Here is a 69,982-nt window from a genome sequence, read left to right on the forward strand (position 1 = left end):
CCGTCCCTTGCCTCTACCTGCGGAGCAAGAATGTGATTTGGCACAGTCTTTGGGACCACACTGAGCAGGTGTCTGTCGCAAGGGGTCACGGAGCTGGTGAGAAGAGGGCTACTTGCCCTGACCTCAGTCGCAGGGTCTGCGGGGGAGGGGCGCCGCTGTGGGCTCAGGCTGGGAGGGCAGGTGGAGGTTCCTGGCCCAGACCCGCCCTGCGGCCAGTCAGCCAGGGCTCTCATAGAACAAGAGGGTCCTGACCGCTACCGTGGACGGAACAACTGTCCCTTCCACGGGATCGGCTTCTTGGAAAGTCCTCAGGTCCGTGGCCCGGACTCACTCGCTGCGGATGAGAGCCGTGACCACAAGCAAGGTTACCTGACCTGGAACAGCAGTGTGCCTTGGGACAATTTGAGGAGCAAAGGGAAGGCTCTTCCCACCTTTTCTTCCCCAGCGAGAAAACCTTCCACTGAGAGCCGGCAGTCCACCATCGGAGAGCTAACTGTGCTCGTATTTCCTTTCCTCTCCTATCTTAAATTTAAAATCCCGCTGGAAGGGAAACGTAGCAGGCTCAACCCTTCCACTGAAACTCTCTCTCTCTCTTCAAGTAAATTCTGTTTAATTCTATAAACACTTGCTGAGCACCCACTAACCTACTGTATGCCTGACACTGGGCTCGGTAGCACAAACACATACGTGAGTAAGAAAGACATGGTTTCTGCAATTTGAAAATTCCCACCATCCTTACACTCCTCGGGATGTGAACAGGGGTTTTCCTGGGTCCCCATTTGGGTCCTTGCAGGAATCAGACTCGCTGAGCTCAGATCGGGTCCCACCTCCTGCCTTCGGGTTGATGCACGCTCCTTTGCCTTTGAAGCCTCCTCCCTCGGACTAGCCCAGGAGGCAGCCACTCTGGCCTGGGAGCGGCTGTCTGGGCTGGAGGGGTGGTCCAATGGACTGACAGGAGACTTTCGTTTTCTTGGTGACAGTTTGTCCTGTGCTTTGGGTTACACTCTGAAGCATCTGATAAATTCAGACTTTTCTGACAATTTAAGAATCGCAGAGGCAGGAGTTTAGTCTGGCCCCTGGGGCAACTGAGATTCTTAGCCCAACCCCTTTAGCCCTTTTGATTAAAATGCAGGCATTTGGGTGCCTGGGTGGCTCAGTGGGTTAAGCTGCTGCCTTCGGCTCAGATCATGATCTCAGGGTCCTGGGATCGAGTCCTGCATCGGGCTCTCTGCTCAGCAGGGAGTCTGCTTCCTCCTCTCTCTCTCTCTGCCTGCCTCTCTGCCTACTTGTGATCTCTCTCTGTCAAATAAATAAATAAAATCTTTAAAAAAAATAAAATAAAATGCAGGCATTTAATATCATTAAACGGTGCTCCTAAACAGCCTCCAGCTTTACAAGTTAATTCCTCCTTCTTGTCTCTGCTAAGAAGGCTTTTCTTTTTTTTCTCTCTTGGTCCTTTTCTCCCTCCCTGATATCCCCTAATTCTCCCAGTCCTCCCCCGACCCCTACTCCAAGCCTTCTGCCATCCCTGGAGACACCAGCCTCTGTGGAAATGGCCAGCTTCTGGCCTCTCACATCCTGGGCTCCTCGTGCTCAGGGCCCTGCCCTCCATTCCAGCCCATACCTGTGGCCAGGCTGTGTCCTGGAATCCACTGGGTCTAGACTGTGGATCTCTGCCCCCCATGACCGTGCCCGCGGAGGTTGTGCCCCCTGACAGCAGCCGCCACAGTTGCCCTGAGTCCCTTGTAACAACCCTGCTCTTCAGGCTTCTGGGGACCCCTGGCTTACAGATGCCTCCACACCGTCCCCATCAACCAGTCTCCGCTGCCTGCACATACCTCCCTTCCCAGCTCAGGGTCCACGCTCCAGCTTCAAGCACCGATGGTCTCTATCCTAGACTCCTTCTTTCCCTCCTGCCCTGGCAGAAGCCCTGGCAAAACCCCATCCTCAATAAAAGCAGGCAGCAGCTTTCCACAGTTCTAGGAAGACTGGGCCACCTTGAAGTTCTGGTCTCCACCTCAAATGAGCACATAGCAGCATCCAGCAACCCAGCGACCCTGTGTCTCTAGACAACTCTTGATTCTGGGCCCTGGAAAGACGGCTCCACTTGCTCAGACTCTCAACAAGCTGACCGGCCTGTGGTGGTGAGCTGGTGGTTTTAACAGTTTATCTGGCTGAGTTGCCAAGGCATCCCTTTAATGTATTTTTATTTTTTTTTAAAGATTTTATTTATTTGTTAGAGAGAGAGAGAGAACACAGGCAGACAGAGTGGAAGGCAGAGGCAGAGGGAGAAGCAGGCTCCCTGCTGAGCAAGGAGCCCAATGTGGGACTGGATCCCAGGATGCTGGGATCATGACCTGAGCCAAAGGCAGCCGCTTAACCAACCGAGCCACCCAGACGTCCCTTTTTTTTTTTTTTAAAGATTTTATTTATTTATTTGACAGACGGAGATCATAGAGAAGCAGGCAGAGAGAGAGGAGGAAGCAGGCTCCCCGCTGAGCAGAGAGCCCGATGTGGGGCTCGATCCCAGAACCCTGGGATCATGACCCGAGCTGAAGGCAGAGGCTTTAACCCACTAAGCCACCCAGGCGTCCCCAGGCGCCCCTTTAATGTATTTTTAAAGTAAACTTTATTTTGAGATCATTATAAATTCACACGGAGTTGTAATGATACAGATATCTGTACCTCTATCCACTTTCGCCCAGGGGCGATAGTATAACGTCACAGCCAGGACACTAATGTCGACACAGTCAAGATACAAAACACCTCCATTACCACAAGGATCACTTCTGTCATCCTTTCACAGAGACCCGCGTTCTTCCTCATTCCATCCCTGATACCTGGCAACCCTCATCTGCTCTCTACTTCTATCATTTTGTCATTTTGAGAGTGTTCTATAAGAGGACTCATAAAAGGAGGCTGGGTTGGCTCAGTTGGTTGGGCATCTGCCTTCGGCTCAGGTCATGATCCAGGGTCCATGATCCATGATCAAGCCCTGCATTGGGCTCCCTGCTCAGCGGGGAGCCTGCTTCTCCCTCTGCCTGCCACTCTCCCTTGCTTATGCTCTCCTTCTCTCTGACAAATAAATAAATAAAACCACTAAAAAAATAAATGGATGCCTAGAGTACAATATCTTTTGGAATGGGATTTTTTTCTTCCCCTACATAGGACATTATGTTGAGTAAATTTAAAAAAATACGGTTCCAAAAGAGCCTATACTGTGTGATCCAAGTTGCGATACATATCAAGGGTTTGTTCCTTTTTCTTGTTGGTTAGCATTTCACGGTAGGGATGCACCATTCACCCATTCACCCACTGAAGGACATCTGGGCTGTCTCTAGGTTTTTTACCGTGACAAGCCGCTATGAACATTGCTGTGCAGATTTTTGTATGAATGTCAGTTTTCATTTCTCTGGGATAAATGCCCAAGAGCACAACTGCTGGGTTGGATTGTAGGCACATGTTTCGTTTTGTAAGAAACTTCCCATGATCTTGTCCAAGGTGACTTTACCAGTTTGCATTCCCAGAAGGAATGTATAAGTGATTCAGTCTCTCCATAACCTTACCAGCATTTGCTGTTATTATAACTTTTAGTTTCAGCCATTCTGGTAGATGTGCCATGTTATCTTATTGTGGTTTGAATTTGCATTTCCCAAGATGTTTAATGATCTTGAACGTGTTTTCACGTGCTATTCACCATCTGTATCTCCTTTTCAGTGAAGCTTCCATTCATACCTTTTGCCCATTTTTCTAACTGAATTGTTTGTTTTTTGCACAGCTGAGTTTTGAGAGTTCTTTATGTATTTTAGATATTGGTCCTTCGTCAGATATGCAGTTTGCAAGTATTTTCTCCCAGTCTGTAGCTTGTCTTCTGATTCTCACAGAGCAAAAGCTTTTCATTCTGATGTGGTCCAATTGCAACCACACATTGAAAAAGCAAAGTGCTTTTGCATATTTTTAAAAATATTTTATTTATTTATTTGAGAGAGAGAGTGAGAGAGAGAAAGCAGGAGAATGGGGAGTGTCAGAGGGAGAAACGGACTCCCTGCTGAGCAAGGAGCCCAAGGATGGTCTTGATCCCAGGACCCTGGGATCATGACCTGAGCTGAAGGCAGATGTTTAACCAACTGAGCCACCCAGGTGCCCTGCTTTTGCATCTTTATAAAAAAAAAATAGTTGAGCATTTTTGTGTGGATTTACTACAATTTAATTTTAATAACAGCTCTGTTTAATAATTGGCTCACAAAATCCTTGGAAACTTCACAGTAGGTTCTCTGAGCCATTACAGGCATATGCCAGGCCAGCCCCCCCACCCCCATTTTGCCTACAGCCTCAGTATTTGACCTTGATCCCTACTTCAGTGACTAAAAAGAAGTTGTGTGCAAATTCCCTTCCCTCATCTCTAGACTTACAAACCCTGGTACTGCCCAACTCAGCCCTGCCCATTCTTCTTTCTCCTCCTAAGAAGAAAGGGGTCTATCCCTCCTCCCATGGGGCCAGGTCTCCTGGCTGCTAATTCTGGCTCCACCGACTTCTTTAGAACTGCCCCCCCACACAACATTTAGCCCCTCCTGCCTGGGCTCTCCGAATTAAAACAAATTGCTTCCCTCTCAGCCTTGAGCCCTCCCACCCTGCCAGCCTAACCCCCCTACTGCTTCTCCCTGAACGAACTTGTTCCAAGAATCAGTTTCTGCTTCTTCCTCCTCCTTTTCTCTTCCTCCTCCTCAATCTACCCCAGTCTCCCTTCAGTCAAGCCCTATCCCCTCAGGGTCACTAGTGACTGACCTGTCCCTGAATCCGGGGGACACCTGTGTGTCCCCACCTGCCTGACTCCCTATGGCGTTCCACATGGTGGATCACACCATTTTGCTCAAGACACATCCAGTCATCCCCAGTTCTGTCATTCAGCCTGTCTGTCCCCTGAATCCTGCCTTTCTCTTCCCCCGTTGCCTGGTTCTGGTCCCTGTGATCCCTCATTCAGATATGGCAGCAGCCTCCTAACTGATCTGTCCCGTCCTCCTTTTGATGCATCCTTCCCACTGCAGCCAGAGAGATCTTTCTAGTAATCTTTTAAAAAATGATTTCTCTATTTGACAGAGAGAGAGATCACCAGTAGGCAGAAAGGTAGGCAGCGAGAGGGGGGAATCAGGCTCCTTGCCGAGCAGAGAGCCCAACGTGGGGCTCCATCCCAGGACACTGAGATCACGACCTGAGCCGAAGGCAGAGGCTTAACCCACTGAGCCACCCAGGTGCCCTGAGAGATCTTTCTAAAGTGCCAGTCAGGGTATCTGGGTGGCTCAGGGGGTTAAGCCTCTGCCTTCGGCTCAGGTCGTGATCTCAGGGTCCTGGGATCGAGTCCCACATCAGGCTCTCTGCTCGGCAGGGAGCCTGATTCCCCTCTCTCTCTCTCTCTCTGCCTGACTCTCAGCCTACTTGTGATCTCTGTCTGTGTGTCAAATAAATAAAATCTTAAAAAAAAAAAATAAAGTGCCAATCGGACCATGGGGCTCAGCTTCAAAGCTCCCCCTGGTTTTCACAGCTCCCAGGTCCAGTCCATCTGAGGTGGTCCAGCATGAACTGGCCTGGCTGACTCTCTTTTTTGTCCCATATGCTCTGGGCTTCATTCAGGTGCTCATTGGGCCTCCCACCCACCTACCCCCCCCTTTGTAAAAAATGGAGATGTTGTTCACGGACCATACAATTCACTATTTTAAGGCGTAAAAGGAAAATTCGTCAGTTTTAGGGTATTCGCAAGGTTGTGCAACCATCACCACTAGCTAACATTTTTATCCCCAAAAGAAACGCAGTCCCTTTAGCAGTCACTCCTTATTTGTCCCCTCCCAGCCCTGACAACCTTAATCTCCTTTCTTTATGCACTGACAGATTCTGAACGTTTTGTATAAATAGAATCATACCACATAGGGCCTTTTGTGTCTGGCTGTTTTCCCTTGGCATCACGTTTCCAAGGTTCCAAAGCCTCTCTCTTGCTTTGGGGACTTCAGAAACACTGTTACTCTCACCGCAAGGCACCTCCTGCGTCCCCTTTACCTGGAGAACTTCTGCTCAGCCCTTGGGTTTTTAGCTCACCTCTTCTTTTGGGGGTCCTTTCCTGCTGTAGTCCTCTGGCCACTAGGCACCGCTGGGACCCTGCTGTAGATTTTCTCCCAGCAGAAACCCCCATCACAAGATGTAACTTCCCTAGTAATTTGTTTTCCTGCTAGACATATGCTCCATCAGGACAAAGCCCCATGCTCGACTCTCCTTCACTCCAGTCCCTAGCTAGGGCCAGGCGCCTAAGCACGTGCAGCTTGAAAAAAGTCAGTCCACTGGCCTTCTGGCAGGGTCCCCTGGTAATTCAGCAGAAACATCTCAAAGCCTCGTTGCTTGTCCTCCTGTTCTTTTCTGCCTTTCTCCTCTCTGGCATCAGGATGGCATTAGGGGTGTGTAGGGTAGGGTTCTGGACAAGGCCCTCTATCCTTCTGTAGCATGTGAGGGGACTAGCTATGGGGCAATCTGCTTCCCCTGGCAAGGGTGGGGTGAGGCCTTGTGAATTTGGGAAGAGGCTGTAGAGCTGGGGAGAGAGGGAAGAAGAGATCCTGGTGAGTGTAATCAGCAGAAGGGAAAGGAAATAGGAGTGACCTGGGCTCCCCACCCCCACCCACAGCTGGGGTCCTGGCATTTCTAGGTAGGTGGGGCCTCTGTGCAGGCTTGGGGCAGGGTCCATAAGGCTAGGATTGCCAAACTTAGCAAAGAAAAATACAGGGCACTAGTTAAATCTGAATTGTAGCAGCGATGAATCCTTTTTTAGTACAAGTATATCCCAGATGAGCAACAGAGCAATTCTGCATGGGACACGCTTCTCCTAAATACATACACTGGTAAGCTTCGGGACCTGAGTGTAGGGTGATATTTCTGTGGGTAGGGACCTTTCGAATATCCCTTCAAATCTTCATGCAAAGACGAAAAATTGCTGGTTTGCTCTACTCTGATTATTATATTATGATTGCTCGGTTTGGCTGCTGACAGCAACAGTGTGGGATAATAACAGATCAGGCACAGACTGGTGGTGAGATTGAAATGAGCTCAAGGTAAAGCACTAATTAAAGGGTCTGGACTCTCCGAGGTTCGCAGAGCTGAGGAGAAAGGAGGAGCCTTTGCGGGGGAAGGAGCTGCAGGCAGTCAGGGTTCTGACCCCGACAACGCAGGTGACTGGCGCCCGCCTTCCCGGCCAGTGCCCTCCGACCGGTCCTGGAGTTGGGGGACAACATTTGAGCTCCCCCCGCATCCGCAGCGCGGAGCCGGCCCGCTTGGACTAGGTGGGACCTGGGGGCGCCGGGGCGCCTCTAGCCCCCTTCACCCCATCTGCTTCGCTGGACTCCGTGTTGCTGACTCAAGGGAAGAAAAGATGAAGAGAAAGAAGGGGAAAAGCCAACAGACAAAACCAACAATAAAGGCAAATTTGCTGAGCCGGTGGAATTCTCTCCCCAGACGCAGCAAGTGAGCGGGCGTCTGGGAATCAGCGGGCCAGGCGGCGGCGCGCTTCTCACCCGCGCCGCACCCGCGCCTCCCCAGGCCAGGAGCGGGGATCGGCATGGGGATCGGGAGGAAGACCTGTACCCGAAGAGGACTGAGTCCCTCGCGGACCGGCTCAGCGGGCGGGCAACTGCCACCCGCTTCCCGCCATCTGGCCCGAGGGTGCGGGCAGCAAGGGCATTTCTGGAAATGATAAATCTCCAGGATAAAAAGACGAGGGAAGGAGCAACTTAGCTGTTCCACGAGGATTTGGGGGTGGGCTGTCTCCTCTCACTCGCTTCTATCCTGTTGAGATTCCTAATCACTTTTCCGGGGAGAAACAGAGAATACAGCCAGCGTGATCACTGGGTTGAGAAGGAGATAATGTAACAGGGCAGGTGCCTGTGCTAGCATATCTCCTTCCAGGACCCTCCCAGACCCACCAAAGACAGCTCTGGCCATCTTCCTGGAGCATTGGTTATGTGCCTGATCCCGCGCAAAGATTTTGGGGGCATTATCTCATCCATCATCACAAATAGCCCAGAGCTGGGAGAGATTAAGTAATTTGCCCAAATCATGCAGCTCATAAATGGAGGGCTGTCTGCGTCTGAGCCCATTTTTTTTTTTTTAAGATTTTATTTATTTATTTGACAGAGAGAGAGAGAGAGTGCACAGGAACAGGGGGAGCAGCAGGCGGAGGGGGACTGGAGAAACAGGCTCCCTGCTGAGCAGAGAACCAGGATGTATGCGGGACTGGATCCCAGGATCCTGGGATCATGACCTGAGCCCAAGGCAGACACTTAACTGACTGAGCCACCCAGGTACCCCCTGAACCTAGCTTTTAATCCTCAACCATCCTGTCTCTTGCTGTACTGAGAGAAGGCTTCAGACTCCTTCTCAACACAGCACTCCAGATAGCCACTGGTCACAGACCCAAGTTGGTGCATGAAATAAAACTTGTTTTCCAAATGCCTTATGTTGGTGTGTGGGCTCAAGCAAATAATTGTGGCTGTTGGATGACTTGACTGGGTGTCTTCCCACCTGATACATTTATTTACGGGATTGCATAATAGTAAATCTAGAACAGACGTAAGAAATGGAGTCCATGGGGCGCCTGGGTGGCTCAGTGGGTTAAAGCCTCTGCCTTCAGCTCAGGTCATGATCCTGGGGTCCTGGGATCGAGCCCCACATCAGGCTCTCTGCTCGGCAGGGAGCCTGCTTCCCCTGTCTCTCTCTGCTTGCCTCTCTGCCTACTTGTGATCTCTGTCAAATAAATAAATAAAATCTTAAAAAAAAAAAAGAAAGAAAGAAAGAAAGAAAAAGAAATGGAGTCCAGGATGCAGATATGCAGATAAGGAATCTGAGGCCCAGAGAAGTGAACACACGTGCCCAGGGCTACCCAGCTTCAGGATTAGAATCCCTGTGTCTGCGTCCCAGCGCAAGACCCTTGTTAGCCCTCCTACATGGCTTTGTTTCTCTCCCTAAGACCAGGCTGCGTACCTGAACCCCAGACGTAGGCTACTGCCTGACCTCCCCCTTCAGATGGGCTTGGAAGCCCAGAGGCCGACCAGGTCCCCAGGGCAACTCGGTTCCCATCTCACCTGTTTTAGATGGCCCCGAGGCTGTCTTTTCAGATGCTTGATGCATGGTCACAAAATGTAGCAATCACAAAGATATCCCACTTACACACACACAAACACACACACACACACACACCCCTTTTTGTTTACCCTCATTAAATATTGTATTATTTCAACAACTATTTGTATATAAATGAGTGTGAACAGTGCTGAGTATAAAACTCAGCAGCAGGGCACCTGGGGGATTCATTTGGAAGAGCTCAGGTTCCTAAGTTCGAGCCCCCTGTTGGGTATAGAGAGCACTTAGAATAAATAAATAACATTTAAAAGCCAACAGGAAGGGCTCCCACAGGTGGGACCTGCCGGGGCTGCCCCAGGTTCTGTGCGTCTCCCTTTCCTCTCCCACCTGTCTTACCATCTAAACAGCACAGAGACTCGAGAGGGTTGACTAGAGAGCTTCGGTGACTTGACCCACTCACCCTGCTGGAGTGACAAGACATGGACCAAACCCCAGGTGTCCTGATTCAGGCCAGCGTGTGATTTATTGAAGACGATCCCCCAAATTCCTCCCCCTCTACAGATCTGTCAGGATTCCTGAAAAATTGCCATTAGAGTTCCCCAACCCCCTTACTATTGGAGGGTTTGCGGGGGCGGGGGGGCTTCAAGAACATCCCTTTAAAGAAATCATGGTGGAAGGAGCCTTTCATTAGCACTGTGACTGGACAAGGATTTGGGCTCCTACAGAGGTGAAGGCGTCAGGGAGGGCATGGCAGGGCATCAAGGACCTCAACGGCCACCTCTGCATGCTTCCCACAGCTCCGGGAACCCCTGTTCCTTGGTGCAGCTGTCTGCTCCACTCGCTTCTCTTTTTGCTCCTTTTCGCTTTCTCCAGAGTCCGGCATATAGTAGGCACTCAAGAAATGTTTACAGCTATCTTTACCCCAGCTCCGCCTATGCCCGGTTTTAAAGGGCCTGATCAGAACCTGCCAGGAGTGGCCAAAGGGCCGCCCTTTGTGCTCCTCCCCCAACCCTCCCACCCACACGCAGCCTGAAGATGAGCACAGCGACTAGGAGGCCACAGGATTCCTCTAGAAATGTTTTTCATAATCGAGGCTCCAGCAAGGGACTTGGGAATTCCTTAAACAGCCAGTGTGCATTTGGGCATAAACACTTGGCCTGCCAGCTCCCCAGCATGTCTATTAAAGGCATCAATCAACCAGCCCTCCTGGGCAGGCAGCGCTGAGCAGGGCAGCTCCAGACCTCCAGGATGATGCTGCCCCAAGCCCCCTGGGGCTGCCGGTTCTGGGCCAGTGCCTCCTTCTTTGCCCTGGGCCCCCTGCAGCCCACAGCTGGCCCCAGAGACAGCAGCTGCTCATCCTCCCTCCCAGGCTGGGGACACATCTGCGCTTGGCAGCGCCCAGATTAATCCCTATTACCTTCCCCGCTGACTGTGCAGGAGCAGAGCCGTGCCTCCCATTCCCACCCCTGTCTCCTGGGAAAACAAAGCCGAATGTTCCCGCAGCCAATGTCCTCGCTAACCAAGGAGATTATGACTGCATCCTGTTCTCGGAAGAGCGAGGCCAGAGTGTGTTCTGGGCAGGCAGGCACCGAGGGATCTCGGAGCTCCCCAAACGGGGCAAGCGGAGCTAGGCTGAGAGACTGAGTGATGCAACACTGGCGAGTGGAGACGGGAGAAAATTCAAGAGAGAAAGGGGTGAGGGAGGAGGAGGAAAGGCTCTTTTGTGGGAGATTTTATTTATTTTAATTATCTTGGAAGTCAGATTGCAAGTAGCATCAGGAGTGGAAAAGCAATAGAGAAGCAGGGAATGGAAAAAGTTGAGATCTCGGGCAGCTGGTGCGTGCCTTGGGGAACCTGTGGGGTTGGGGGGGCTTGCTGCGTGTCCAACCCCATACCAAAGGCAGAATGCCAGGAGTCACCCACCCTGGACACAGACAGGTGACCATGAGAGAGGAACTTCCTGCCCGCATTTTGCTAGGAGACAACGTCCTGGAGAGGAAGGATCACGGCACTCTGGTTCATTTCTATAGCTAATACGCCAGCTACAGAGCCTAGTATAGAGTAATTGCTCAATAAATAAGAGCTACGTGCTAGGAGCTCCTTGAAGCGCTTTGCACAGGTTAACCCATTTTATCCTTTCACAAAGTTATGAGATAAATACTATCATCTTCATTTTTCAGAAGTGGAAGGACAGAAAGGTTAAGTTACTTGCTCAAGGTCACAGAGTTAGAAAACAGCAGAGCTTGGATGTGAACCCATGCAGATCGGTTTGAGAGATGGTGCTTTTACCGTGCTCTACAGACTCTTGAAAGGAAGAGAGCAGAAAGAAAGAAAAATATCTTTGCCGTGGAGCTGAAAGAGACCTGGATGTCATTTAGAGGCAACTCTTTGTTTTATCAGCTAAGAATTAAAGAGGAGAAGAGACTGGTCCAAGAGCCTGGCACCAGCCAGCAACTGGCAGAGCTCGGATTAAAACCCACATCTCCCTGGGCCTCCTTTCTATCCCACCTGCTTGTCTTGGAAAAGAACAACCAGTGCCCTCTAGTGTTCTTGCAAACTGGCCTTTTAATAGCTTTCGTGCTGGGCACCTGGGTGGCTCAGTTGGTTAGGTGTTTGCCTTTGTCTGAGGTCATGATCCCAGGGTCCTGGGATTGAGTCTTGCATCAGGATCCCTGCTCAGTGGAGAGTCTGCTTCTCCTTTTCCCTCTGCTTCTCCCTTCTTCTTTGTGCTCTCTCCCTCTCTCAAATAAATAAAATCTTAAAAAAAAAAATAGCATTGGTGTCCACCAGGCTTGGGCCTCTTTCCTCTCTCCCCACCCCCCGGCCACCACCCTGCTCTAGGCTGTTTTCATGTGAGGTCTTCAGGCCTCGGCAGCCCAGCTGAGCAAGAAGACAGCGATGCCAGGAGGTGAGCACGAGGAGTCGCTGTGGGAAGCCACCCAGGTTGGTCCACAGCAACCAGGGCTCTAAGCTGTCTGAGGTGCCTGGCCTTCTTTGGCCGGGCCCGGGGCGTGTGGGTGTCCAGGGTGGACGTTCTGTTCTCACGCTGAGCCATCAATTACCAGTTCTTTGGCCACCTGAATACTTAAAATTTTCAGGGTAATTTTTCTCCCAAGGCATTTGTTCTGGATCGCTAATGTCTGATATGGAGGATATCATTTTTGATTTAACATATTTAAAACTCATTTTTCCCCTAGACAAGACAAATTGAATTTGTATCTTCCCATATGGAGCTTTTCAAAAAGATCAGTGCTGGGATGCACTGGGTTCCCAGAGTGATGTCATTTGATTAGTCCTGACATTCTTTTTCCACTTATGGGGGGGGTGAGTCATTGCAGACGTTCCAACTGGGAGAAGTGTGATTGGGTTTTTTTCTCCTATGGGGGAAATCCTTTCAGATGGATAAGTTTCTGGCATCTGATATTTTCCTCTGCCACCTGGCGGAAACTTCTAGAATAGAAGCGTCCCAACATCACATAACCTGATCATCTAGGGAAGGCTTCAGCTAGGTCAGGGAAGGCATAGTTAGCTGTCTAGGCGCCTTCTCTTCTGGCCCATGCAGGTTTTGATAAGTCTGTCCCATTCACCTCAGACAATGCCAGATCTACTAACCCTCCATCTTTGTGGGGCCTGGGGCCAACACAGTAGGTTTCCCAGAGTTCTCTTGGGCTGGGTCATTTCCTCTCTGGCCTGTTTGTCCTGCTGAGTGGAGGGACAGGACTGGAAGGGTGGGGACAGGGCCTACTTTTGTAGGGGGCACCATTTACCTCTTCACTCTGGCTTTCTCTGGATACTGGCAGAATGTTGGGATGAGAGGATGGCATGGAAGTTTCCAGGGACAGGACAAGGAATGGAAGGTTCCCCAGAAGCTTTCCTCCTGTGAAAGGGACTCTATCCCAGTTCCTCTGGGTCCATTCTTCCTTTGGTAGCGAGCAGAATTTGTGAGTTGTGTGGAAACCAAACCAACGAGGACCGCCAGGCAGCTCTCCGACTGGGCATTTCAGTACAGAGGACAGGCCCAGAGGGGAAAGGCAAGGAGGTGGGTAAGGAAGAGCTGAGTCCTCAGAAGGGAAGCCCTCAGCCTCTCAGGGTGGGGTTTCTACCCAGGCCTGCAATTTCCCCAGCATTCCAGGCCCTTCCAGACTTGTCCCTTCCCTGTCTGTAGGCCAAAGTCTCAATTCCATGCGTGGCCCAGCCGCCAGCCTCTCGGAGGAGAGAAGGAGCTAGGGAGGAGTGCAGGGCTTCCCCAGCACTCCTGAAGCATAGACGTGGGCTCCTGGGTGCTTGTCCTGTACCTAGAATTGCTCTCCAGGGGACCGGGCTGGGACTGCCTCTCTTGGACTTGCTCATGGGTGTGTCCAAGGGCAGTCAGGCTGGGCTCCAGCCATACCTGTTGGTGCCTCTGTGACCCTGTGTTCATGTTTGGGTCCTTCTGACATACCATGGTTTACATACTGCAAAATAGCTCTTTTGGGAATTTAGCTCTGATTAGCTTTGCAGCAATAAAGTCTAATCTTGGTTAAATAGACGAAACCTAGAATAAATGTCTGTCTAATCCTTGCCAATATTTTCCTTCTACCCAAGGCAGCATAGCTCTGTGACCTTCAGTCAGTCACTTAACTTCTTGAGTCTATTTCTATATCTAAAGAAAACGAGGGTAATACCATACTCCTCCAGCCTGGTTATTGGGGGGATCAAATACAGTAATGTGTGCGAACAGCCTTTCTAGATGGCAAGGTGTTAGTCCATTGTAAGGGGTCATTATGGTCGTCATACTTATTGCAAAGCCCACAGAACAGCCATGCCTTCTAAGATAAAGTCTTGGCTGCATGACCTCCATTGTAAGGGAGGAAAAAAAGAAACCAATTTTCTCAATGGAAAAGAGTGACCCTGGACAGAGCAGAGAGACCAATCCAATAACTCGAACGAAAGCAATGACAATTTGGCTGATTTCATAGCAAGGCCCAGTCCAGTATAACCAATAACGAAAATGGTCTCCATTCTTATCAGAAATTCTCAGAGCCAAGGACGATTGCTTCACCTTCTTCAAAGCCGAAGGTCAAACATCATTTTTTATTTGATGCCGTGTGGTTGAAGTTAAGAGCCAACTGAAATTGGTTCTGGTTCTCCAGACAAGAAAGTATAGGATCAAAGTGAGAGCCTCCTGTCTTCACTCTCCTTGAAAGAGATCATATGGGAACAAGGCTCTGGAAGGCTGTCAAGAATCAGAGAAGCAGGGTGCCTGGGTGGCTCAGTGGGTTAAAGCCTCTGCCTTCAGCTCAGGTCATGATCCCATGGTCCTGGGGTGGAGCCCCGCATCGGGCTCTCTGCTCTGCGGGGAGCCTGCTTCCCCCTCTCTCTCTGCCTGCCTCTCTGCCTACTTGTGATCTCTGTCTGTCAAATAAATAAATAAAATCTTTAAAAAAAAAAAAAAAAAAAGAATCAGAGAGGCAGAACGGAGAGGCTCAGAGCATTGCTAGAGACATTGTCTGTTGTTTCTGCCTCCCCAGAATAAACTCCTTTTTCTTTTTGGTAATGGAACCCTTTTTTCCTTTGGAAAATTACCCCTTACACTTCTCATTCCAACTGGGACTGAGCCCTTCCCCAGTTTCTGGGATGACTCAAACCTCTCCCAGCAGAGGCCACTGTGACCGGCTCAGCGAGAGGCATGTGATCCAAACTAGGCCAGTGAGAGCCAGCCCTGAGACTTTGGCTGGAACAATCAGCAATCCAGTGTCCACAGGCCCCCAAATGGCAAAGCATCAGACAGTCCAGATAATTAAAAACGTGCTTCATACAGCAGGGATGGTTGCAGCTCCTCTCCACTTGGTTGCTCATCCTCTGGGAGGCTAGTCTGGGCTGGCTCTGGGATGGCTGAAGGCTTTCCAGCAATGAGAGAGGACAAGCCTCAGAGTGCAAGCACTTTTCTAGTCTCGTATAAAGCATGCCATTGTGCTATTGGACAAAACAGGTCACATGGTCAAGCCCCAAGTCACGTGACAAGAGACTGCCTAAGGAGGTGGAAACCAGAAGGCAGGACTCATGGGAGTCATCACTGCCATAGTCCACCCAGACCCCTATGGTAGGACAGCTCCCCCTGTGAGATTAAGCCCAAGTTTGCCTTCTGCAGAATTCTACCTGTTGATCTCCAAACTTCCTCCAGTCTTGTGCACATGGCAAGGCTTCAGCAACTGTATCTGGCTTGGGATCATCTAAGCAGACAGACTGCCCAGAATTCTGCCTCCCCTCATGGGACTTCTTTTGCTTCTACACTTAACGGCCCAGATGCAAATATCTATGGGTGGCTCAGCTCTTGAAGTCAGGTGCTTATTCAGCCAACAAATAACTCTTTTGTAGTACTCTGTGCCAGGATCTGGTCAAGGTGCTAGCGATATGGTAGAAAATAAAACAGACCCGGAGACCATCCTTGCCTACGAGGAACTGACACATGTTGACTGGGGGCGGTGGGCAGTAGAGAGGGAAATGTGAATGAAAAAATGTCCAGTAGGGGCGCCTGGGTGGCTCAGTGGATTAAGCCTCTGCCTTCCGCTCAGGTCATGATTCCGGGGTCCTGGGATAAGCCCCACATCGGGCTCTCTGCTCAGCAGGGAGCCTGCTTCCCTTCCTCTCTCTCTGCCTGCCTCTCTGCCTATTTGTGGTCTCTGTCTGTCAAATAAATAAATTTTTAAAAATCTAAAAAAAAATGTCCAGTAATATATAGGCAAGCAAGAGAAGCTGGATGGGTGAGGGTTGGTTTCCTGATCCGTGATTTATTTTTTTTATTTTTATTAATTTATTAATTTATTTATTTATTTTAGAATTTTATTTATTTGACAGAGAGAGATCACAAGTAGGCAGAGAGGCAGGCAGAGAGAGAGGAGGAAGCAGGCTCCCTGCTGAGCAGAGAGCCCGATGTGGGGCTCGATCCCAGGACCCTGGGATCATGACCTGAGCCGAAGGCAGAGGCTTTAACCCACTGAGCCACCCAGGCGCCCCATTCCTGATCTGTGATTTAAAGAGTTCCTCACCCAAGAAAAGTAGCAGGAGAGTTGACTAATTCAGGGATCTTCAAGAGTGCTGATGGGGAAGGTAAGCAGACCTATGAGTGAACCCTGGAGTCAGCTGTGTAGGCATCTGTTTCCATGACACGTGTGTGTGTGTGTATGTGTGTGTGTCTGTGTGTGTGTGTGTAAAAACAGCCCACACCACAAGCTCCTCAGCACCAGGACAGTGACACGGCCAGCCAGCTTTTCCAGACGGCTGTCTCGCTGATGGGGAGAGGTGGTGACGGGACAAACTGGAAATCCATATGTGTGTTCCATATGTATCCAGCCTGGCCATATATACCCAGCCTGGGTATTGCAAAGCTGAAGGCTCAGGTTCTAATCCTCAGATGGGAGTCTCGGGCAAGTCTTGTTGAGATCTCTAGGCCATTATCCAATGCATGGATAAGTCACAAACACCCTGACTTGCTCCTCCAAGGGGCGAAGGGAGGGGACTGGTTCTGGGCCCTTACCGTGAGCTCCAAATCATTACAGGGCTGTGAAGACCACTTCCAGATTTTGAGGCAGGTGCAAGGTCCAAGCCCAAGTGTGGAAGGGAAGGAAGCAGAGGTTTCCCCTGCCGTCAGGGTCTCAGGCCTGGCAGGGTGGGGGTGGGGAGCTCCACTCTGGCTACACCGGCCAGTGTTCCCTCAGGTAAATCCACACATTTTATGAACAGAGAAAGGGAAGCCGTGACAGTTGGTATTTCCTCAGGAATGATGGTCAAAAAGAGGGTAGGAGGGTGAAGGCAACTTCAGGGTTGGTTTTCTGGTCTGTGAATCTCCCCGGGGACAGCCGCCTCAGATGAAACCCTGGCCATTGACAGGAAGGCCCCGTCTGAGGTTCCACAGTGTTCTGTGCCAAGGGAAGCCTCGCTGACCTCTGAGTCGGTCCGTTGGCTCGCCCTCCTCTGCACTCTCAGGTGTACTGAAGTGTGTGGAGGGGGTGTGCGGGGCTAGGTAGAGGTGCACCGTGATTTGCTCCTGCACTCGGCGGGCTCTGACGTAAGCCAGCAGAGAAATGGGAGAGCCCGCTGTGGGTTGCAGCCCGAAGCAGAGCCCAGGGACAAGGTTTTGAAGGTCGGGATGAAGTACCTTTTTATTACAATGTCTGAAGTGGGAAAATGAGACAGGAATCCCATTTTCCGTCACAAGTGGTCCCAGGGCTCCTCACCCTGTAGAGTCTATTTAATATGGAGGGATAACCATGGAGACGCTGGACACCACGACACCCCCCTTGCAGAGGGAGAAAGGGAGTTCTGTGGCCTCCGCGGGGCACCCCACGGCCCAGCAGGGCTAAGACAATGCCAGAGGCTCTCATTTCCACTCCTTTGGCTTTTTCTTCTAAGCGTCAGGACTCGCCTTTCCAGTATCTCGCAGCTGGTTCTTACCACTGTCTCCTTGTTTGATTTGTCAAATCTGTCTTAGTTCAGTTTCACACCCACTGTGACAGGCTGTCACCCCCTCCCCTCCTCCCTGTCCTGGGACATCTGCCAGGCAGTAAGAGCAAATGTGAAGTTAAACACAACTCGGTCCCACATCCTGTTCTTCTTCTTTCTCTTCCCTGCACCGCTCCCCCCTCCCCTACCCTGAACACACAACACCCAGGTGGCCGGGGGGGGGGGGGGGCTGGGGTAGACTGCACTTTACCCCAAAATGTTTCTTCTGGAAATTCAGCCCCAAAGTAGAGGGTTTGCTGTAATAAAATCTTATGTCCCTGTCACCCCATTTTAATAATTACCAACATTTTACTTTATTTTTTAAGATTTTATTTATTTATTTGAGAAAGAGAGAGAGAGAGAGCATAAGGGAGAAGCAGACTCCCCGCTGAGCAGGCAGTCCAACCTTGGCTTCCGTTCCAGGACCCTGTGATCATGACCTGAGCTGAGGGCAGACACTTAATTGACTGCGCCACCCAGGTGCCCAATTACCAACATTTTACTGAGCTTGTTTATCTACCCTCTTACATATATATATTTTTTTCTGAAATATTTTAAGGTAAATCCAAGACATCATTGCATTTCATCCTAAATGAGTTCAGTTTGAATTTCTAATAAGGAAGCATTTAAAAATAGAGGTACCTGGCTGGCTCAGTTGGTAGAGCATGTGACTCTTGATCTCTGTGTTGTGGGTTTGAGCCCCAAATTGGGTGGAGAGGCTAAAGACAAAATCTTTAAAAATAAAAAAAATAAATAAATAGGGGCACCTGAGTGGCTGAATCTGTTAAGAGTCCGACTTTGGCTCAGGTCATGATCTCGGGATCCTGGGATCAAGCCCTGGGGCTCCCGGCTCAGTGTGGAGTCTGCTCTCACCCTCTCCCTCTGCCCCTCCCCGCACTTGTGCTCTCTCTGTGTCAAATAAAATCTTTTTTAAAATTCTTTTTTTTTTTTAAGATTTTTTTTTTTTTTTTTTTTGTCTGTTTGACAAAGAGAGCACAAGCTGAGGGAGCGACAGGCAGAAGGATAGGGAGTGGCAGGCTCCCGGCTGAACAGAGAGCCAGATTCTGGGGCTGGGCTCAATCCCAGGACCCTGAGATCATGACCCGAGCTGAAGGCAGCCACTTTAACTGACTGAGTCACCCAGGTGCCCCCTAAATAAAATCTTTTTTAAAAATAAAATAAAAAAAAAATTAAAATAATGACCATGCCATCACCCCAGCTAACACAATTAGTAACAATTCCTTTCATCATCTAACACAGAATCCATACTCAACTTTCCATCACTGTCTCAACGCCGTCTTTTACAGTTGGTTTGGGCATATATCTTTGAACTAAAAAGGAAGAGGTTTGCTGAGCAAGTTAAGAGTGACCAGAATTTTAAGAAGTTTAACCTTTAATGGTCTGGACAGCGTTCAGGCTTTTGACTGAATTAGCAGACATGATAAAATGGGCTTGGTAATGATACAGGAGTCTCCCTTCCTTTGGTCACCCTGCGACAGTGGAAGGGCTGCGCTGGGCGGGACACAGCAGCCAGGCGCTCGGAGAGGGGCGGGGCGCCGAGGCGGGGTGGGTGGGGGGCGGGGGGGGGGTTGTTGGTGGGGGCGGGGCGAGGGCAGGGCGATTCTGCCCGCACAGTGTCCCAGCCGGGCAGGGAAGGGTACAGTGCTCAGTGACCAGGGGCCCTGGGAGTTCAGTGGAAGGAAGAAATGCTAATAGAGGTCCCTTTCTTGTAAAAAGACATCTGAGGCAGGTAGTAGTCAGTGATCGAGACTCCCTTGATTTTGCCTCATCTTTCCTCTAATCGGTGATCATAGAGTGATGCCCTAGAGTGAATGTGTCACCCCAAAATTCATATGTTAAATCTTAACCTCCAAGGTTACGTATTCAGAGGTGGGGCCTTTGGGAGGTGATTACTGTTATTTTAAGTAATAATTGTATATATAATAATCAACGATGAGATTAGTGCCCTTGTAAAAAAGACCCCAGACAGCTCACCTGCCCCTTTTGCCAGGTGAGGACATAGTGACACATGTGGTCTATGTACCAGGAAGCAGGTGCTCACCAGACAGGGGATCTGCTGGCCCCTTGATCTTGGATTTCGAGCCTCCAGAAGTGTGAGAAATAAATTTCTGTTGTCTATAAGCGCCCCAGACCTCTTTATTCAGTAATAGCAACCCAAGGCAGTAATGCGATATTAAATGTATATGTATGTCTTCTCTTTTCATCGACCCCTCCTTCCTTCCTCCCTCCTTCCGCTTTTCTCCATCCCTCCCTTCCTTATTAATCTTGTCATTATTTCATTTCGTAGACTCCTCGTCCTGTCCTGTTGTCATTCCCATGTCAAGCTTTCCTGTAGTGGATTCCCCCTCAGGAGGCCTCTCTTCTTTTCTTTTCTTTCTTTTTTTTTTTTTTTAAGATTTTATTTATTTATTTGACAGACAGAGATCACAAGTAGGCAGAGTAGCAGGCAGAGAGAGAGGAGGAAGCAGGCTCCCCGCTGAGCAGAGAGCCCAATGCGGGGCTCGATCCCAGAACCCTGGAATCATGACCCGAGCTGAAGGCAGAGGCTTTAACCCACTGAGCCACCCAGGTGCCCCTCTCTTCTTTTCTATTAGGCCTGCCTCTTGGGGACGGTTGTGAGTTTTGCTGTGTGGTGCCTACCCCTCTCAGGAATCTGGCTTCACGGTTCTCCCCGAATCCAAGCCCATCTCCGCTTGCCTTGCAGTTTTCTTACTCTGTGTTCCTCCATGAGCAGCACCAGAGACAAGGGTTCAAGTGCAGTAGGTGTATTTGCGAGGTGACCCCAGGAAGCAGGAGTGAGGAGCAGGGAGAGTGGGAATGAGAAGGAGGAGACCCAGTCAGGAGTGCCCCCACGGACATGATGCCTGTGGGCACCCAGGGCTCAGACCTACAAAATGCACCTTTGAATTGCTCCTGTGGGGAGGGTGGGAGGCAAAAGCATTTATCCACAGACCTTTATTCTCCGCTGGTTGAGATTTGCCCCTCTGGGAACTTCTCCCCCCTCCTCCCCTTCTGCCCTGTGTGGGCTGAGAGGCTCTCTAAGGAGCCAAGGGGAGCAGTGCAGGGAGTCCAGTTCCCCGGGCGTCCACACCACAGCTGTGGCTATCTCATGGAGGACTGTCCGGTACAGCAAGTCTCACTCCTTTGGCTTCTCTGACACTTTAGTACCAATAACAACATCATTTATCGACTGCTTTTTTGTATATCAGTCATTGGGCGAACAGCTTTCCAAATATTTTATCTTCTAATCTTCTAAAGACTTGAGATGAAGAGGGCTATTATATGCCCATTGTACAGATGACAAAACAAGGCTCCGAGTGGTTAAATAACTCAGTTAAGGGTTCAGCCTCCTCTTCGCTGGGAGCTGGGTTGAGATGAGGGCTGGGCACGGAGGCTCCCTTATGATATTAACATCCTTGACTCTACCATCTTCAGGTCTGAGAGGGTGTGTTCCCGGGGTAAGGACACCAGAGGGCTGAGGACGTCAGTGTGCCCGTGAGCTTCACCCAGGTGGATGTGTTTGTCAGACAGCACCAGACTCAGATCCTGTTGGTAAAAGCCTGGAATTACTTCTCCCTGTTCTTTTTGGGAAAGTGGGGTCTAACGTTTTGGTCATGTGCTATTGTGCAGAAATCTGGGATGGGTTCTTTGGAAATAACCTGCTGGACTGACCTGACTTCTTTCTCCCTAGACTCTGCAGAAGTCCTGCCTTCGGAGGTTGGACATGGTCAGAAGCTGCCCCCAGGGTCTACCCGCTGTTTGGGAGATGTGAGCTCTGCCTCAGGGGAGAGCAAGAGAATGCCCAAGGATGGAAAAGTTTCTGGAAGGATAACTTAGAGAACATGCACTTCCACTGTGACCCTGGCAGTCACCTCCCAGAGCGGGCTGACTTCTGGAGCCACCTGGGGATTGTGGGGGAGGGGGAGCTTCCTCGTGCCTGTTCAAAACAAGGCACCTCCTGCAGTCCCAGTCCCAGACAGCCGAGGGGCAAACACATTGTCCCCGAGCCCTGTTCCCCATCTTAGGCTGACAGAGACTGGGGCGGGTCATGGCACGGGTACCTTTCTAGGTCCTTGGGGATGTGTGCAGAGAAAGTCTTCTAAGGGACAGACCATGACCTAGACTTCTCAGCAATGTGGGCCAAAAATTCTTTTTTATTTAAGTTGGTTTGCATTGGGTTTCTGTCATTTGCAGCTAAAGAAGTCTTGACTGGTACAGAGGCCAGCCACTTCCCTGAGCTGCCAAGTGGCCCAATTAGGCGGTTCCAGCCAGATCTGACAACCCCCCCCACCCCACCCCAGCCTGCTGTGGATTCCCCTTCTTCAGGAGTTCTGCCTCCCTGTCCTCTACCACTTAAATGAGTGCTCAGGAAAGGGTTGGCAACTGTCAACTATCCTTCAAGATCACCCATGGAAGTGACTGCTCAATGGGTCAGCCCTGTCCCCCCTACCCCCCATCCTGCCCCCAGTCCTCTCCAGAACTTGGGTTGAAACTGTCAGGTTCTAATTGCACTGCAGAGATGACTGTTTCTGCTCTGTGCCTGCAATGAGATAAGTCTTGTCTTTTCGAGAATCTACGGCCCTGGTTAGGTCTGCTATTGGGCTGCATGTTGTTGTTTGTGGGTTTTTGTTGTTGTTCTTTTTTGTTTGAGAAATTATTTGGTGTTTCTCAAGGCTGATTTGCAGACCCGCACGGACTCTGGTGCAGAATGTGCTCGTTTTGCCAGCTCTGTGCTTTGGGGGAATCCTTTAGCCTGGATAACTGGTGGCCGGCTGTGGCCAAGCCTGGGCAGAGCTGATGCCAGTGAGGGATGGAGGCCAGCCAGGCCTTGCCCTGTCACACACAAATAGCTCTTCTAAAGTCCCTCCAGAAAGGGTGACAAAACAAAGACCAGGCGGCAAAGTTAATTTATTTGGATTTTTTTTTTTTAACAATAACAAATTTTTTTTTTTAAGTTACAAAAGAAGATAATCATTTACATTTTAGAACTTTCACACTCTGAGAATAAGCCCTGGTACCAGGTTTTGGAAAGTGAGAGGCTTAAAAAATCCCAGCCTGACTGGGTGGTCATGATTGATGGTAATGATTACCTAGGTCCTAGTCTCCAGAAGGGGTCTGACTCCCCATCTCATGAATCTCTGTTCTGGAACTAACGACATTAATGCTTTTGATATCAAACTTCTTTGCACCCGAAAGCCTCTTCAACACATCCCTTTCCCTCCTGTCTTGTCTTTCCTTTGTCTGACTTTCTTTGTAACCACATACCTTCACCCCAGTCTCAGCACAAACAAAACAACCCCCTCCCTCTAGACAATTCACATCCCTTGCCTCCTGCAAAGTCGCAAAGTCACCTCCAACTCCTTTCTCACGGTAAGCAATCCTGGTCCACCCTGCCCAACGCTGTTGGCACCTCCCGGGAGCATAACCTCACTCCAGAACACTCTGGGAGTCAGAGGACCTGAACTCTAATCTGAGCCCTGCCACCTGTCGGAGGTTGTGGTCTTAGGTTATGTTCTTATTTTTTAAATTGTCAGCTGCGCTGCTTCAAAGGGAGGTGGCTGCGCAGGAGGAAAAGCTGGTGTGCCCTGCAAAGCAAAAATGCTACCACAGGCAAGCAGGGCTGGCCTGGGGGCCCCTGATCACTGGCATCCTCAGCTCCGTGTTTCCTGCCTGCTGAACAGGATGCTGGTTCACCTGCTCTGTTGCCATGGTGAAAAGACCAGCCTTTGCATCCTGGTGTGTAAACTTTTTACCATCTGGAATTCAAGGTCCCTGAGGGTAAGACTATTTTAACGTTTACTTGGTGAGCTACTCTTGCCCATAGCACCCATCAGGCCGAGCGCCAAAGAGGTGCTCAGTCTCCAAGCTGATAGCTTTGATTCAAATCTCCTTGGACAGATCCACCGCCGAGAGTGTGATGGCCTTATCACAGCGGCAGGATGGTGGAAAACCCAAGCCTCCTAGTTTGTCACCCCCAGACATGATCTCCAGTGGGAAGGGCACTCCTGGAGGCCTGGCCTGGCAGTCTGGCACCAAGTGGTGTTGGCCCAGGTCCTGGGACTGCCCACAAAGGCCCACAGACCTTCCCACTGGAATCAAAATCCACTCTGAAGGAGTGGGAAACACCATCTTGCTTTAGGGGAGCCAGTCAGATGAGAGCCACAAGTCAGTAGGTACATCCCAAGTAGGGCTCCTGCCGTGTTACAAGTCCAGTGTGGGATCATCTCTAGACCATTCCAAAGCCCCTACCAAGGACCCCTGCTCCGGGGATCGCCGTCTCCAGAGAGTGAGCGTCACCCCAGTAAGAAAGACCTCCCTCCAGTAATGGGAGAAGACCGGAGCTCACAACTGCCCCCAAGAGACAGTCTTCAGTGCCACTCCCTCCATGCGTGGCTGGCAAAGCTCCCAATGACCTCCCTGAAGGAGTCATCTTTTCATGAAAACCACACCAAGTGGCTGCAGAGATGAGAAATGACCCCCCCCAATCCCAAGAGCCCATTGCACAAATGTGATTCAGAAAACACCCTCCCGCTAACACGTGCACATTATCTATATATCACAGATGACAAAATTCATCTTCTTTTTGAAATGACCTGGTCCTTGGAAATCCGCTCAGGGCAATGCCATTGCAAAATACTGTAATTTCACATCTGTCACGGTAGAAACAAAGCCAGGTACCAAAGAACTAACTCGAGAGCCCTCAAGTCACTAGGAATGGGTTTGCTTTAGTCAGGCCCATTGGTGGGATTGGAACCAGCATCCTTAGCTCCGGCTGGCCCCAGAGAGCCTAGAAAAGCTGATGTTTTGCTTCCAATCCTTCCAGAATAAAAGGCATAATAAATAATGCATTGCCAGGGAGTTGGCAGCTCTGTGAACGTAGCCTTCACCAGAATTCTCAGACAGAACCTTGCTCGATGGTCCAAAGGCTCGGTGGGCGCCTCCCGAAATCACCCCAGGTCACGCTAAAGCATGCAGTGAGGGGGAAGGTGGCACAGAAGGGAAGGTTCTCTTTGGCGAGAATCCCAGATCCAGTTCACTCTTTGCCGGCTGGGTCCCCCTTTCCGGTGAGCATGGAATCATGCATTCTGTCTCCGGAGGTTTCATGCCTCCAGAGGCTTAGGCCTTTGGAAGAGGGGCACAAAGGTGTGAGAGAGCAATGGCCCGGGGTCTAGAGAAGGGACAGCCATACGGACTCTCTCTCGGAGACACCTGGGAGCCCAGGGCTCTCTCCTCGACTTTGGGAAGGGAGGCCTTTAAGGGCTCAGCACCCAGGGCTGAGGTCCAGCCGCCCAAGCATGTCCTGGAGGGCCGCCTGCAGCCTACTCAGGGCCACCACCTCCGTGGAGTAGAGTGAGGCTTCTAGGACACCACCCAGGCTCTCAAAGCTCTCCAGGCCCCTGGCCCGGGGCAAGGGGCAGCTCTTGGAAGAGGCCAGCAGGCGGAGAAGATCTCGGAGGTTCTCCAGGTCATTAGATATTTGGATCACATTTCTGGAATGCAGACTGGTGAGGATCTGTTGGTAGATGGCCAATGTCTGGTCCATCCTGGACAGACTCAGGACAGGGTGGAGCCCAGGAATGAAGTCTAGACCAGCGACCCTCTGTTTGGAGGAGACAGCCTGCCAGGAGAGAGGAAAAGGGAGAGCAGGATCTCAGAGAAGTTGGTGCTGCAAGGACTCGGCCTCTCCCATGGGTGTGGAGGTCTGCTCTCTTGCTTGTCTCTCTCCGCCTTCCTCACCGCCCTGACCCAGGCCCTTGTTGCTTGGGCCTGGGGGTGCTGCCAAGATTGCAAGTTGGTCTCTTGGACTTCTGTCTTCCTGCCCTTCCCAAATTCCCTCCTCTAAATGGTTTCTGCTGGAGAACTGGTCATGAGGCCCAATTCCTAGGGTGTTTTTTTTTTTTTTAAGATTTTTAAAATCCATTTATTTATCTCAGACAGAGAGACAGGGAGAAAGGGAACACAAGCTGGGAGAGTGGGAGAGGGAGAAGCAGGCTTCCCGCTGGACAGGGAGCCCGATGTAGTGCTCGATCCCAGGATCATGACCCGAGCCAGAAGCAGACGCCCAGCGACTGAGCCACCCAGGTGGCCCGGATTCCTACTTAGTTAGTTAAGTCTCTTCCCCAGGCGCTGAGGTCCTCCTGAAGCGTCCCTCCCCCAGCCATCCTTACCCCCTTCCACTCCCAGAGGACTCCTCCCTCCCAGTCAGGTTCTCCAAGGCCTTCCACCCCCACAGGAATCAAGGTGGGGATGCCCCCCCGCAAAGTGTCCCACCTCCCTCCTCTGCTTCAGTAACACACTGGTTACCAGGAGGGCTTCCCCTCTTCCCCACTGCCTGTGGCCTTCACTCTCGGCACCACCCAAGCTAGAACATTCTGGATCTACCACGCGTGGCCTCATGAAAGCCAGGAGAGTCCTGGGTTTCTCTCTATAAAATGCCCAAGGCTCTATCTAGTTCTGAGCTGTCCCTCCTTTGGCCACCTAACTCCTCCCTGGCTACCCAAGGCCTCTGTCAGACATGCATAGCAAGCAGAAGATGTGGAAGTTTCTAGATGGTTCCATGCTGGGGGAGCAAGCAGGCTTTTAAGACTAGGAGCTACCAAAAACCACTGCTAAAAACCTTTAATGAGAGCATGCTCTGTTCTGGTTCTTTCAGGGGTGGAGCGGGGGGGATCACTTGCTTTATCTAACTGAATCTCGTAACAACCTTGCAAAGTCCCTTATGATAGTCCCAATATCTAGCTCCAGAAACCCAGGCTTCAAGACACTGAGGAACTAGCTTCAGATTTTATAGATAGAGAACAGAAGTGTGAAGATTCCCATTCGGTCTTCCTAATTCCCAATGCAGTCCTCATCTGGGAAATGGCTGAAGGTCTAGGCCTGTGGACCTCAGGACTCGCAGTAACAGGGAGAAGCTTCCTAGGGCCAGAATTCAGCTAGCAAGACTGCCCAATGTGGGGCACCGGGGTCACTGAGTTGATTAAGTGTCTGCCTTCGGCTCAGGTCAGGATCCCAGAGCCCTGGGATCAAGCCCGGCGTCGGGCTCCCTGTCCAGCGGGGAGCCTATTTCTCTCTCTGCCCTTCTGCCTCCCCATTCGTGCTCTCTGTCTAGCTCTGCTCTCTCTCTCAAATAAATAAATGACATCCTCAAAAAAAAAAAAAAAAAAAGAATGCCCAATGATAAGCACATTCTAGCACATTCTGAGGCCCAGGGGGGATGCAACTGAGAATTTGGTCTCCTGCCAGTGGGACATGAAGACCTTTATGGCTCCCTATGGTCCTAGGCACTAGGATTCCCAGCAGAGAAAAAGGAGTGGGCGGAGGTGAGAGGTGGAGGGGAGAGGAAGAGGAAAGGCATCTGTCCTTGAAGTGGGGGGGCGTCAAGACCACCACTGTCCCTACATGGGGCTGCATAGGCCTCGGCTAGCATAGGAAGTCCTGGTTTCTCCAGGGCCAGTCACTGTTCTGTTTTGTCTTCCCTCCCTACCGTGTGTGAAATGTCACTGATCCTGGTGACAATCGTCTTGATGAGGGTTTTGGTATCATCCTGGACTTTTCGGATGGGCACAGCTTCAACATAGGACAGATAGGGCCAAAGCCACAGGAATCGGCACAGGGGTCCGCAACGCATCTTCCTTCCCAGGATGTGCTTCTCGGGCCTGAAAACGAAGGAACCACACATGGCAGGTCGCTGGTATCTCAGAACACACCCAGATGCCCCATTACCAACCACATTATCAGATGTGGATAAAAATGAGACTTGCTTTCTGCCATGGCAATCCTCCCCTCAGTGCCAAAGGCAATTCATTATCTAGAATTACATTAATGAAATGCATTTCCTCGCGGAGGCAAGGCCTGAGCAATTATCTATGAAGTGGTATGAGATGGACCACGGAACATGAAGCCAGGGCAGGAGCAAATGGGCGATGTGGTGGTGATATGACTTTATCGCACGCCACGAGGAAGAGAACAGGCTTTTAGGGTCTGGTCTGAATCCAGCCATTTAATAGTTGCCTGACTGTAAGCATATCACATAACCACTAAAAACTCCACCTGCATCTCCTGCAATATACCTATCTCTAGGCTTTTATGAGGCTCAAACGAGACAATCGTGTGCAAGAGCTTTAAAGGTGTTGTGAAATGTACTCTATTATTATCTTCATTACTAGAGGTGATGCTTTTTGTCCTCTCTGTTACTGTCCCATGGCGGCCTGCTTATGCCTCTGTGAGGGCATTCGTCACTGGCTTAATTACGTCCTTTCTCTCCCACCGGGAGCCTCAACGCAACCAGCGCTGCTGGAAGGTCTGCTAATGCGCCCCACACAGAGCTGGGCACAAGGATACAATCATGAACAACAGATGTTCTCGACCCTCAGGTTGCTTATGCATTAGTAGGAGAGATAAGCAGGTCATCAGGCCATTCCAACAGAGAGAGAATAAATTCACAAGAAGGATGAGTGCAGGAGATCACAGGAGTAGAAACGGGGCTCCCTGTGAGAGGTGAGTATTAAAGGCCCAGTAGGGGTTAGTAAGGATGGAAAGTGGTTGCCACCAGTGTCCAGCTGGTTTAAAGGCATGGAGACAGGGAAGCCAGGGTGGCTCAGTCTGTTAAGTGTCTGCCTTCAGCTCAGGTCACAATCTCAGGGTCCTGGGATCGAGTCTCCTATCGGGCTCCTTGCTCAGTAGGGAGCCTGCTTCTCCTTCTGCCTGCTGCTCCCCCTGCCTGTACTCCCTCTCTCTGACAAATAAATAAATAAAATCTTAAGACAAAATAAAATAAAGGCATGGAGGCAGAAGAGATTATATAACATGTTCATCCAAAATGACTGACACTTTCAAAGTCAGGGAACAATGAATTCTCAGATTAATGATATGCAGATCCTTGAGTAAGCAGCAAAGTTTTAATGAGATACATAAGACAAAAGGTAATAAAGTTAAAGGTATGCGAGTCTGTGATCCGTGCTAAGGGTGTGCGCATGAACCTGCAATGATAATCAAATGTAAGTAAGTGTTAGCAGGAAGTTTCCGGAGAAGGCAAAAAAGTTAATCTCTGCTTTTTATGTTCTGCCTCATCTGGGTCTTGAAAAAAACAGATAATACACTTTCTGTCCGCAGGTGGCAATATTAGTATGATTCATATTCTGGCAATATAATAGAAATAAGTAATCTGTATCATGCTTGATCAAGGTATGCTTTTTTCCCCCAAAGGTATCCTTTTAATCTGAATTTTATAGAAGGGGGAAAACGAGGGTCAGGAAGGCGCGTTAACTTGCTCAAAGCCAAACAAGTGAGGGGCGGAGTCAGGCTGGGGTGCCTTCTCCATAGCTGGGGTGCTACCCCATAGTTTCCCCAGCCTTCGAGGAGAGCCCCAAATTACAAACCACCCCAATGCTCAACCAAGGTACCTCCTGGAACCATGGTCCTTAGAAAGAAATACCCAGCTCTAGCAGTAAGCTAGGAGACTGAACCCCCATACCAGCTTTGAATATGAAAAATCCCAAGTAATGCAGGAGGGGCTATGCTTCGAGGGTTTCTGTGCTTGCTTTCTCTCTTAAAAACTCAAAGCTCGAGGCGCCTGGGTGGTTCAGTGGGTTAAAGCCTCTGCCTTCGGCTCAGGTCATGATCCCAGGGTCCTGGGATCGAGCCCCGCTTCGGGCTCTCTGCTCAGCAGGGAGCCTGCTTCCTCCTCTCTCTCTCTCTCTCTGCCTGCCTCTCTGCCTACTTGTGATCTGTCAAATAAATAAATAAATAAATAATCAAAGCTCCCTCTATTAACTACTGATTGCGTGAGTAAATATTCCCACCAAATGTTTGTGGAATGGAGTTAAAAAGCGCCAATCCCCAGTTTGGCTCCACGAAAGCCTAGCAAAGGTGGAAAGTACAATGGTTAGATCCCAAGGTGTCAGGGAGTCCCTGGGCAAATACTTAACTTCCTTACAGCATCCTTTCCTGTGAGTAAAATGGAACCAATAACAGCACCTGGCTAAAAGGATAAATGAGATGAACCTGTCAAGCCCCCGAGTACAGGGCGTGTAGGTGTCCAAGGGTGGGGGTGGGGGCGAGAAGTCAGCTGTTCCGGCATTGTGTGATTACTGGGCAAGGCTTGAAACACTGGGGTAACACTGCTGCAGCAAACCCCAAATCTAGCATTTGGCCCACTGCCTTCCCCCGGCCATCTCCACAGGGTGCCTGGCATTTCTGGGCAGCACAAGATAGAACGGTACCCTTTTCTAGGATTCTAGTGTAAGGATACCCTCCTTCCCAAGAGAATTTATTACCAGATTAAGTCTGGTCACAGTTGCTGTCGCATAATGGCCACCCTGTAGCACCTGAATGGGAAAACAGTTTTACAAGCCCCTCTATCAGCACTGATAACACGCTTCAGCGAACGCAGAAAATACACTGTAGTTCCTTGAGAGGTGGAATTGAGAGGCTGTTGTTGAATCTGCCCAAGAGAAGGAGGCCAGATGTAGGGGAGTTCCGTAGAGAGCCCATAACAAGTCCATCTGAGGTCAACGTGGGGGAGGGAACATGCCCCACCAACACGCGCAACTGAACATGCGTGTTCACGTACGTCGCACCCAACAAAGGCACACACGCAAACACATCAACACCCCAAACCCTTTTAGTAGAGGCTGTTAGTTGTCTCCAATATCTCTCCTTCCCTTCTTCCCAAGTGATATCCAAGTTTAGATGGTGATGTGCCATCCAGAACAAATACTACCCTTCTCAGCTCCCCCCGACTAGGTTTGGCTCTGCGACTGAAGCCTGGCCAATTCAGTACCAGCACGGCAGCCCTGGGGGTGCGTGCCTTTGCCTCTTCCTCTTTCATCCCTCCCTCCATCCCATGCCCGGACTGCAGATGGGGTGGCCCCGGTTCTGGAGCCATCTTGAATCACAAGGAAGAGAGCCTCACCTTACAAGCGGTACGGTGGAACCTGGAGGTCAGGTCTCTGAGGACTTTGTGGAGCTGAGGTGACCTACTGGCCTTAGACTGACCATCCCTGGACTTGTGCTGTGCGTGGGAGAGAAACATAACCTCTGTCTTGGTTAAGCCACTGTTATGTTGGGTCTCTGCTAAATGCAGCCCAACCTGATGCTAGCTGCTTTATACACCTGGACATGGGCATCAGGACAGAGTGGATGCCAAGTGCTTCTGGGTTCCCTTCAGTGTCAATACATGGGTGGGGCCTGGCTGTGGCTCAAGAAGGTGGTGCACAGGGCCGATGAGAGCAGCGTTCAGGGACTAGAGAGGGGAGGGATCCTTGAAGACAGGGGCGGGGGGGGGGGGGCGCCGCCTGCAACTTCACTAAGCACCATGCCTGACACGTAGTGGTTACCCTTGATCGCCCCCTGGGGGCCAGGTACAAAGACGGAACAGACCCGGGACCGCAGGAAGGCGGGAATCAGGACTAGGGAGGGTTGGGGCTGAAGAAGGCTGAGTTTCCCTGAAGCCCAGGGAATATACCACAGTATTGAATGCGGTCGATTGTTAACATATATTATTTGCTAGAAATAAAAGTAAAGAGCAAAACTGGGCTCTTGAACAGCCAGCTTGCCTAATTAGCTGTAAGTCCAGGAAGAACGTTTAAAGAGACAGCATGCCCAGGGTGATTCAGGGGAGGGAGACGTGTGTAAAACTATGAACTCTGGGAGTCCAGCAGAATTCTGGGTTGGGGTACAGGACCTTGGACAAGCTGGCCAAACTTTCTCAGACTCATTGTTCTTAGCTATAAAAAAATGGGAATGATACAAACTGTAATTCCCACCTGAAGTTGTTCCGGGGATGAAATGAGGTAATACATGTAATGTGCTAGGTGCTGGCCTGTCCTAATACACATTAGCTGTTATCACCACTGTTTCCAGGAAGGAATCAAGGGGGTGTCCTGGAGGTGATGGCATTTGATACAGGCTGTAAGAGTCAGGAGGAACTGGGTTTGTGAAGTGGAGGAGCAGCCCCGCTGAGGGCCCAGAGGCTGAAGATCACCTGTGAACTCGGGACACGGGGGCTCCCAGCCAGCACGGGAGGTGTGATGGGCCAGAAGGACCCTGAGGACAGCATAGGGAGGCTAGGTTTCTGTCACGGAAACGAGGAGCTCTCACTATTCCCAGGCTAATGCTTCCAGTCCAGGTGGCAAGAAGGATGGAGATGAAAATTGGCAGAGGCACAGGGAGGGAGTTGAACTGCCGTTGATTTGCTGGTTGAAACTTGGGCGGACCCATCCAACTGACGGTTGGGATTGGGGGTCACATAAAAAAAAAGCGGGGGCTGGGGGTGCCTGGGCGGGGGTCACATAAAAAAAAAGCGGGGGCTGGGGGTGCCTGGGCGGCTCAGTGAGTTAAAGCCTCTGTCTTTGGCCCAGGTCATGATCTCAGGGTCCTGGGATTGAGCCCCACATGGGCTCTCTGCTCAGCAGGGAGCCTGCTTCCTCCTCTCTCTCTGCCTGCCTCTCTGCCTACTTGTGATCTCTCTCTGTCAAATAAATAAATAAAAATCTTAAAAAAAAAAAAAAAAAGCGGGGCCGCAGATGCAGACCCAGGAGAGCCCAGGTGGAGAGAGCTGAGGTGGGAGGAACGGGCAGGAGAGGATATGGTCAGCCAGCCGCCGGACTGCAAAACTGCTCATCGTGAGAAGTTTCCAAAAATGGTTTTGAACATTTAGGAGCTGTCATTTTTTTGAGAGTTAAGAAATGAATCACTGAAATGTGGATACAACATCCTGTCTTTTTTGTTTCTCTCTGCCCGTTATTTAAGCAGAGCCTGGGGAGGGAGATGGGCACGGCTGGAGGAGCTGTGGGCAACGAGCCTCTGAGCCTCACTCATACAGGCCATGGCCTCCCCCTCACTCTGCTGGATCGCTGCCGCCATCCTCTGCTCACCCTCTGGACCTCCCGGTCACCAGCTTTTGCCTCCTGCTGCCTTCCGTCTCCTTCAGTTAAGACTGTGACCCTCCCCATCATCTCTACGACCATCCCCGCCATCCTCTCCATGCACTGGGGAAGAAAAGGAAAACCAGAAAATGGAGCCTCCTAAGGCAGCACCAGAAAAGGCAATGGCACCACAGAAAACAGTTCCAAGGCCAGCAGGAAAGGCTCATATAACTACACCTTCCATCCATCCACAATTTCCTACTCTCTGAGTTCACCTAGGCCCTGGGTGCTGGTCCCAGCTCCATTCATCCATAGCTGACCCCCCTGCCCCAACCCTGCCCCCACTTCTATGCAGGCCCCACACCTCTGCCTTCTCTGTGGACAAGCTCCCCTCCTATTTCCCTAGGAAGCTGGTGGCCTCCAGATGTGACCTTCACATCCACTCTGGTCCTAGGGGATGAGGCCGACCACGTGGGGCCTCTCTCTCAAGACAGGGGGATGCTTCTCTAGATCCTAGCCGGAAGGATTGCTGGGCCTGCCTATAGTCTTCTGATGGTAGCCGTGGGGGTAGAGGGCCTGGGGAGAGCTTAGGGTCACAGAGGCATTTACTGGTGGAGGCTGCTAGCCTTGAGCTCTCCAAAGTCCCATGTCGTCTCCTGGTTGGAAGTGCCAGAGGTTAGCAGGAATCCAGCACACACTTCTCTCTTCTTTCTTCTCTTCTCCAGCCATTGGGATTTCTATACCCTTCTCTTCAATAATCCTCCGTGTGCTAATATGATCTGATCCCCATCATGGATAACAAATAGGTTTCAATTCCAATGTCAAAGTCAAATGGGGTATTTGCTGTTAATTATGAGGGAAAAGCTTTGGATGGTCTAAGATTCTTCCTGCAGAAATTCGTCCTGTGGGCTCCCTCCTATCCTTTCCTTCCTTTCTCCATAATTCCAAGTTGGAAGGGACATGGGGACAGGGAAAAAAACAAAAGATGAATAGAGACAAGGAAGACCGGATCTTGGTCATGAAAGGTACTCAGAATCCAGTGGAACAAACAGACGCTAAAATAACTCATTTCAACACAACTTCATGAGGAGGGGAAGAGCCGAGAATCTGGGGAACACAGAGGAAGGTGGGGACTCTGGGGAGGGGAAGACAACTTTGTAAATGAGGCAGTATTTGAACTGAAACCTTAAAGACACGAGCTCCCCAGGCAGGAGAGGGCAAGCAGGACATTCCAGACAGAGGTGCAAGTGTGGAGTTGGGGAAAACTGTGGTAGGCTTAGAAGAATTCAGTATGGCAGAAGGGTAGAGTGTGTAAGGGTAGAGAGCTAGAATGTCCAGGCTTGATTCCATCTCATGGGGAATCTGCCCTATTCAGAGCACACACACACACACACACACACACACACGTCCTGGAGGCCATGGTTTCATGACCAGTGGTAGACAAGAGCCTGAGAATACACTTCTCTCCCTTTCCTTATCTCTTTCTCCTCCAAACCCTGATGAGGTCAATTAGCATCCTTCCCAGGAATTGAAAGTAAGGCTTCAGAGGGCCCAGTTTGTCCCAGTTGAGGGCTCCAAAGCTCCGCGGAAGCCGTGGTTGCCCTCCTGTGCACGGAGTAGCTGAGAAAGACCAGAGGTCATCCTGTAACAGGCTGGGGACCGTCGGTGCCCGTGCTCCTTCCTGAACTCCTTTCCGGTTCCTGACCTCGTTGGTTCCGAGCCCTCCCTGTCCTTAGCCTCCACGGTGAGATACTCTTCCACATATACTCACTTGAGTTGCTTTCCACTCTCTGAATATATTTTTAAATCCAGGGGAGAGGGGCGCCTGGGTGGCTCAGGGGGTTAAGCCTCTGCCTTCGGCTCAGGTCATGATCTCAGGGTCCTGGGATCGAGTCCCACATCGGGCTCTCTGCTGGGCAGGGAGCCTGCTTCCTCCTCTCTCTCTCTGTCTGCCTCTCTGCCTACTTGTGATTTCTGTCTGTCAAATAAATAAATAATCTTAAAAAAATAAAATAAATCCAGGGAGATACACATAAACACATGGAAGAGGAACAAGGTTCAAAAAATCAAATTCGCCCTTACTATGAGTGATGTACTCTGAAGAGTTCTGTTTTTTCAATGTTGGTTGCAGTGTCTTGTTGGAAACACGGAGCTAGCATGAGTGGTTTTCTCTTCTTTGTAACCAAGAGCCTCATTTGAAAAATGTTAACACACTTAACTGGCAGCCAGAGTGTGGGATGGGGGTTACATTCTTCCTACTCATCACAAACCACCCTCAGATCTGATCCCCATCATGGATAACAAATAGGTTTCAATTCCAATGTCAAAGTCAATCAATTTTCCGTGGCTCCCTGGAGCTCTGTGCGGAGGAAGACCGGAAGCCCCATCCAGCCTCAGAGGGAGAGAGTGCCTCCATCAATTAGTGCTCTCTGCCAGGCGCAGGAGGCATGGATATGCTATTTGTTCCAGCATCTTCCAAGGGCCTGGTGCAGAGCAGGCACTCATGAATATTTGTTGAGAGAATTAAAAAAAAAAATTCTTATCTCTGATTCTCCTTGTCTAACCAGGTTAACCTACCTCCACCATGGTTCACCTGCCCTGATCTCAAAAACACATCATAGAATTCACTGTTGCCCAGCAGGCACCCCTAGGAAACTTTCTTAATGAAGGCAGAAAACACTTGCGCTTCCAGGTTTCCTTTTAACAGGGACCTTGGTCAGCTTCCTGCCCCTCCAGGAGTGTCCTCCAGCACCTTGTGGGTCCTCATTCCTTTCAGCTTCCCTAGCTCTGCTCCTTCCTGACGGTGGTCCCAGGTGCTACTTAGTCCCTTTCATCAGCCTGGCTCCAGCTGCTTCTCTGGGCCTCCCACACTTCTTCTTCCCCCCCACACACTTCTTAAAGACCTCTTCCCCTCCTTTTTTCTCTGTGGCTTCCTCCCCCTGCCTTTACACTCCTCCCCAGCCCGTGCAACCCAGAGTACAAACACCATGCACACACAGATGAGGATGAGATCTTCAGGGAAATCAGTGAGATGTCAGCATGGACACCAATCACACCTCCAGTTCTAGGGAGCTGACAAACGGGGCAGGAAAGACTGTAAAACGCAGTTTGCGGAGAAGGAAGTCACATCTGTCGTCACCGTGGAAATGAGCATAAAGAATTCCCTGAGCCCAGGTATCAGGTCTGTTGTTTTTCAGCAAAAACAACCTCTTTCTATTTCTCTGAGACAACTGTGTGGACAAGGAAGAATTTCAGGGCTCCGGGCTGCCAGGCCCGAATGGAGCTGCTGCCACAGAATCTTACTGCCGGAGAGGACAAGGCCTCCCGACTGACGGATTGCACGACAGTTTGGCTCGATATTCCTTGAAATCACATGCATGCTCTTCAAGGATGCACACCCCACAAGGACTCTACTTCCCTGAAGCTCCTTCTTTCTCCCCAAATCCCGCGTTCATTCCTTCGGGTGGCATCTGGGCTGCAGCAGGGGACAATGACCTGGGTTCTGTGAGGAGAGCTCTCCCAAGCGGCCACCTCCACACCCTGCACAGGCTACTCAGACACGAGAGGCATCTGCCTGGGGCTGAAAGGCAGGAATTCACTGCAATCTCCCTGGCTCTGTCCTTGGCGCTTGGAGCCATTTCCTGGAATGGAGAGGGGGGGAAATACTTCCCCCAAATACCGAGAAGAGTTATTTTGGGCATAAGATGTGCAAAATATGAGAAGGACGCTCCTTTGGCCAACATGGACATGTTCCCCTCAGCCCAATGTCCTCAATTGCTAGAAAAGGGAAGAACCTAAAAACATCCGCTGTTTTTCTCTTGCCCTCTCCCCCTACCTAAATGAGGGAAATGATCCGCTTGGCATCTCTGCTCCTGGGGACATGGGAATGACAGCAACTATGGTTTTGCAGACCAGCCTGGTGGGAAAGAGATTGGGTACCCTCTCTCCCACTGGCCCCAGCTGACTGCTGCCCACCTCAGCACTCGACAGAGCAAACATCCCCATTCCTACAATGGGCGATCACAGAGCTGGTGGGTCCTGGGGCGATGCCTGAAAAAACCTACCCTCTGCCCCATCCATTCTTAAGACCCACCTCACCCCCAACAGAAGAAATCAAACATCTCGTCCTCTCCAAAACTTCTTTCTCAAATGACAAGCAGGCCACTCGTCTTGGATCTAGCTGTATGTAAGGATTCACAATTCCAAAATGCCACCATCTTGCAGCTATAGAAACGGGAAGATAAAGGCAACCACATCCACAGTGAAATGGAAACCAGGCTGGGAGGCAAGGCGGACTCTGCCCGGGGCCCACCTGCCCACATACATGAGAAACATGCAGTAGGCCTTTCCGGGACCGCTGCTCTGTCACCTCAGAAAACTCCAATTTCATCCATGGTCCAGAAGGCAATATGCTCGGCTTTGAGGCCTGCATTTCGGCAGAATTTCTCCAAGATATTCAGGTTCTTCTGAACGGTTTTCTCTCCACCTCTACCCCACAGTGGTCCTGTTCCTAGGCTCTGGCCTTACACAGATCCTTGAATTCACACATCAGAGATGAACACCCCACTGGAAAATGATGTCGGAATTCTTAGCCGCATTGCAAAGCTAGTCCCCAGAAAGTGAATGTTCCTACCTGAATCCCCAGCACCCCAGACTCTATCCCCTCCAGAGGGGGACAGGGTACCCTAATCTTTGGGGGTGTGCTCAAGGCAATTTCTAAAGCATCTCACCAGCTAGACTGGCGGCTCTGCCAGTCTCCCGGGACCCTGGCTGGCTCCGTGGCACAGATTCCTGCTCCATGGGCACTGGCACAGCCCGGTCCCGAAGCCAGACCTCCCCAGCCGCCTTCCCTCCGGTTAGAACTCTGGTACAAAGCCGCCATAGTCCAGAACCAAGCCGTCTACCCCGGTTTCCGTCTGCCCTTAGTTTCCCTGGTGTTCAGGGTGGGGTGAGGTGGGGTGGCTGGCCAAGAAAGACCGGCGGAGAAGAAAAAAGGAGAGCGCCCAGGGCCTTACCTCGCAGCTGCTGGCGGCGCGATTCCTCCGGGGCTCCATGCCTGCCCGTCCCTCTTATAGCCAAAGAGCACCACTTGCGCAACTGGCCGGCAGGCCCGGACGCACCCCAAGCGCCAGCTCCCGCCCCGCCCTGCCGGGCAGCGTGGGACAGAGTCCGGCCCGCAGGCTGCGGGGCACGGGCCTCGAGGGAGGGCCTCCGCCGCGCGCGGACCCTTGCGCGCACCCTCCCGGACGACCCGAAAGCCCAGGGACAGGGGACGGGGGTGGGAGCCGCAAGTCCTCGAGGTCCCGTCCGAGGCTTGGCGCGGCGGTGATGCCAGGATCTGCCTCTCGGGGCCAGAGTGGCGGCGAGGGGCTCCTCGGAGCCGGCGGGGAGCTCGGACAGCGCGCCCTCCACGGAAGCCGAGGCGCACCGACGCCGAGGCCCGCGCGGCCGGCCCCGACGGCCCCGGGCTAGGGGAGCTTCCCGCCCTGCTGCCTGCGCCCGCAGCCAGGATGGGGGTCTGCTCTGGTGCGCCCAGAACCCGGCTCCCAGTGCTCAGGCACGCGGCACTGGGTCGTGCGGAGTCTGCCCCTAGTCTCCACTGGGTGCGCTGCTCCGGAGGGCTGTGAGGAGGACCGCGCACTGCCTTTGGGGGATACTCTGGACCCACCGCGAGTCCATCTTCTACCCAGTATTTCCCACGTACATAGGAGAGTGTGCGAAACTGTATTTTCTCCTCCCCGCCTGGAAGTAGGAGCCTTAGCCTCCCTCGGGCTTCAAGGACGAGCAAACTTAAGTCCAAGGAGGTTTAAGTGACTTTCCTCAGAACCCCCAGCTGGGAAAGAATAGAGATGGGCCATGAAAGCAGGTGCCAACAGCTAGATCAGGCCCATTCCCGTCCCCACAGCAAACAGCAGCCCTGAAAACAAACCGTGGCAGTAAGAACGGACCCATCTTGGGGCACCTGGGTGGCTCAGTGGGTTAAAGCCTCTAACTTCAGCTCGGGTCATGGTCCCAGGGTCCTGGGATCGAGCCCCGCATTGGGCTCCCTGCTCGGCAGAGAGCCTGCTTCCTCCTCTCTCTCTCTCTGCCTGCCTCTGTGCCTACTTGTAATCTGTCTGTCAAACAAATAAACAAAATTAAAAAAAAAAAAAAAAAAAAAAAAGAACGGACCCATCTTGTGCGGGAGCAGTTGGCAAGTTATGTGGGTGGGCCAAATCCCACCACCACCTGTTCTGGGATGGCCCTGAGCTAAGAATGGTTTTTGCGTTTTTAAATAGTTGAAAAAAAATAAAAAGAATAGTTATGGCGCGTGAACATGAGATGAAATTTACATTTTGGTGTCCAAACATAAAGTTTTGAATTTGGGGCAAAAAATGTGTGTGGGGGGGGGAACTTATCTCTGATGTTGCCCCTTGGTCTGAAAGCCTAAAATGTTTATTATCCAGCCCTTTGGAAAGTTTGCCAGCAGGGGAACTAAAGGATACACGGCACATCAGCTCCTCTAGGTCTTCACTCCTGCCAGCTGTGGGTGGGCGTGCAGGGCTGCTCAACCAGCCTTTTTCCCAGCAGACTCTCCCCATCACACTGGGGTCTCTTGCTTTCTCATTGAAGAAGCTTGTCCTGGTCACCTTTCCAGCCACTCCCCTCCTTCCAGCTGGCTTGGATGACCTCTTCCACCTCCTCCCACAGGCCGTAAGTGGAAGGCAGGGGTCGGGCCATCCCCTTTTTAAGTCCTGCTGCCTTGCAGTGTCAGGTGCACGTGGGTGCCCAGAAGTTTCCTGAATGGAATCCCAGGGGCACCATGAGCCACAGAACTGATTTCCGACATGCAGTATTAGTGACCACAGTGTGGTCAAGGTCACTGGGAGGTACAGATATTAAAAGGTGGGGAAACAGACCTGCATTGATGACAGTGTGGAGGGGACAAAGAATGCTAGTCTGACACAGGTCCTCCTATCACCGTTAGATTGCATTGGAGACATTTACATTCTGGTGGAAACGTGTTCCCCAAAGGCTGTGCCCCACGGTCTGTTTTGTTCACCACTACATCTCCAGCTCATAGTACAGGACCGAGCATGATGTATTTCACTTCTAAGACATATTTTTTAATGAAAATTTCAAATATACAGCAAAGGAGGCACTATATCCCTCACCTAGATTGAATAGTGATTATTTTCCCGTATTTGCTTCATTTATTTTTTGGCTAAAGTATTTTAAGGCAAATTACAAGCATCATGACATTTCATCCTTAAATACTTCAGTGTGGGTCTCTAAAAATTAAGGACATATTTCCCCATAACCACAAGACCACTGTCACACAATTATAATTCCTTAGCATCACAAAAGAGCCACTCTACATTCAGATTCCCCCAAATATCTCAAAAATGGCCCCTTGTAGCTGCTTTGTTTGAGGCTGGTTGTTTCACACTTATTTAGTAATTAATTATTGAAGGAAGGAAGAAAGGAAGTTGAGCTAATATTTGTGGAAGTCAGAGAGTGTTAGCACTGCCTGTGATTTGTAACTTTACTACCACAGAAAATGTCCAACGTAAGAAATTGGTAAGACTATTAAAAACCACATAAGAGGAACATGCACACATTAAAAATTATGTTGTAAAATATAATATTTAATGATGCAGGAAGATAATTCTATTTTGTGAACTAGAAAAAGTCCAATTACAGGGCATCTGCCTGCTTGGTCAGTGGAGCATGTGACTCTTGATCTCTGGGTTCTGAGTTTGAGCCCCACGCCAGATGCAGAGGTTGCTTAAAGAAAGAAAGAAAGAAAGAAAGAAAGAAAGAAAGAAAGAAAGAAAGAAAGAAAGAAAGAATCCTGTTACAAAGTGGTGTTTTCGGATCACACACATTCACACCATAATATACGGTATTGCTTCTAGGAGTGGGACTAGAAATGATGTTTAATCTCTTTTGTTGTGCTTTTCTGCTTTTAGAAAGTGTCTATAACAGAATTACATTATTTTTACATTATATAGTATGTATAATGGAAAATATAAAGTGTCTATAATGGAATTACATTATTATTATGAGAAATACGTTATGATGCTGTGTTGTTTTCCTACAGTGGCTGATGCACTCGTTGCAGTCAAGTTTTCCTTGTCCCCAGCATCTTTATAACTTAGCTCTAAGTAAGGGCTTAGCTTATTTGCAGGAACCTGTAACAGCCTGGTGTTATTCATCTCAACAGTGTCATCTTCAGGGTCGCAGGCGGGATGTGAACAGATCTCTTGGGTGAACATCAAGCAGCACTTGAGTCCGCATTGCAAAGATACAGACTGCCTATCTGTCTATTGCTCACCTACACTTGGTTGATTAATAAATCTTTATGTTGTTTTGGGGCACCTGAGTAGCTCAGTCAGTTAAGTGTCTGCCTTCAGTTCAGGTCATGATCCCAAGGTCCTGGGATTGAGTCCCTCAGTGGGATCTCTGTTCAGCAGGGGGTCTGCTTCTCCCTCTCCCTTTGCCCTTCCCCTGGCTTGTTCTCTCTCTCTCAAATAAATACATAAAATCTTTTAATAAATAAATAAATCTTTGTTATTTTATTTTTAATAAAATACTATATTATAAAATCTTACTTTATTTTTTTTTATTCAAAGGAGACAGAGGGACAGGCAAACTCAGTCTCTTCGCAGTCCTCTCTCTTTTCCTAGTAGTAACTGTTGTTACCAAATTCTGCTGTGTCTTTCCATGGATATTCATGTTCTATCCTTTATCCCTATATTGCTTAAAAAAAAAAAAAAACCCACACAAATGATGTCATAGTAAACATACTACTCTTCCTGCCCCTTGTCTTGAAATTTTTTTATTTTGGTGAATTTCAAATCTCCATCATACATTTATAAGAAAACATGACCTAACAAATCCCCAAGTATCCATCATCCAGCTTTAACCACTATTAATCTCACTTTTTCCATTAACTATATCCAGAATATCACTACTTGCCAGTGTATATATATCTTAATGATCTTGAATGTAATTTCTTACCAGTATACATAGAGCTGTGCTAATCTTTTTAAAATCATATGTTTCATATTATGGATGCACGGTCATTAATCTAACCATATTGTTGCATACATGACATTTAAATTAATCTATTTAATTAAATTAATCAATATTTAATGTAATTATATTTCAGTATGAATAAATATAGTGATATAAGTATACTTACCTGTGTGTGAGTTTATCTGTGGGCCAGATTCTGATAATTCCGTGGAAGAATTGAGTCAAAGGGTAGGTACATTCAAATAGAAATATATTACAAAGTTACATCTGTAGAGATGCACCAATTTACATATGCAAATGGCGGCAAGTAACAGTGACTTCAGCATTAGCAGCATCTAGTTATCTCTTATAACCAGAAGCCTGGAGGCAGGCAGGTGCAGAAGAGCTCAGTGGCATCATCAAGGATCCTACTCCTTCTAAACATGCCTGGAACAAAGGCACACGAATGTATGTATGAACAAATTCTGTTGGTTCAGATAGAATTTTTAACACGTAAATGTTCTGGCTACTCACCTGACTGGGCTTTGTGTTTGACTCTATAATCAAATCAGATGCAAAACTCGAAGGAGAAGGAGAAGAAGGAGAAGGAGGAAAAGGAGGAGAGGGTAGAGGAGGGGGAGAAGAAGAAGAGGGGAGGGGGAGGGGGAGGAAGAGGAGGAAAAGGAAGAGGAAGGGGAGGGGAAGGAAGAGGAGGAGGGGGAGGAGGAGGAGAGGGAGGGGGGAGGAGAGGTGTTGGGGAGGGGGAGGGAGAGAAAAATCCTCCTCTTTCTGATCTTCTGTTCTTCCATTGTGTCCTTGTGCTTATTGCTCCATAGTTGCAAGATCTATCCTACTCATTCAGGCATCATGTCCTCACATGATTGCCCAGTAAGACAGAGGCAAAAGGTTTTATTTTCTTGAAATTCTGTTTCAAGTTGGGGCAGGGAAGTCACATTTTCCCTTATTTGTCATTGACCAGAACTGGGACTTAAGCCCACCCCTAGGCAAAGTAGATGTGAATGCCAAGACTGATCTAGACCAATCATAAGTCTCCCCTTGGGGCTGGGGCAGATCAAGGTGGGTGAAGGAAAGCTCTGGTCTTACCTGAAAGAAGCAGAATTCCTTGAGCTTGGAAGGAGAGGAGAAAAGGCTCTTGGGTACCCAACAAATAGTGCTTACAGTGTTATCGAGCTTCTGATAGACTTATTATTAAATAGTAAAACTTAAAAGTCCTTTTTGTTTCTGCCCTGACAACCTTCAAAGTAAAAAAAAAAAAAAAAAAAAAAAAAAAGATAATCTAGCACGTTATATTTGAATATTGCTTTTTCATTTCCAAAGCACTTGCATGATCTCATTTGATTTTGATGGTGACCCCCAGAAAGAGGTAGGGGGGTCTCATTCTCATATTACAGCGGGAGCCTGAGCTTCAGAACGGGTCAAAGAACTGGCCCGGCATGTGGTGTCATTGGATGCCACAGCTGTCAGTCAACGCGGACCCCGGGATTCCGCACTGACGTCAGCCCTGAGCTGCAGGCTGACGAGGGTGCGTTGGGGTCTGGAGGTGGCCTCACAGAGCCCTGTGCTGGTGGTGCCCTGTCCGGGAAGAAGAAAGGCAGGCAATGGTTAAATCTCGGTTCTGACTTGAGATAACCATGAGAAGCCTCACTCGTATGAAATAGGCCTTTCCAACTACACTGAGGAGTCGTCTCAGCAGGCCTATAAATTGAACTAAAAAAGCAACTGGATACTTGAGCCAAATAATAGGTTTTTGAAATAAAATTAATATTAAATGTATGTATGGAGGGCGGACTGGATTAGATCTTTTGGTATGTACGTGGTCCCTTACAGGTGAGCTCCCCAAGGGCAAAGACCATATCTTATTCACCTCATTGTTCCCAGCCCCTGACACAGGACCTGATCTGTGGAAGGTGCTCCCTAAATGCCTCTAGGCGTGTGAGTGCTCTACGTTATTTCTGCTGATGACTGACACTCCCCCTGCTATCATGTCAGAGGACCCTGCTTATGTCTACATAGAACCAATAAAAGTATAACCAATCAATCAATCAATTAATCATGAATTTGTCTATATTTCTGTTGCATCATGAGAACGTAAGTTCCATGAGTTCCAAGACTGAGCAAATGTTTGTCTCCCTAGTTTTTAGCAGTGGGCTCATGGTGGGCCCTCAATAAATACCCATGGATTATGCTACCTCTGAACAACAGTGACTTTGTGAAAACATACCTCTTACAGGTTGGGGTGAAGTGGAGTAGGGTCAGGAAACCAGACAGTGTCCCAGGTAGACAGATAGCTACCTTCTGTGGGATCCCATCTGAAGGGTCAGATCAGCTAGAGGAGAGACTCAGGGAGAGAGAGATCAAATCCTTTACAAAGGAAGATAAAGAGGGGCTGGGGGAACCATTAAAGGCACCATGTGAAGAATTCCCAGGGCCAAGTCACCATTTGGGGAGATTCAACTGACAGAGAAATATGGGAAGGGCTGCAAGGAAAAAACTAAAATCTAGGAAACAAATTATAAAAGATCCATTTTTTTTGGCCCATTTGTTCATTTATTCATTCAACCAGGAAGCATACATGGAGAGCATACATGGACTGGGCCCTGTGCTAGATCCTGGAGACAAAAAAAAAAAATGAGTAAGATTTACTCGTGGACCTCTGCAACAGTTCCAGAGCCTGAGTGAGGGGCGTGGGGAGACCCAAGAGACATTTTGAAGACCAGAACACCAGCCCTCCCTGTTCCCTGCAGGACCAACCCTAGGAGGGGCAAGCAGCCATGATTCCGTAAGCCTACCGTTGACCGTGCTGCTGTCAGAGACGAGGAAAGTGGGAAGTGCCCGGGCGTGGAGGGGAGACAGCAGGCTGGGGCCATGATGCTTGTGACCGTGACTGTTTGGAACATCCCGTTGCAGATGTCCAATGGTGAACTGGGGGATGAAGTCGTGGGAGGGGCCAAGGATGGAGACGTGGTTCCAGGCATCCCCTTCAAAGACAGAAAAGACGACTTCTCGTGGCATTGGGGTTGTGGAGAGCAGCAGGCTCAGAACAGTGATATGCTGTGTGATCTGTACAATTCCAGTACAGTCGTGTACAGAAAAGGGGTGTGAAAGAAGTGGGGTTGCCGGGGTAAAGGTGAGGAGGTGCTCGGAGGAAGCTCCACAAAGTAGAGGGTACCCAGGAGCTCAGCAGTCTCCAGAAGGTTGGAGGCAGAGCCCTGGGAAGAAGGCAGCAAGAACAGTACCGCCACCGTCCCCTGCCTTTAATTATTTAATTGCCCAAATAATCATGTTCATTGCAGAAAATTAGAAAATGCTAAAAAGCAAAGCCACAGGGGGGGAAAAAAAAAAAAAGCCATCCCTAATCCCCCCACGCTGAGATAACCTCTGTTAATATGGTTGTGCTGATTTGCCCAGACTTGGTAACAGCCTCTTCCATCCTGGGTTGGAACCCAGCCTGGAAACTCTGAAAAGAAAGGACAGCCAAGAGGTCGCCTCCAGCAGGCTCACGCTCCGGGCTGCACGCTCTTTCCCTCACTGAATCTCTCCTCCCAGCTGGAGTGGGAGGACTCGGGCCATGATCCTGGGTAGAGCTGGACCCTTCCCAGAAACCTGGGGACTGAACAGGCGTTGGGGGAGACGCTGCGGAGAGACAGCAAGAAACCTTTGGTCCTACAAGAAGCCTGAGCCCTGATGCATCCTGCAGCCTACAGAGTCTCTGGCGCAGGGTCTGTCCCCAAAGGAGGGGTTTTACCAGGCTCCTTACATAACTGTCTGTGGACATGTCTCTAGCAGCTAGGGACCAGCTCAGGAGGACACACCCGCTTCTCCTGCAGTTAGAGTAGCAAACACGCCTGGTGTGCAGCTCCTCCTTTGGGACCCTTCAGGAATTCAGTCTTCCAGGAACGGTCTGGGAACAATTCAAAATCACCATGGAAACATGACTGGCGACATCGATTGTCTCAGAGGGCCTGCATGGCTCGGTGTCTCTGAGGGCTGGCCTTAAGGCCACACTGCCTGGGGTTGAATCCTGACTCTGCCATTTATTAGCATGAGCTTTGGGGTAAGATACTCACCCTCCGTCAGCCTCTGCTTCTTCGTCTGTGATGAGAGCATCACAGGGCCAGATCAGAGGGTTACTGCAAGGGTGGCTTGTGGTCATTCGGAGAAAGCACTTGGTAACCACTCCACAAATGGGACTTCCTACTGAGAGCAGGGACATTCAGAGCACACAGCATGGTGGAATCAGTCTGGAAGGCTTCCTGGAGAAGGCATTGAGTTTGTAGGGGCTGAGCAGTCAGTGAGGGAAGGAGTTCAAATGGACCTGCTCAGCTGAATGGACTACAGTGACCAGAAAAATCCATCCATTCTGTCTTTATGCGACTCTCGGGCCTGAGTCCTTGTTTGTTCCATCGTGGCCTGTAGTGGGGCTGACGAGTGGGAAGATCTGCATGCCCAGGGCTGAGGCCAGGCTGTCAAGCACCTTTCTGGAGGACATCTCGTGAGTAGGGTTGGTGCGTGGCTAAGCAGCATGGTCTAGTATCCCAGAGCTCCTGGGCTAGGCCCACTCTCAGAAATGTGGCTCCCTAGCACCCAGCCCCTGCCTGGGCATGCCTTGTGCTGTGCCCAGGGAGATGTCACTTTATTACACTTTAAAAAATAGAGTATCTTTCACCCAGATTATACAAATAATGAATGTGTCTTGTAGAGAACATCCAGAGATGATATTTTAAATTCCTTCTAATTCCCCTACCCTGAAGTCACCAACGTTTTCTATTTTCTAGGCATAACTTCCCCCTTTCTTGTGTCTTGCTATATGTGAATATATACTTTTTTCCTCTCATAAATAGGATCCACCAGTGCATATTGTTTTGCAATGTGATGTCTTCAATTGTCTTCGACGTTCTTTTCATGGTGGTAAGCATCCCTCCCTGATGTAATTTATAATGCTAGCATTGTGCAACTATGCCGTAAATTATTTAACCTATCTCTTATGGTTGAAAATTTAGATCCTTTTTGATTATTTTTTTTTTCTGTCTCATAAACAATGCTCTCGTGCGTAATCTTGTAGATAAATCTATCACATATTCACGCTTGCTTCCTTAGGATGATTCCGAAAGGCAGGGCTAACAATTATGCCTAATTTAAGGCCTTGGATGTCTACTGTGAGGTTCCCCAGATGAGACCCCCTGCCCCCCGAGATGGATTTCCTACCCGTGGACCCGAGAAGGCTCGGCTATACCATTTGCAGGGAGCTAGGGAGATAACCACCAAGCACCTTCGAAATTCCCCCATGGCTGAAGGAATGTGGCTGGGACAAGGGACATGGCAGAATGTTGTGTCAGCTGATGTGTAACCAAAAAACACAGTTGTCCCTTGAGAGCCAGGTAAGCTGAAGACAACCGGTGGAATCTGAGGGCTCTGTGGAGGAGAGGGCGGTGCCTCAAAGAGGAAAGGACTCAGGAGGGACAGACTTTCCAGCTCAGAAACCTGCTCATAACTTTCAAGGGAGTCCCAGTTTTGCTCATGCCTCTAGACCGCAGCTGTCTGTCCCACCAGATGGAGCTCGCCAAGGGCAGGGATGTGTCTGTCCCCCTCTACAAGCCCACACCTGGGGCTGGGAAGGATTTGTTGAACAGAGGGGACAAACTGCACCCCCACTCACAGCCTCTGTACCTGCTTGTCCTGCATTTTTTAGGTCAAGGTGGAGGCTGCTGGCACCCACCTTACTGCCAGCTGGGTGGTACATTACAGCATCTTTTGTGGGGGCTGCTTGAGCCATGTGTCCCAATGGTCTTAAAATATGCACACCTTTCAACCGCAGTTTCACCTGTAGGAACACCTCAAGAACTGCCTGCCTGCCTTTCCCTTCTATTTCCCAACGATTCTCTTTATACCCTCTCCGCTCACATGGAGGAAGACACTTCCGGCCCCATGACTCCACTCCACTCCTTCTCTAAGCACAGTTAAAAATACGACCTCCACGAGCGCACCTGCCTTGACCCCAGCTGGCCGGCTTGCCCACTGTGTGAGAGTCACTTACGTGCGTGACTTATTTGAACTTCCAAACCCCAATCTATTTGAGGGCAGGCAGGCAGAATGCACATCTACTTTATCTTCAGCCTCCTCTATACCTGGCAGAGCACAGTCCCAACAGCAACTTCAGGGTGCCCTTGGGAGGCAGAGGCGGTCCGCATTCCCGCAGCGCTGCCAGCCGCGCCCTTCTGCCTGCTGACGTGGGCACGCTGGCGTCGGGCACGAGCTGCGCCAAGCGCGCACCCTTGCTAGGTTTTGCCCCATTTTCAACCCCAGCCTTCAGGTTTTCCATCTAAAATTTAGTTGAGCAAACGGGGGCTGGAAGAGGTGAGGGGCATTGGCCAAAGGCACACAGATTGGGTGAAATCCACGTGATCGGAACTCAAGTTTGAGGCTCATTTCCTGAGGCAAGCTGTTTCATATTTATTCTGGGATACAAATATGATTATTTCTGATAGAAAAGAATTCCTTTCTTTACAATAAGATCAAGGACAAAGGACTTTAAATAGGCGCAAAGAGTTCCCTGGTGAATTACAGGGAGGGTTTAATGAACTGATATTTGATTCAAAAGTGCCAACACCATGAAATGGCTTTTTTTTTTTTTTTTAAGATTTTGTTTATTTGACAGAAATCGCAAGTAGGCAGAGAGGCAGACAGAGAGAGAGAGAGAGAGGAGGAAGCAGGGTCCCTGCTAAACAGAGAGCCCAATGCGGGGCTCCATCCCAGGATGCTGGGATCATGACCTGAGCTGAAGGCAGAGGCTTCCACTCACTGAGCCACCCAGAAGCCCCATGAAATGGGGTTTTTGAGATAAGGAGCCACTGTCATGGCCTTCCCAAAGACTGTGAGGACAGGAGGTCCTGGCATCCTCTCTTAACTCATCTCAAAAACCAGTGCCTTTTTACTAATAAAAACTGAATTTGTATTGGTAGTACAGTTAATTACTGATAGTAAATCTCCAAGAGGGAGAGTTACTGAGATACTGAGATACTTAATCCAATGTTATGCCGATGTTCCAGTGTTGAAAATGAGAAAGTCAAGGCTCAGAGAGGTTAATTAACTTGCTCAAAGTCACCCAGCAGAGCCCCAATTCCAGTCCCAGTCAGTTTAACGGAATAGTTAGGGTTCTTTCCCCTGTGCAGGTGGTTCTCGCCCCAGCTGTGTATCATTGGCTCCTGGTGCCCAGGTCACAACTGAACCTAATAAAATCAGAATCGCTAGGCTTGGTGCTGGCCATTAGTGCTTTGTAAAAGTTCCCAAGGAGCTTTAATGAACAGCCTGGTAGAGACAGCCTGACCCTTGCGTGCCATGCAGCATCTTAGCCCTCACCCCGGGGTCTCTTTGCTCCCAGGGAGAGCCTGGACAGAAGAGACAAAGGTCCCCACACCTCTCACCTCAGAACCCTACAGGAGCTTTTTAAGACTGACGATGGCTGGGGGTACCAGCACACATCACTGAAGGCAGGACCTCTGGGGTAGGATATATGCATTAAGCAGATGTATTTTTAAAGCTCCCAAGTCGGTAGAGAAAAAGGCAGCCAGTGTTGAGAATTAGTCCAGAAGCTTGAACCAAATGGCCTCTCCAGGGCCATGCCCTCAGGCAGCCAAGGAGCCCCACTGACCAGGGCGGACACCAGGTGAGGGCATCTACCCTTCATAGGATTCCTGGCCAGCTGCGGGCAGGAAGGACCAAGGACAAAAGGATCAACATCCCTCAACCCAGTGTGCAAAGACATCATTCAATGCTCAGGAAAAGTCTTAACTCTCCAGTCAATTAAATGCTTCCCCACAAAATTGTTGACAAATTTACTTGACATAATCTTTCTTCACAGAAAAAGCAACATGCACTTGAGTCTTGGCATAGAAAAGTGATTAAAAAAATTTGTCATGAATGAGGTCCAGATGAATGGGGTTCACTGTGGGAACAAAAGGAACTCGGCAGAAAGAGAGGGACAGGATCTTCAGCCTCCTTGGATCTATTGTGTGCAGGCTTTGTATGCAAAGCAGGGAGAGAACTGCTGAATAGGATTGGGATTCTGGGGGTGGGGTGGGGTGGGGGGGCGACAAAAGAAGATTACCAGTCAATGCATGAAAGGGAGCAAGGCGCACCCAGGGCACAGAGCCCGGGAAGGAGGGCAGGCTGCGGGCCGCAGGACCAGGGCCAGCTGCCGAGGACTTGAGCCTGATCCCTCCAGGTGACTCCCTCCTCCTGATGGGCCCAAGCTGGGCCTTGCCCTGAACTCTCTTTAAGAAGAATATGGGACAGGGGCACCTGGGTGGCTCAGTTGGTTGAGCAGCTGCCTTCGGCTCCGGTCATGATCCCGGCGTCCTGGGATCGAGTCCCACATTGGGCTCCTTGCTGGGCGGGGAGCCTGTTTCTCCCTCTGCCTCTGCTTGCCATTCTGTCTGCTTGTGCTTGCTCTCTCTCTCTCTCTCTCTCTGACAAATAAATAATATTAAAAAAAAAAAGAAGAAGAATATGGGACAAAATCTCTTCCCAACTCAATCAACCTTTCCACAAAGGTAGAAAAGAAAGAAAACCAATTTTCTTATTCAATCAGCATTGAACCCGATTAGGTTGCACATCAGAGGCAATCTGCTAAAAGATTGCAAAGACAGAGAGAGACGGTTCCCTTTGATAGAAACAGCTACAACCCGACAGGTAAGAAAACATCACAGCATCATTGTCACGGTCAGCTCATCCTGGATTCCCCTGGTTTGGGGGATGGCCATCTGTGCCTGCTCATAGTTTTTATTCAAAGAAAAATAAACTTCTCTCTTTATGACAGGAGCTAGTTTTGCAACTTGAAGCTGAAGTTAGGGTCCCACCCTCCCACAGAAAGTAGGAGGTGGGGGGGCTATCTGTCCAGATGATTGTATTTCAAAGAAATGGTTCCTCGGTCCTTGAGAAAGGCAGGCCTGGGTCATAAAGCTGGCAAGAAGCTTCTATAGCTTTTGAAAAGATTTACATACATTTCAGAGAGATGGAGAAAGCATTTCCAATCACAAATTTTCTTAAGTAAATGTTCTAAGACAAGGGAAAGGGGTGGGAGTGGGGAAGCCTCGTCCATTTTCTCTACAAGGAGAATAAAGCCTCTTTTTTTTTTTTTTTTTTTTTTTAATTTCTATCTGCCCTGCAGATCTCTGCTTTGCCCTCCAGGGGTGCCTGATGGGGAAAGGATGTGTCAGACCCCAGGGTGGACTTCCCAGACCCAGGAAAATCTGAGAAATGGTATTTATCTTGCAACTGGGGTGGGAACAGGGTGGACGCGCTTGGGGTTTTTGGATTTGTCTAAGGTGTTAGCCATGATGGGTGGTCGCAGGAACCACAGATCCCCAGGCCCCTCTGCCTTTCTGGACTCATTCTGTGCCCGGGGTCACTCTTCCCCACCCCCACCCCTATCCCCAACATGGTCCGGGTGACTCTCAGCTCCCTGCTGGGGAGGAAGGCGGCTGGGGGACCGTGGCTGGTGTGGCTCCCCGGCTGTGATTCTCCCCTCCCCGCCTTCCCCAGCATGGCTCCTGCCTTCGGCTCCACTCCAGTGTGACTCTAACCCACTAGAAGCTGCAGCCAACTCTGCGGAAAGTTCAAATCTTTAGGGACTTCATAAATTAGCTTTACTGCTAAGTATTCTCCAAAAAAAAAAAAAAGAAAAAAGAAAAAATGGAGAGTTGAGGGGGTGGCAAGGCCCTGAAGAGCTGTGGCTGACTCTTCTCCAGCTGCTACCGTTCACTTTGCCGGTCAACTGGCAGAACCGTCCCCAGAGGGGGCCGTGGGGCAGTGGGGTCCATGGAATGCGGGGATTGCTGACTGGCTGAGGGGGCGGGGGGAGTGCAGTGGGGAGGAAAGGGCTATTCTGAGGGGCAGGGGCTGTGACAGCACTTTTTTGTGTTGGCAAATTCTGAACAGGACCTCGTATATTTTGTGTGTGTGTATGAGTGTGTGCCCTTTTGTATATATGGTAGGAAAGTCAGGTCAGGATCCTCCATTTCTGCACCCAGGTGTGTCTCTGAGCATGTTTTGCTGTGTCTGAGCGTCGTGTGTGTGTGTGTGTGTGTGTGTATTCTTACACTGGACGCGGAGGGGTCTCCATGAGATCCCACCATGAGATCCCACCATGGATACGGGGCAGGCCAGCGGTTTCTTGGTCCTAGCCAGTGTCAGCAGAGAGGATCACTGACAGTGGGATGATAGGGTCTCGTCCTCATGAGACCGGGAAGCAGCCCTCTAGGCTATACCCTTGTCCTCTGTTCCTCCTGTTTCTGGCCCAAAACTTGGCTGCTGGGGGCTGGGACCATAACTGTCAATGTGTCAACTTTCTCATGCCTCCATGCCTTTGCTCCTACAGGTCCCTCTGCCTGGAACAACCTCCCCCTTTTTTCTCATCTGGTTAAATTCTGCCCATCCTTCCGGAAGGTCACCTCCTCCAGGAAGCCCTCCTCTACCTCTCTGGGATGAGGAAGGAGTCCCTTTCCTTGGACCAGGAACACCTCACCCAGGACGTGCCTCTGTTATAACACCCACCACACCCTGTTAGACTCCCGTCTGTGGGTCTGTCTCACGCCCTGCCCAGAGAGCTCCTTGAGAACAGATTGCCACTTTCATCACTGGCTTTCTGTCCCCAGCACAGCTCTGGGCAGAAAGTGGACTTGTGAAATGAGTGGCTCTGGGGTGACAGCACTTTCACTGCACCATTCACCCAGCACTTCACATCCTTTGTTCTCTGCTCACCCTCCTGGCACCCCAGGGTGCAGGGGAGGCAGACCTTGTCGTTCCTGATCCTGAGGCCAGACTGGTTAACAACTCATCATATCCCCGCACCACCCAAGTCCCTGCTTTCCAGCCCAAGATCAGTCCTTCCCTTCAGGCAGAGCCCACAGAGAGAAGGTGGCTGTGACCTGTGGCAAGCAGGCTTCAGGCAGCTTTGCCCTAAAACCCCAAGCCACTAACACACTGGTTGCTAAAAGATATGTGTGTGGGGGGAAGGAGCTGGAGGCTCCTGGTCCCTTTGAGATGTCCCTGGCTTGGCTCCCTTCCTTTCTCCACATTCAGGCCCAGGGACCCCTCTACTTTTCCCTGAGCAAGTGTATTCATCAAGGCTTTCCAGAGAAACACAACCAAAAGGATCATATAAGGAATTGGCTCGTGTGGTTATGGAGGCCGACAAGCTCAGAATCTGCAGGGTGGATGGCAGGCTGGAGGCCCGGAAGGGCAGATATTCCAGTTGGAGTCTGAAGTCTGTCCGCTGGGAAAAAATCTCTCATACTTGGAAGATGGTTGGTCTTTTTGTGCTACCCAGACCTTCGACTGATTAGATGAGGCCCACCTACATTACAGTGGGCAGTCTCTTTTTCTCAAAGTTTGCTGATTTAAATGTTAATCTCATCCAAAAACACTCTCTCAGAACCCCCTGCCCCTCCCTGAATAAGGTGTGACCAACTATCTGGGCACCTTGGAGCAGCCTGGGTGACACGTGAAATTAACAATCACAGCAACAGGCAGCTGGGGTCCCAGGGGTGCAGGGAAGGGGAGGCAAACTGCTGAGTGCCAGCACCATTCCAACTGTCCCAGCCCCTTTATAATGATATAGGAGTCCCATGCGAGAGTGGATGGATCGCTGGATAGCTGGAGGGATGGAGAGGCAGAGAGGTAGGTAGATCGATAGGGAAAGACAGATACTAGTACTGGTACCTAGTACCTTCCCAGTCAGGATTAGACTGACATTTTCAAAAATACACAAGTAGAGAAGGACAGAGCAGAAATGTCAGCTTACCCCACTCTAAGTTTCCACGTGAGGAAATGTTGCTCAGAAAAGAAGAGCGATTTCCTCAAGGTCCTGTCCGACGCATTGGTATGGGGTTCTGCGTCCTCCTAGTCGGACTACTGGGACTGACACAGGAGTGAGGCGTGTGGGATGTGTAGACCAGGAGGGGGGACCCCGCAGGAACTCCCAGGCTTGTTGTGGTGTGACGTGGGCTGGTGGAGGAGCTCTACTCCATGTCCCCGCGTGTGGCCTCTGCAGCCACCGAGGGGAGAAACGAGAGCTGGTATGTCAGAGGCCACTCTGCGGGCTTCAGTCCAGAAATAACACCTGTCACGTCTGCTCTCAGCCACACGGCCCCTTGCGGAAAAGAGGGCTAGCCACGTGGGGGAGCACATGGGTATTTGGCGAGAAATCCGTGTTTCTGACACAGGATACTTTGCGATCTCTTTGTCGGGACCCCAAGCTTTCCTCGTCCACATCTTGGAACCAGAGGAGTTGCCCCAGGATATCCCAGCTCCCAGAGCATCTCGCTCCAAGGGGTCTGACTTCACTTGGCACAGAGCATCTCTGCCTTCTGCAGAAGGTATAGGGCTTTGTGTAGGTGAGGATTTGAGGGAACCTTCCCGTCATCCCTTCCATCTAAACAGATGGAGCCCGAGGAGCAGGGTCTGCCAGAAGCCCTGGGCCTCCCTCGGGCCACATGGCCTGCACCATTTACTCCTGTTTTTGCGCAGGGCTCAGGAACATCGCCCCAGAGTAGCCCTGTGTCTGATCCCCCTCACTGTTCATTCACCCATCCCTAGAACATTGGCTCTCAGTAATTTCAGGCGTTTAAATCTAGTCCCTTCCAGGGTTTCTTAATAAGCCTTGGTCAAGCATATGGCATTTACCAGAACTCTGTGGGTTCACGTCACTCGCACCTCATGGATCATCTGGGTCCTCCGAAATTCCTAGCTTGTGCGCAAAACAAACTGCCACCGGAGAGCGGGGCCGGAATTGCTTGGTTCCCTGAAAGCATTCGGAACTGAAGCGTGCTTTTCTTTTTCTTTTTAAAAAGATTTTATCTAGGGGCACCTGAGTGGCTCAGTGGGTTAAAGTCTCTGCCTTCGGCTCAGGTCATGATCCCAGGGTCCTGGGATGGAGCCCCACATCAGGCTCTCTGCTCAGCAGGGAGCCTGCTTCCCCCGCCCTCTCTCTGCCTGCCTCTCTGCTTAAAAATATTTTATCTATTTATTTGAGAAAGAGAGAGTGAAATAGAGCATGAATCAGGGGAGAGGCAGAGAGAGAAGAAGACTCCCCACTGAGCAGGGAGCCCCACGCAGGGCTCCATCCCAGGACCCTGAGATCATGACTTGAGATGAAGGCAGACACTTTACTGGCTGAGCCACCCAGGCGCCCCTGAAATGTGTTTTTCTCGTGGCATTGGTGTTCTCTCAATAAATTAAAATAGAGCTTTTTGTTAAAATAACCAAGAATAAAGAAGAAAATATATTATTGTAAAATAGGATTTGCAGTTGGAATTAGGTCCAAAGAAACACCGGCACCAAGGCATAAACTGGCATCATCGTTACCAAGACTGCTGTCCTTTGTTTAGTGTAATCCTGGTCGGCCTTAGGCTTGGGGAGAATTCATCGACCCCAAATCTTTTAACTCTCTTAGCTGTGTGCCAAATCTGATTGGATCTGTCAAGAGTCCTGGTTGGGAGCTTTTCTCCTGCCTTGATCTCCAATGTTTAATTAAGGACCTCTCCCAACCTCTTAAAACTTCTCAGAAGGCTTTGGTTTCCTGTGTTTTTGTTTGTGTCTTAGCCCTGTTTCCTTGTGATCTGCAGAGAGAGAGAGAGAGAGAGAGAATTATAGTAAGGTGTGTTATTTCCAGAATATTTGACTCTTGAGACTGCCTTTTTCTGAATCAGCAGGAAGATTTTCCTTACCTGAGTTCCTTTCTCAGTCTCAGCTCTTTGTTGAGTTCATTACCTCTAACCTCCCTCGAGAGGTCCCTTGGCAACCAGGTCCCTGAGAAGGTTAGATGGTAAACTGACCCGTCACGTCGTCTGACTCTGCAAAGCCCACTCTTCCGTAGGCACAAAGCAGGCCATCCCAGAACACGGCTTTTAAAGTACTTGTAACCGGAAGGTGACACAGAACAAAAAGTGAATTCTATCTGAGCATCTCCGTGCACTCAGCATGATCCCGGGGACGCAAAAACAGAAGAGTGCTTACAGGCATTTTTCAGCCTGACCACAGAGTCAGACACGAGGCAACAGGGCCCGAAGGTGGCAACTCATCGAGTTTGACTCGGTGAAGCAAACACCCCTGGGTCCAGACCGCGGGTCAGTGGAGCCTGTTCCTGATGCAAACCTACCTCTCGTGCCCTGATCAGGGCACACTTCATTTTCTAGTCCCTCCCAGGTCACAAGTCTCACGGTGAAGGACTTGAGAGCCGTGTGGCAATCCCGTTGGAGGTCAGTAAAGCCGCAAAGCTGAGTTGTCTGAGAGCCGGCGTGGTGAGGAAGATCAGGATGTCAGGAAGGACAGCTGCTGGGCTTTGCTACACCCTGATGACTGGGGTCATTTTGGCAGGGGCTGGGGGTGGAGTGTGGGGGGGGGGGTGGTCTCTGCCTGTATAATCCCAGATGTTTGGGGAAGGCTTGGAGAAGCCTTTGGCATGAACAGAATCTACATAGCTTACAACTCAGATGGCTTGTTTTCTGTTTTTGTCTGCTTACTGCTCAATTTTGCAGTGTGAGACACCTTTCCATAATTCCCCGTAGAGAAGCTGAAACAGGGGTGCCTGAGTGGCTCAGTCGGTTGAGCGTCCGACTCTTGATTTTGGTACAGGTTGTGGTCTCAGGGTTCTGGGGTCTAGCTTGCCTGGGGCTCTGCACTCAGAAGAAGTCTACTTAGGATTCTCCCTCCTTCTCTGCTCCAAAAGTTCTCACTCTCTCTCTCTCAAATAAGTGAATAAATATTAAAAAATATATATTTTGTTTATTTATTTGACAGAGAGAGAAGCAGGTTTCCCACTGAGGAAGGATCCTGAGGTGGGGCTCAATCTCAGGACCCTGGGATCACCCCTGAGCTGAAAGCAGACGCTCAACAACTGAGCCACCCCCATGCCCCTAAATAAATAAATCTTAAAAAGAAAGGAAAAGAAAAGAAAGAGAAAGGAAGGAAGGAAAACTGAACTAGGTTGACTAGTAAAGTCACTCAGTGCCATTCTTATCAAAAGGTCTAAATTACTCCTCAGTCCTGTGGCCACAGCTGCTCTGAGGGGTGATGTGAAAACGGCTTCTGGGAGGTGAGTAGATAGATATCATTCATGTTTATTGAGTGCTTGCTGAGAACCAGGCTCTCTGTGAAACCTTTGCTTCGTTATCTAATTTATTAAGATAAACAGTGTTGGGGCGCCTGGGTGGCTCAGTGGGTTAAAGCCTCCGCCTTTGGCTCAGGTCATGATCCCAGGGTCCTGGGATGAGCCCCGCATCGGGCTCTCTGCTCGGCAGGGAGCCTGCTTCCTCCTCCCTTTCTCTCTGCCTGACTCTCCCTACTTGTAATCTCTGTCTGTCAAATAAATAAATAAAATCTTAAAAAAAAAAAAAAAAAGATACACAGTGTTCTCCGGAGGAGAAGTTCTAGTCCTGTTTGGGAACAATCAGGAGAGAGAAGAAGTCAACTGGGGGCAGGCCTTGGTGTCAAGACGGGCGGTTCCAGCCAGATACCTCACTCCTCCACAGTGCAGGTCCCCTGGAGAGGAAAGAGGCTACCCTCCCATGTACATCCCCACGTACATACCTCGGTCACACCCCAGATGAGACAAAAAGGAAAGCATCAGAGGCGCTACGCCTTCCCACCACCGCAGGAGACCCGGCTCCCCTCCAGGCTGCACCCAAGCCTGCCTGGGCCTTAGGAAAGAGGGCTCGCAGATCATTATGCTGTGGGTTCACTGTTCCATTATCTTGTTTTCTCCTGACTATAATCATGTATGGGAAGATGGTATTTTTGCCCCCATCTGACAGATGAAGACACGGCGACACAGAGGGGAGGAAAGTTTGCCCACAATCCTACAACTAGAGGCTGACAGAACAGGGTTTTCCCATGTTCAACCTTGGTCTCCCCGCTACGGTAATCTGCCCACGTTCTGACTCAGCCTCACGGGTTCTACCCTTTGGCATCACAGTTGAGTCACTGGGACCATTGAGAATCTCAGGCAGGGTTAAGAGAATCTGAAGAATTATGGGAAGGGGTCTTACACTGCAAAATTGACCAATAAGCAGATTAAAACCAGAAAACAAGGGATGTGCATTGTGGATTGTTCTAGTTGGCTAGAACACCATAGGCTGGGTGGCTTATATAACAGAAATTCATGTTCTCACAGCTCTCACAGCTCTCTGGATGCTGGAAGTCTAAGCCCAAGGTGCCAGCAGGGTCAACGTCTGGTGAGAAGTGCCGCCTACTCGCTGTGTCCTCACATGGCCTTTCCTCCGGGTGTGCACACCCCTGGTGTCTCTCTCACGTCTTGTGAGGACACCCGTCCTATTGGATCCGGGCCCCACCCTTATGACCTTATTTCACTTTACCCTCTTAAAGGCCTTATCTACAAAGAGTCACATCAGGGGGTGGTGCACCACTGTGGGAATTTTGAGGGGACCCAATGCAATCTGACCATAGATGCTTCAAAGCTCTGTGTCCCTCCTGGCGCAGCCCCCACAGCCTGGGTCCATCAGGCGAGTCCCAGGTGTCAGCGCCTCTCTGCAAGACTTGGCAGCTGAAGACGGCTCCTTGCAATCCACAGTCATGAAAGACCACTGCTCCACTGAGAATTCTGGAAGGCTTTCCACAGCACTTCTGCAGACTCCTGCAACTTTATAAAACCCAATATTTGCATGTAAGTGTTTTCACGTCAGCCAAAGCTTTTCCATTTACTGTCTCAGCAGAGGGCCTAAAGCCATAGCCCTTTATCTGGTCAAAGTTTTTATCATTATTACTTTTTTTTTTTAGTCTCCATTTCTTTTGAGTTCTCATTTAGTCCTCATAGGTTCTAGAGGGCTATGTTCTTCCGATGTGCAAAGCTGATTTCCTTATTCCATCCCTGCAAGAGCTTTTCCAATGACTATTCGTTTTTATAAAAGATTTATTTGCTTGAGAGGGAAAGCATGAGAGTGAGAATGGGGGGAGGGGCAGAGTGAGAGGAAAGAGTCTCATGCAGACTCTGCCCTGCATGTGGATCCTGATGTGGGGCTTGATCTTGCAACCCTGAGATCACAACTGAGCTGAGACCAAAAGTCGGACTCATCCAGCTGAACCACAAAGGTGCCCCACTGCTTTTCCAGTGAAAGAAATGCCTTTTTAAGAAGCTGTTTTTGCATACCGGGATGCTGGGTGGCTCAGGCGGTTAGGTGCCCGCCTTCAGCTTAGGTCATGATCCCAGGGTCCTGGGATCTAGTCCCACATAGGGCTCTCTGCTCAGCAGGGGCCTGCCTCTCCCTCTGCCTGCCACTCCCCTGGCTTGTGTTTGCTTGTGCTCTCTCTCTCCCTCTGATAAATAAATAAAATCTTTTTTTAAAAAGCCATGCAGACCTTGGTGCACTAGCTCTAGAAAGAAAGAAAGAGAGAAAGGGAAGGAGCAAGGAAGGAAGGGAAGAAAGAAGAGCCGGCGGGCCCCGATTTCTAGTTTCCTAATTTTCATGCTGTGAAGACTTCGCCATGAAAGATTTCACACTATCAATGGTTTAAAAACTGGCCTACAAAGTTCCTGAATTTTTATACTCGACTCCCATGAGCCAGTGCTCCCAAGTCGCCACCGCTCATGGTCACGGAAGACATTTCCTGGATTTTAATTTGGATCAGTGTGCAATCTGAGATCTTGACCACAATGAGGTTGGCTGGCCCCTCTAGGACCCAATCTCACAATCCTATTTAAATTCTTTTGTTGCTATGATCCTCTGAGCGCAGGTCCACATGCATCTAATACATTCTAACTTAAAAGAATCACCCACGTGCTGGAGATCAGTCACTCCACGGGCTGTGGGAATTCTCAAAAGGCCTTGGTCTTCATGGGAAAAGTCAAAAGCTAATCAGGAACAAGTCAGGAGAAGATTGCTGGCAGGTGTGGAAGCTGCCCAAACATGTTGTGCTTTGTTGGAACTGAGCATTTCTTTATTTTTCATTCAATGAGGACCGTGGGGCATCTGCCACTACTTCCTGTCTGACCTACTGCTGATGATAGGGTGATCGAGTCTTCGTTGGGGCCCTGAATAACTGCATACCATGTAGGTAAATATGTCCAGGAAGCTTTCATCTCAGAGTCAGAAGGGACTCCATAGTAACTATGTCACTATGTTATATAAAACATTACACAAGTCATAATACCAAGTTTGTGGCCATGGTGTGACATCTCAAGGAAAAGAGATCTGGGAGCAGACCTTGGAGATAACAGGGCTTGAAGGCATCATAGTCCACTGAGTGAAATATAAGTGGCAGTTTTAGCAAGTTTTGGCTCAGGAACGGGTTGGTTTTCAGAGTGACCGGCGTGGAGAGGGAAGGGTTGATTCCCCCACCTCCTCCCCGGACCATGCCCCTGCTGCTGTATCAGGCCAGGCTTGGTGGGGATCGGGAGGAGGCAAATGGCCCCTTAATCTCCCTTCTTGGCCCCCTGTACGTTCTCCTCCTATCTGTCCCTCTGCATTCTGCTCTTCCAATTTTTCCTGGGTCTTGGGTCCTGGGTGAGCTGGGGAAGTGCACATGATGCTACTAATAAGCCTATTTAAAGAAAGAGTTTTTTTTAGCTCGAGAGTTTTTAGTTTTAGTTTTAGCATTGGACCTTTGGGGAAAGATCTTGTCTGGCACCTTGCTTGGTAGGCTAACAAGCTTCAGTGAAGCTCGCAGTGATACTAGCTTACATCTCTGCCATACTCCTGATCAAGAATCACTTCTGTAGATGAAATCTGCCCTTCTTTTGGCAATAGAAAGGCTAAATTGGAAATTTAGGTATCTTGGGGGCCTCCTCTCCATTCTAGAGCTGCTCTGAGCTCAGGGGAGGGTGGGCACAGACAACTTCACATAGTCACAGCGTTCTCCATAACTTATTATGGCATTTGAAACAGCAATAATGAATTTTCTTTTCTCTTCTACTCCTGGGGGTCTCTGTTTACACATAGGCCTCTCTTGAGGAATTAAGGAAATTAAAACAATTTACAATTGAACATCTACTCTGTGCCAAATCCTGTGCTAGGTATTTTATAAATACTATTTCCAAGCTTAATAACATCATTAGATAGGAATCATCACTACTATTTTATAGATGAAGAAGCTGAGACCCAGAGAAGTTATGATTTGTTCAAGGTCATTGAGTGTTAAGCCAAGTCTTTTTAACTCAAAAGCTCACATTTTCTTACTATGTTACTAGGTAATATAAAACACTGCATTAGTCAGCATAAAGTTGGGTTGTGCTACAGTAATAAGCAATCCCAAAATATTGGTGGTTTATAAAAACCAAGTTTTATTTATTTATTTTTATTTTTAAAGATTTTATTTATTTGAGAGACAGAGAGTGTGCATTAGTGCAGAGGTGGGGAGAGGGAGAACCAGGCTTCTCACTGAGCAGGGAGCCTGATGATATGGGGTTCGATGCCAGGACCTGGGATCATAACCTGAGATCAAGGCAGATGCTTAACCATGTGAGCCACTCAGGCACCCCTCACCCAAGTTTTATGATATCCTCTCATGTGATATGTAATTCACATGCATCTCAGTTGGCTGGGAGCTTTGCTCCATAGTCCCCCAGGACTCGGGCTAATGACGGAACAGCCACCATCTGCTGCCAGCCCCCATGGTAGAGGGAGTGGAAGCTCTGGAGGGTCTAAAACTAGCACTTAAATGCCCCAGCATTGAACTGACACACATTGCTTGTACTCACAACTCACTGGCCTGAATATTACATGAATATCGCAAACCACAACGGAGAGGAAGTGCAAATCCCACTGGACAGCTGAGAACAGAAAGTTACATGGCAGGTAGCAGTGAAACCTGCCATAATTGTCTGACACAGGACTTGGCACCTACATGCTCAATAAACATTTTTTCACACCCTTTCCTTTCCCCCAACTATGGACAGCTTATGGTGAAATAGTGCTATTTTGGATCAAGAGACAGGCCTTTCATTTTGTACTCTGTTCAACACTTTCTTTCCCCATTGGCTTGCAGCTGGGTCATGGGATATGGGCAGCAGTCCACATCTGGATTAGATTGTTCCAGGACCTGGGTCTCCAGTGACTTAATGTCTAACTATATATCAGGGGGCTCTCTCAGTCGTCCTCAAACGCCACGTTGAAAGTGACGGATGACACTCACATGCACGACCCATGACAGCCTCCCATGGGCATCCCGGACTGGCTTGGGGCTGCAAGGCCATCCCTGGCTAGAAGCTTTAAGTCTGCCCCCTTTTCCTTCCTTATAGGGCAGGACGTCAGAGCGCAAGTGAGTGAGAGGGGCATTACCATAGGGATACATCGAATCTGTTCTAACCGGTAAAAAAATTCACCCATCACTTCAAAACCTCTGTAGTTCATGAGTAATAGCGAATTGCCTGGGACACACCTTATAACTGCCCCAGACAGGCAGTGAGTCAGGAAAGCCCCACGGAGGAACTGCTAGTCAACAATACGTCGGAGCAACCAGTTGTGAAATGAAAAATTATGTCAATTAACAGGTTGTTCCATCGACACGGTGCCAAAGAATTGATCGGAGAGGACATTTTGTCCACGCTAACTGAATTGACTTGTGGTCTTGGCACTGTGCACACCCAGCCTGGGTATCAAGAATGTGAGCGTAATACCAAATCACAGAGTGCTGGGCTGGAAGGAATCTCCAGAGACATTCTTCACGAATTGCCCTCATATTACAGATGAGAAAAGTGAGAAGAGCCAGCCTTAAAGATTTGCTGAGGGGCACCCAGCACAATTGTTAACTATTGTGTGTGTTAGTGCACCCACAGCATTTTTAACATTTTCTGTAGCTATTTCAGAATCAAGACGCTCAACTGAATGGTATTGCATATTTTCTAAAAGTAGACAAGAATTTGAGAAACACCCCGTGGTGCAATTGTTCATTGCTTAAACTTGCTGCTGACTCATTTGTCTTACACCACTTCTTTACCAACATCGGTCATGGCATCCGTCACTTACATTGGCTCTTTTCCTCAGCTGGTCCCATCCTCTCAGGCTGGGCTGGGAACAGGATGTAGTGATGTCACCTCCGTTCATCTTCATTGGCTGGTGGACCACGGCTCAGAGGTGAGGTCTCCGCTGGGAACTTCTTAGTGCACAGATGTCCTCCAGCCTGAAGTAAGCCCACCTGTTGCTCATGAGGACAAGCTGCTAAGACCCAAAAGAGTCTGTGGAACAAGGAAGCTAAGGGTTTCAGGCGTCATATTTTTGGAAAGGGATAAACACAGTACTCCCTACAAACAAACACGGTTTGAAGTGTTGAGGGGAAAAAAATCCCATTCGAAAGTAGTCCTTACTTCCACTGAACTGCAGCACTTCATACCTTCACTGAATTGTGACTCGAAATTCCTCCCTCACCTTGGGTTCCTGCCTCTTGAAGTGTTTTTAGTGTGAGACAGGGGATTCTGTGGTCGTCCCTTCAATCTATCCCCCTCTTCTCTAGTCTATGTCAGACGTCTTGAAGACTCCCTGCTTCAGGGCCCAGGAGGGAAGGCATCCAGACTGGTTCAGTATGGCCCTGGGCTGAGGGTCAGGATTAGTGGCCAGGATCTAGGCTGTCCACTGTCACTGCCCAGTCTAGGATTTGGGCAGCTCTCCCAACCTTACATGCCCAGATGCAGGAGGCAGCCCTTGGCATGGACAGAGAGCTGTTAGACTCGGGGCCAAAAAGTCAGCCCTTTCCCCCAGATGGAGCCCATGGGACTGCCCCTCCCCCATGCAGCACCCCCTCTTTCCCTCTCCCTTGTGTTTCCATGGCTTAAGAAGTATTTGGAGGTTGGTGGGGATCAGACAGCAGGGAAGATGGAGCAGTAGAGTGACATCTTGGGACAAGTCTTTCCCTAACCCACATGAAAGAAGTGAGGGGGAAGAGGAAAGGACCTAAAGCACGAGAGTAGATTCTAGGTCACACTGGGTACCCTTCTCTCCTGGTTTTATGCATTGTTGAGAAGACATCGTGAATGACTTGCCCTTCCCAGTCCATCTTCTTGTTGGCTTTGGTACAGAGCTACACACACAGACACAGAGAGTCACACACATGAACGAACGCTCAAGTGAATGGTATTGCATATTTTCTAAAAGTAGACAAGAATTTGAAGTGACTCAAATTCTTGAAGTCACTCAAGGTGACTTCACCTTACAACGCACATGCCAGTCATCTTTTCTGGGCCAAGGGGTTCAGGTTCTAGAAAACCCTGGAGGTGGAAAAATCCAAGTCTGCAAAACTTAACCCTTGAAGGGAAAGTAGAGCTAGGAGGAGAAAGGTCAGAAATGAGCTAGAGAAAATCTTTATCATTGCTTTTACATTCAGGAAAGAATACAAACCAAGAGCGCATGGAAGAAGGAGCCCCTTAGGACGTATCCTGTCCACACTGGTGGAGGTGTGAACTGGTTCGGCCAAGCTTGTGAGGAATTTGGCAACGTGCATATAACTGGGAATGTGTCCTCCCAAGGGCAGACAGCAGCACTCCTAGCGACATACTCTAAAGAAACAGGTTCAAGCATGCTCACTGCAGAATCATTTGTGACAAGTGAAGAGTTAGAAATGACTTCAGTGTCCGTCAGCAGGTTAATGGATGAATTGTGGTCTCTTTGTACACAGTTTAGTGTTATTCATCCACTAAAATGAATGAACGAGACCTTCACCCAGTGACACAAGCAGACCTTAGAAGCATCATGTTAGGTGAAAAAAAAGCAAGTTCCAGAATGATAGGTTCAATGTGACACCACTTACGTAAATTAAGAAGCACTTAAAACATTGGTAGGTATAATTTATGAGTAATTCATATGTGATAAAGTATGAACACATTATGAGAACAGTATCCATCAACTTCAGGATAGCTCCTGCATCTTTGGAGGAAGGAAAATGGAGGCAAAGGGGACTTTGTCATGTTTGTAAGGTTGTATTATTATTATTATTATTTTAAAGAATCTGACATGAAGGGCACCTGAGTGGCTCAATCAGTGAAGTGACCAACTCCTGGTTTCTGCTCAGTCATGATCCCAGGGTTGTGAGATCAAGTCCCACTTTGGGCTCTGCACTCAGCTCGGAGTCGGCTTGAGATTCTCTCACTCCTCCCTCTTCCCCTCCCCCTGCTCACATGTGTTCTAAACAAACAAACAAATAAATAAAACCTAAAAAAAAAAAAGGAATCCAACATGAATGTGGCAATACCTTAATATTTATTATTTCCGATGGTGGGTGCAAGGATTTTGTTATTATTGCTTCTTATATTTTTCTGTGTGTTTGAAATATTTCAACATTGGAAAAAGGAAAGAAGTCTCCCGTGGCATTTTGCACACATTTACACGAGCAGTAATGGATCCGGTGCCCTGATTTTGCATTTTCATCCCTTCTGTGAAAGACACTTTTCAGAATCTCCCTTCTTCGTATCTGCAATGAGCTGCTTGTCAATGCCTTTTTCTGAGTTGCAGAAATATCATCTGGAGGGGCGTTTTTCCAGCCAATTATTCCACGCCCTCCTGATCTTGTGACTCAGAGTGATTGACTTCATCTCCCTCACCCAGCTATCTGAAAAAACCAGAGCATTCCAAATAGGCTACATCCAAACCGCCTCAGGTCCTCTTCCCAGTGCTGGGGCTGGAGGACTCAGCTCTGTCCAGGAAGGCTTCCTGTCACATGCCTGGTGGCCCTTCTGCTGGAGGGAAGGCCCAGTATCTGGCTGACTTTCTTTCTTTACCTTCCTCAAAGTTTCCCTGAAAGACATCACTCTTTGGCTGCCCCTCTTTGGCTACCCAACATCTCCCTTTTTTTTTTTTTTTTGATCCCCAACCCCTAGTTTCCTCCTGTCTCTCTTAGAATTCCACCATTGATAACCAACTAGAACAGTGGTTCTCAAACTTGACTATGCATCAGAATCACCTGGAAAGCTTATTAAGAGGCAGACTGCTGGGCCCCGCCCCCAGAGTTTCTGATTCAGCGGGTGTGGATGGGGCCCAATGGGTTGCTGAAAACTCTTCTTGGAAAGAAAAGTAAGCACGGGTTTGTGGTGTCTGCCAATTCCCCTGGTGTAAATTGTTCCCACAATGGCTGATTTCAAGCCCCCAGTGTGACCGTCACTAAATGTGGAGCTGGGGAGGGAACACACTCAACTGAGAAGATACCTTTCTGCTAAGATCCCAGGTGATGCTGAAACCGCTGGTACAGGGACCCCAACTTCCAGAACTGCTGTCCTACAAAGCCTGAGCCACGGCAAGTATGGGGTTTGGGAAGGGATTCCTGGAGTTTGTGAATTGTACAACCTTGACCTTAAAAAATTCGACCTCCTTAAAAGGAGCCCAGGAAATTTCCTGCTCTAACAGCAAAGGTGGCTTTAAGTCCTGGGGACTGGCATGGGCTACCCTGTAGATAAAACAAGTCCAGGGTCCACCCCGAGGTGGTGCAGGGGCCTGGATGTTCTGTGCTCCACCCTGCCCACCAACCCCTGACTGTGCTGCTCCCACTTCGTGCAACAGTCCCTTCCCCTTCCCAGCCCCAAACCCTCTAGCCAAGGAGCGTAGCCAGCAAGATTAGTATCCATTAACCCCAAAGGGCTCCCGAAGGAGAGAATTGTGTCTGAGGGCACCCCTGGCAGAACAAGACCTAGATGCTAGGAAAGAGGGGAAGGAGATGGGGAAGGAGGAATGAGAGAAGGAAAGGCTCGAGAGGGAGAGTGCAGGAGAAGGGAGAAGCTGGTGGGCTCAGCCGCTTCCAGGGGACTTAAGTCACACCCCAGATTAGACAAAAAGGAAAGCACCAGGGGCACTAAGCCTCCATCTTCATCTGGGCTGCAGGTTCTGATCTCAGAGCCCTGCTTTAGGCTCCCTGCTCGGTGGGGAGTCTGCTTCTCCCTCTCCCTCTGCCCTTCCCCCCTCATTCATGCTCACTCTCTCGCTCTCAGATAAATAAATAAAATCTTAAAGAAAGAAAGAAAGTGTCAAATGACAACTGTCCATCACCTTACTCGTGACCCAAAAGCTCCATTCTGGGAGCATATTGGTCCTCCCACTATGACCATGGGGCCCCCTCTGGGAGGAACAAAGGAGGCTCTGTAGGTGCTGGGAGATGAGCAAGCCTGTGGGGGAGAAAGAAAGGCAGGATTCATGTGCAGCAGTATCGCCCTGCACACTCCGGATGTCATCAAGTTGGTATATAGGACTGTATGTCATTAGGATTACAGGGTGTAATAACTCCAGATGCGCTTGGCATTTCTATTCAAATTGTACTTTGGGGAAACCTACAGATCTTCATCACTGGTAATTTCTCTGACTCCTTCCTCCCAGAGCCCTCCTGTCCCCATCATCGGCGGGTACACACTCCGGCACCCTCCCAGCTCTCCCCCTAAGGACAGCTGGTAGGACTCCCATCCTTGCCCTGGGAGGTGGGGCAGAGAGGAACGGAGATGGCTGGGAAAGAGAATTCAGCACATTCTTCTCCTTTTACAGGTGCAGAAATTGCAGCACAGAGAAGGAAGGAGATGCACGCGAGGATACTCCAGCAGTGTGGCTCAGCGGGGATCAGCAGGGATGCCGGGCTGCGTACTGCTGCTGGCACCCTGAACAGCCTGAGAGGGGGAGACCAGCCCCTGGAGAAACTTCCCATGTCTCCGTGCACTCTCCTCCCTTCTGCTCCTTCCTTGACTTTCTTCCACCCTTTCTGTGCTACTTCCTCCTCCCCTTCCTCTCGTTCCCAAAGCCTCAGGATTTGTCCCTCCAGCTCCAGCAGCTTTACTGAGCCCCCAGCCCTCCTCCACATCATTGTCCACTTACTCCAACCCTGTTGGTGTTGGCCACAGTACTCAGGCTCTCAGAACACCTCCCGTCCACTTGGGTGGGTTAGGTAGAGGCATGTGACCGTGGCCGGTTTCAATCAAAGAATCTCTTGCTAGACGGACACGGACACCCTTGCCAAAAGATGTCACGATGCATGGGCAGCAAGCGAATACCTCCCCAGAGCTGACGCCCCTAGATGCAGTCAGGGTCCGGCCTTCCTAGGGTGGTGATCACTCCTTCTACTGACAGTGGCCATTCTTCACCCCTGCAAGGTGGACTTTATATCCCCATCTTATAGATGAGGGCACAGAAGCAGAGAAGGTAAAGAGCTTTCCTTTCCCAATGTTACACAGCTAATACTGGAAGGATCTATGAGTTGAACTGAGATCTGGCTGATTCTGAATTTCAGGTTCTTTCCAGTAACATTGGAAATAGGAACCTTTTCTGAATGATGCCCTCTTCCTGGGCCCCACTCCCCTGGGGGGAGGGGTTCCCCTAGGGTGGCAGGGGATTTCAGTTGCAGCTTGAGGGGCTCAAGTGAGGGGCTTTGAAATGTGGCCTAGACCCAGGAGAGGGACTTGGGGTGCAGATACCCTCGCTGAGGGGCTCCTTCCCTCCTGAAACCCTTCCTTCCCATCCCCCCCCCCCCATCTCTCTCTCTTCTCGCAATCATCCCTCTCAGGCTCTGCGCCCCCTCAGGGACTGCTCTTCAAAGAAACTCCAGTTCTGTGGGAAGACCTGCAGGGGGCTAAAGCAGAGTCCAGCCCAGGATGGGACTGTGAACCTGGGAGTTACCTAGGACTGGAGCTCTTTGGAGGCTGTGGGGTGCACTACCTCATTATGACCACACGATGCCACCCTTGAGCTGCAGAGACGTCCCTCCCACGCGCCCCGTCGGGCAAGTGGCAGATCAAGACCCGCTTTGGGGGAGGCCAGGGTGGCACCAGGGGCCGGAGCTTTGTCAGTCACAGGCATTGGTCAGCCCTGCAGTCTTTGTCTGCTGCCATCCGGCCTGCTCCCCCTGATGTCCGGTTGTAGCCAGGTTGGGGCTGGCTCAGCCTATCTCGCACACCTCCAGTAATTGCCATGCGGCCCATCCCCCAGCCAGACTCCTGGAGTCCCCACAGTGAGCCCGCCCCCCTCACTCAGGATCCTTCAGCACCTTTGAACTCAGTGTGGGCCGCATGCAAGTTCACCTGTTGGCGTTGGCTCAGACCTGCTTCTTGTGGCTTCTGCATGGGGAAGGAACTTTCCAGCTGCCTTGTGTTTTGCAGGCCATGGCTCTGGTGTGATCTGTACCAAGTAATAGGCTTAGAATGACCGGACCCTGGGCTCCTCACCTTGGAATGTCCAGGCACCGCAGCCACCCGGAGTAGGGTAGAGGATTCCAGAGAAGGAGGGACAGAGGAGCCCGGGCTTTCAGGGTCAGAGAATATCCAGGCACTGGGCCCTCTCCCAGAGGCGGGAAGTGAGATGGAGGTTTGTGTGTCTATCCCTGGTTTACCAAGGCCTCAGGGCAGTGCTGATCTCCAGACAGCTGGCACCTGGTGGGAGGGGCAAGAGAGCCACAGTTCGTGCTCATTGTCACCTTTGGGAATGTTTTCCTTGGGCCTTAACGCAGACTTTGTATGTGGTCTGTCCCCTGCCTTCTGGGGCTGACACATATGGACCTCCCCTAAGGATGAGATGAGAAAAGGTCTCCCAGGCCAGCCTGTGCCCTCCCTTTCTCCGGGGTAAGCAACCCCACCTCCTGTCCCTAGAGGTCTCTGTAATCCTGATGCAAGCTAACAGCAGTATTGACTGCTTAGCTAAAGCAATGAGGATTTTACTGGAAGGATTTGAGGATGGTTCACCAGATTCAGGGGGGCACTTGAAGGTCCAGACTAGGGAAGGGCAGACACTAGGCAGCTCAGGAGACGAAGGGGGCACATGCTCAGTTTTCTCTTCGGCACAGCTGCTGCGATCATCAGGTTCCCGATCTTTTATCCCTCCACACAGGATTCCAATTCCCAGGCCTGCCTAGGGTGTCGTATCCAAGGGGGCAGAGAGGCCGAGATGCCTTGAGTGACAATCCCATTCGGAGTGCCCATGGCGGGGAGAAGTCACTCCCCAAAAGGATCCCTGAGGGAGACGGTCTACAAATAGAGGACAGCGAGCGGTCTGGGACCCGAGCCACCAACATCCCGTCTACACCTTTAATTGAGCCACTCTTGTTTGTTTGTTTGTTTGTTACCGTGTGGAATCTGCACAGGGATAAATGATTGAATGTATAACTGAGTCACAGAGAGGCTCAGCACTTGTCCCAAGGCGAACCAGCGGCTCCAGGGGAAAGACAACTTGATGGCTCCCTTTGTTGCTGTCCCTCGTCTGTGAGTTTGGTGTGTGACCTACCTGAAGCCCTTGGGGGGCTTCCCCCCTGTAGACAAGGCCTCCCGCAGATACTTTTTGGGGTAAGGGCTTCCTGACTACTGTTGAGAGGAACAGCAAGCCCAGACCGCAAAAAGATCCAAAGGAGACTACAGCCCTCTGGCAGGGGTGCAGGAGGGGAGGGTGGATGCCCCCTCTAGGGCTCAGCTTGCTTGCTCCGTGGGGAGGCCGGGCCGGGCCAGGACCTGAAGGAAGGAGAGAGAAGAGGCTGCTGAGAGCCCCAGGAAGCAGGCAGGCAGTAGAAATCCCTGTGTAATCCCTCCCTCC

The 69,982-nt window shown here is 49.9% G+C and overlaps 1 protein-coding gene and 2 long non-coding RNA genes across 9 annotated transcripts; all 3 read right to left on the reverse strand.

Moving 5' to 3' along the window:
- Positions 1-23,425: 23,425 nt before the first annotated feature.
- On the reverse strand, positions 23,426-37,536 carry LEP (leptin). Of its 2 annotated transcripts, none has more exons than XM_082692178.1 (3): positions 37,496-37,536; positions 27,098-27,269; positions 23,426-25,231 (listed from the first exon to the last, which is right to left on the reverse strand). In XM_082692178.1, exons 2-3 carry the CDS (start codon positions 27,239-27,241, stop codon positions 24,875-24,877), a joined length of 501 nt encoding a protein of 166 aa, XP_082548304.1. In that variant the 5' UTR covers positions 27,242-27,269; positions 37,496-37,536; the 3' UTR covers positions 23,426-24,874. The 2 variants fall into 2 exon arrangements, with proteins under 2 accessions (XP_082548304.1, XP_082548303.1); XM_082692177.1 differs by lacking the exon at positions 37,496-37,536 and adding an exon at positions 35,976-36,226.
- Positions 37,537-41,060: 3,524 nt separating this feature from the next.
- Positions 41,061-42,070, reverse strand: LOC309844960. The gene is made up of 3 exons (XR_014300983.1): positions 42,015-42,070; positions 41,668-41,927; positions 41,061-41,222 (listed from the first exon to the last, which is right to left on the reverse strand). It is a non-coding gene; the product is annotated as an uncharacterized lncRNA (long non-coding RNA).
- Positions 42,071-43,727: 1,657 nt separating this feature from the next.
- LOC309844958 lies at positions 43,728-47,713 on the reverse strand. 6 transcript variants are annotated; one of them, XR_014300977.1, is made up of 5 exons: positions 47,627-47,713; positions 45,569-45,754; positions 44,878-44,958; positions 44,291-44,479; positions 43,728-43,827 (listed from the first exon to the last, which is right to left on the reverse strand). It is a non-coding gene; the product is annotated as an uncharacterized lncRNA (long non-coding RNA). The 6 variants fall into 6 exon arrangements; XR_014300978.1 differs by having other exon boundaries at positions 43,728-43,839; XR_014300979.1 differs by lacking the exon at positions 43,728-43,827 and adding an exon at positions 43,957-44,110 and having other exon boundaries at positions 44,291-44,561.
- Between the last annotated feature and the right edge of the window lie 22,269 nt (positions 47,714-69,982).

The sequence above is a fragment of the Mustela nivalis genome (genome assembly GCF_964662115.1).
Source record: "Mustela nivalis genome assembly, chromosome: 12".
Taxonomy (NCBI): domain Eukaryota; kingdom Metazoa; phylum Chordata; class Mammalia; order Carnivora; family Mustelidae; genus Mustela; species Mustela nivalis.

Excerpts from the sequence above, each read along its gene's own strand:
- LEP (XM_082692177.1), bottom strand. The coding sequence starts at position 36,223 with ATGTTGGCCAAAGGAGCGTCCTTCTCATATTTTGCACATCTTATGCCC. Across the intron at positions 27,270-35,975 it reads GCTCTCCTCACAGAACCCAG|GCCCGAGAAGCACATCCTGG; the intron begins GTCATTGTCCCC and ends CTTCGTTTTCAG. Across the intron at positions 25,232-27,097 it reads TCAGTGACATTTCACACACG|GCTGTCTCCTCCAAACAGAG; the intron begins GTAGGGAGGGAA and ends CTCTCCTGGCAG.